Here is a 72,089-nt window from a genome sequence, read left to right as displayed (position 1 = left end):
TTTTGCATTGTCCATGACGACTTGGACTACATTTTTGGCACCCACTTCCTCTATCACAGAGCTAATGAATTGAGCAATGTAAGCCCCAGTTTTGATTGAACCAGCTGAATCCACGGCACGGATGAAAGTCTCACCTCTAGGTAAAATAACCATTACATTAATTAATGGTTTTCTTTGCACATTAGACCATCCATCACTTACTATACTACATCCAGAAAGCTCTATATTGCAAAGAATTATTCTTTGTACACGTTCTTTTACCTGCGCATAACATTTCTCTAATAGATCATTTCGCATAGCATGGTACGTAGGCGGTGAAAACCCTGGTCCAAACTCACCAATTTTCTTCCATGCTCTCTTCCAATGCTCACTGTCCACCATCATCATAGCACTCCCAGAAAAGTAAATCGCTTCAGCAAGGACGAGTTGTGCATCATCGAGTCGACCTTGACGTAGGCTTTCTTGCAATGAAGTTTGACGCATGGGTATATTTCCTACGTCAAAGTTTCGCTTGCAAGAAGATGCACTGGGTAGATTACTTTCTGGTTGCACATTGCCGTTCGGGGTACAAGTAGGCGATGTAGCGGGAGTTTGATGATTAGAACAACAGTGTTCTTGCTGCCTTGATACATTAACGGTAGGAGTGTCATGTTTTCTTGAATCTTTCTTTTGAATTTCTTCTCTTATGCGTTTGGCCACTATAGGTGCAGAGGGGTGGGTACATGACTTTTTCTTCGGTCCGCCTAAAAAGTGTTCTCTTAGTCGAGGCGCCCCACCTGATTTTACTGCATGGCATAGCTTACACTCCCAATCTATGAATCGATCACCAACGTTAATTGCATATTGCCACTCTATCCCAGGTGCCTTTTTTTTCTGCTATTTGAAATTTGGACTCTATTGGAGGTATCACTGGATCCAACATTGTCCTCCATCTCAACAAATAACCTATTCAACCAAGCATATAACAATGAATACACAAATGAAAAAACAACAAATCACTCACGTATGACAAAACATACATCTGCAGACAAAGTACTTCGAAACTATCTTGACAAATACAAAAAATCATCACATAACATAAAACTACTTCAAACTATCTTGCAAGGTCTTACTACAAAACTACTTCGAGACTATCATGCACATTGCACCCCCAATGAAGGATGCCTTTTGTACCCAATTAAGGATACTTTATACAATCAAAGATCTATGCTTGCCCAATACTCTAGTATAGGACAATAGACCTTCTCTAACATTCACAAAAAAAATCAAAGATCTATGCTTGCCCAATACTCTAGTATAGGACAATAGACCCTTTTCTACTCTAAACTATATCAAGTATCAAGAACCAATACAAGCCCCTAAGCAGGACTCTTGGCTCCATCAAACCATTCATAAAGCAGAATGAGGTAGATTACGTACGTGGCTCAAATGCAAAGCTGAATGACTCCAAATTTGTCCCTAAATCTCCGCAAGTATTAGCTACGAACCACACCCTGCCCCCAGTTCAAAGAACTAAGGACGAGTGGCCCAATAGCCTTAGGAGTGCCTACAAGGAAAGACGACAGCCCCTAAAATAAGGACGTTCTTCCCAAGAGGACACTTCTAGCAACTCGAGAGCTCTACAAGTACTTTGAGGAGAGATATCACGCCCCCAAAACAAGGACTATCTTCCCAAAAGTTGTACGATGGGTGTCGGGCAGTGTTTATATACAGAATAATATCCTGCCGGTGTTCCCTCTTTTTCCTGGTGGGCCCGCCCGGCTTTTGTGTTTCCCGGCGGGCCCGCCGGGAAAACTCTGTATCCCGACGGGCCCGCCGAGAAAAGTAGAAGCCCGGAGGTGTTACTGGACTAGTGGGTTCCGGCAGGTCATTTCTCAGGTCATGTGAATATACAATCTGATCACAAGTTTTAATATGTTAACACTAGGTTTTATTAGTGTGATCACGAAATTGTGAAGACGTTAATGAAATCCCTGATGGCAAAGAGAAAACTTATAAATCATGCAAGCTAGCCTGCATTTCCTCTAGATCCTTACTTCGTCATACCATACTTCAAGAAATTGACTCACGCGTGCCGCCTTTTGTTGAGGGTGTTGAGTACGTCCCATGCTTTTTTCTTTTCTTTCTTCAAGTCCTTAATGGTGCAGTTGGTAGACATTTGTTTTTCCTCTTTCAGGCACCTCCTTCCACACGAGACCTTCATTTATTGAAGATCTTTATAATGTGATTCCTCACCTAGTCACACTACAACACATCGAGATCACATCAGCATTTCTGCAGTGTAATATCGAGGGTTTTCATGATGCTGAGCAGTGATTTGTCGCTACTCCACAACATTTTCTCTCTGCTCAATAGTGATTTTTGTATTGAAATATCGTTGCCCAGCAGCGTATATAGTAGCGAAAAAATGCTGCTATACTATAAAAATAACTCGCTTTTTGCCGTCGCATAGTTTTTGTCTTTTCAATACAATAAACTTATACTCTGAGTTTTTTTCCAGGTTTATGTCTTATCTATCACTTCTACCTCTCCTACCCTATCCTTCTCAAGCTCAAGAAAAGTATGTCTACTCTTTTCTTTTATCTCCTATTCTTCTTTTCTTTTGCATGAAATCTTTTTTGTGAGTATTCCCTTTCTCTTTCCTCTCTTTTAAGTTTTTCTTTTCTTCTTTTTTCCTTCTTATTGAAGCTTAATCATTACGAGTATTTTTCCTTCTTCTTTTTCCCTAATTAAGCACTCTCCATTAAAGCTTCATATGGTAAGAGATCTTGATTTTTCATAATACTTTTTTTCTTAACTTGGTTTAATTTTGTAGATTTTCAACACATGCAAGCCTCACAAGAGATCTCTTTCTTGTATGTTTCTTCTTTCTTGCTTTTATATCTTTATAGGGTTTATAAGTTTTACGGCTTTTGATATTAGGATTTATTATTGATACTTTTTTTTTCTTAATTTGGTTTATTTTGTAGGTTTTCACACATACAAGCCTCACAAGGTAAGATATCTCGTTCTTATATGTTTCTTCTCTTATGCTTTTACATGTTATAGGTTTGTAAGTTTAGGGTTTTAAGACTAGGGCTTGTTATTTTTTTAATGCTCTATGGATAGCCTTTACAGAGCTATGCTTCTCTCAAGAGATGGTCATATATCTTAGCCTCATGCATGAGACTTATGGGGATTAGCCATATGCATAAGCTTTATGCGTGAGGCTTATGAATAAGCAGCATACGTGAGACTTGTGAATAAGCATGCCGGTAGCAACCTAGGCATGCTAGTAACTTCTAATGCATGCCGGTAGCTTCCAAGGCATGCCGAAGCTACCAAATTGTGCCGATAGCTTCCAATGCGTATTATCGATAGCTATCTAGACATGTCGGTAGCTTCCAATGCATGTCGATAGCTACCTAGGCATGCTCGTAGATTCCAATACATGCACATAGCTTCCAAGGCATGCCGATAGCTACCAAGGTAAGCTGGTAGCTACCTAGGTATGCCGGTAGCTTTCAATGCATGACAATAGCTACCAATGCATGCTAGTATAGCTACCTAGGCAGCATGCGAGTAGCTTCCAATGCATGACCTAGGAATGTCGGTAGCTTCTAATGCATGCCAGTAGCTTCTAAAGCATGCCAGTAGCTTCAAATGCTGCATGCCGATAGCTACCAATGCATGCGGGTAGCTTCCAGTGCATGTAGCTACCTAGGCACACCGGTAGCATCCCAATGCACGCTAGTAGCTATAGCCATATGCATGCATTATCCTTATGCATGCTGGTAGCTATAGCCATATGCATGCATTAGCGTTATGCATTAGCCATCTGCATAAGCCTCATGCATTGGATTATAGCATGCATTAGCCATATGCATAAGGCCATATGTATAAGCCTCACACATTAAAGTATGCATAAGAGTTTTAAGTATTTATGTTTCTTATGACAAATAACTTGCAGCACGATGTTACACATAAAGGAGGATTTGATATCCCAACAATATTTGTAAGTATATATTAGCCTTACATAGTATCCTATCTTTTAATTAAAGAAGGTTATCTTAAATAACAACTTAAATGTAATCTTCATTTGTTTGTATGCTATAGCTTGAAGCAGTGGACCGCCCCTCTACACAAGATAAATATGATTTTGCATTACAACAGGGTTTGGAAGGTCTATTTGAAAGGGTGCAAGAAGAAGGATATATTTTTATTACTGGAGGACATGCTAAGTTAGCAAGCATGGAAAGTAAGTACATTCATAAAACTATAACCTCTTTGTTTTTGCAAAATTGATTTTCACTTGTGTTAGTTTTATTATGTTTTAGGATCATGTTACTAGAAATGGTGGTGCAAATTTTCAAGCAAGAACCAAAGGAAATGTGAGAAGCAAAGGGGGTGGAGCTGCAAGGAACAATAATAATCGAACTGCATGAGATGTAGAACCCCTCAATGTATCCCCTAGCTCCATAGATTTTTATTACGCTTTATTTTGTATATGAGCTTTTTGGAATCATACACTTATGTAATTCTATCAGTTATTGTAATTAAATTTTGACATTCCTAAAACCATGAATTGCAATTGTCCTTTTTTTGTATTTGTCAAATTTTACATTACACATGTCTATGACGATGAGTAGGACAATGTTAGTTTTATTACCTCTGGGGGTATAGACTTTGGAGTCCTCTGCAGACTCCCCAATCTGCCCCAATTTTTTTTCATTATGCAGTATTTTCATTGCTGCGTAGTGAAATATTGTTGTTATTTTTGCTTGTTGGCTGATGAGCAGCAAACCCTTGCAATGAAAATAGTAATTTTTTTAGTAATGAAATGGGCATAACATCTCCATACCCTTCTAGTTATAAAAGCACTGCTATTTTCATTGTTAAACCCTCATTTTGTTGTAGTATCATGGAAAAAACATGTGCCTAGGTGGGTTTGGAAACTACTCATGCATGCACTGAATTACATACACGAAGTCTTTGTCTTTTTGTTCTCCCCATGGTTTCAAGACATCCTTATATGTTTGGTTGACTAAATGATGGACATTATAATAAACCCTCTGTATCCTATCATCCATATAAGACCCACCCTCCTCATCTAGGGTATAGTAAATCATGCCACCCTCTCTGGGCACGTCACTAGTCATCATAAGCGAATGTTGCTGCTTACTCTATAAGATAATAGCTATAATGTGTTATAGATATTAGTTATAGATAATGTTGGTTAACAAAATGCTGCCATTATTTATAGGACAACAACTTCAATGTGCTAAAGATATTGATGTTGGTGGTGGTTAATAGAATATTAATTAAAGGATAATAATTACAACGTGTTAAAAATGTTGATGTTGGTTGATACAATGTTGTTTATTGATTATAAGATGATAGTCATGATGTGTTAATATAACATTTATAAAAAGAGAATGTAGGGGAGACGGAGAGGTTTAGTTCCTTTCAAGCAAACACACACACACACACACACACACACACACACACAAGAGAGTGCAAGACACAAGAGAGAGATGGATGGCTGAATTTTCTTTTATATTATTCTCTTCTTTACAAACATATAACTAAAAGATAAGAGTACATACATAAAGGAAAAGTACTCTCCTACAACAATATACAATGGGACCGACTATATGAGTTGGCCCTATAACCATGCCATAACTCGAGTACTTCAAAGTGGCTGTCACACCACCTATCCCCACTGGTGACATATCAACCATAATCTCACCAACCATGCCAGTGGCATAAGTGTGGAAGCTATCACCCACGTGGGCCATCAATGTTTGCCATAGCACTAGTTGAGCTCAATATCTCAACACTCTCCCCCTGAATCTTAACTCCACACATTGCACTCCAAGTAATCTCCTAAACTTTTGGAGCTTCTTTGTTCCCAATGCCTTTGTAAGAATGTTAGCCACCCGATCCTCTCCTGGCTGCTGATATATACCAGACCTACATCACTTGCTAAAACCTTCTCTCTCACAAAGTGATAAGTGCACCTCAATGTGCTTCATTATCGCATGGTATACTGGGTTACTGGGGCCAACTCTATCTTACTCATGTTCTCACAATAAATGACACTACCCTATCCACTGGCTCACCCATATCACCAAGTAGCTTCTAAAACTAAGCTACCTCACAAGCTGCCCATAGCAACATCCCTTTACTATGTCTCTGCACTCAACAAAGGAACTATTAAGCTACCTTTTATGGCTCCAACTCACAATAGCACTCCCAAATGAGAACATAAATCCATTGGTAGATCTCCTATTTGCAACACTACTAGCCTAATCATCAATTGTGTACTCATGTAGCTATATCTCTATACTAGCATTATAGAAAAGTCCATAATCAACTATGGACTTAATATACTTGAGAATCTATCTAGCCACATCCAAGTGTGGATTTCTAGGGGCCTACATAAGCTAACTCACAAGTCCAACAACATAGCTCAAGTCTGGCCTAGTAATGGTCATATAGATCAAGCTACTCACTATGCACCTGTACATAGTGGGGTCCTCCAAAAGCTCACTTGTATTTGCAGAAAGCTTTGTGTTCTACTCCAATGGCACTAAAGTAGGCTCAAAGCCAATCATGCCATACTTGGACAACATGTCCAAGCCATACTACCTCTCCAATAACAAAATTCCATGAGGTGATCTCACCACGTCTACGCCCAAGAAATACCGCAACTCACCCAAATCCTTCATCTCAAGGCTTCTTCTTCAAAAGCCTCCTGATCTCATGTATGTCACTGTCACTATCACCAGTGATAATCAAGTCATCTACATACATTACTAATAGCACTAATCTCATGTATGTTAATGTCACTATCACCAGTGATAATCAAGTCATCTACATACATTACTAATAGCATGATCCCTCTATTTGTCTTTTTCACATAAAGTAAAAAATTATTGAAAATCTAAAATCCAATAGTAACAAGATACTCCCCAATCTTATTTGACCATGCTCTGTATGCTTTCTTCAAGCCATATAAGGCTTTGTGTAACTTGCACACAAAATCTGGGTGCGTATCACTCTCACACCTTTGTAACTGCATCATGTATACTTGTTCTTGTCAATCACCATGCAATCGGGTTGAATGTCTTTTCATACACTATAACAAAATAAGGGTGTAGTAACTAGAAGGGTAGGGAGATATTGAACCCATTTTGCTACTTAAAAAGTTATTTTCAGTACAATGGGTTCACTGCTCAATAACAAAAAAAGCAGCGAAATGTGACAGGGGAGTGTGCACAGGACTCCCCAGTCTATCCCAGCTCTTTTTTTTATAAATACAGACGTAGTAAAACTAACACAACTTCATGTCCTACTCATTGTCATGGACATATGTAATGTAAAACTTGAGAAATACAACAAAAAAAAGAATAATTAAAATTCATGATTTTTATTCATGTTGTAATTTAATTACAATACTTGGTGAAATTACACGTGTATGAGTCCAAAAATCTCATCTACAAAATCAAGCATAATGAAAATCTATGGAGCTTGGGGCTACAATGAGGAGGTCTACACCTCATGCATTTCGATTATTATTAATCCTTGTAGCTCCACCCCCTTCTCTTCTCACATTTCCATAGCTTCTTGCTTGGGCATTTGCGCCACCATTTGTAGTAACACCGTTTCTAGTAACATGACCCTAAAACATAATAAAACTAACACAAGTGAAAAGCAATTTTGCAACAAAAACAAATAGGTTATGGTTATGCCTCCAGTAATAACAATCGATCCTTTGTCTTACACCCTTTCAAATAGAGCTTCCAAACCCCGTTGTAATGCAAAATCATATTCATCTTACGTAGGGGGTGGTCCACTGCTTCAAGTTATAGACATATAAACAAATAAACATTACAATTATGTTGTTATTTAAGATAATATTCTTTGATGAAAAGATAAGATATAGTTTGAGGCTAATATATACTTACAAATATTGTTGGGATATCTACTCCTCCTTCACGTGTAACATCATGCTGCAAAGTTATTTGCCATCTATCCAAGAAGAAACATAAATACTTAAAACTCTTATGCATACTTCAATGCATGAGGCTTATGCATATGGCTATTGCATAAGTCTCAAAGCTAGCGGTATGCCTAGGTAGCTATACCGGCATGTATTGGTAGCACCCAACATGCATCGGCATGCCTAAGTAATACACCCGACATACAGTGAGAGCTACCAATGCATGCATTGGAAGCACCCAGAATGCATTGGTAGCTGTCATCATGCATTGGTAGTACCAGCTAGGGAACCGATTGATGGTAACCAGCTCCATAAAAAGCTTGCCAAATACCCCAATCCCATCGAGGAGAAGGAAGAGCTCTTGGTAACCCACCAAGAATTGGTCAAGGACTACCAAGCTCAAATAGAAGATGAGCCTGCTTACCTAGATCCATGCCCATCAGCCTCCCACATGCGACCTACTGAAGAGTCTCACATGTATATAATAGAGAGCGCCCAGACCAATCCCCTCTCATAGGCCAACACAGGTCACAACACACTGTGACAACTATCCCCCACCACAGAAACTAGGTAGCTAAATATCTCAAAAACCTAGGGGATGACCATATCAAAAGAGCAAGCACAAAGGTCCCCATTCAAATACCTTATACGAATAAGAGCTTGAGAAGAAGCCAAGGTGTTCTTCCTCAAGGAACGACCTCTCCTCCTAGAGACATTGTAGGTCTGTCTTCCCTCCTCCCTTCTTAGATCTAGATCCCCATTGGCACCTTTCTTTAAGGTAGCCCAAGCTTATAGAAGGATTGGATAGAGGGAAGCTCGGGCAGCAGGCATGCAAAAATTTGTGGAGCTAGACAACTCTAATGAGATAGAGGAAGATGAACTCATTGAACCCCACAAAATCACTTGCACACCCACAATTCGAGTCAATAAACTCAAGCGATATTTTGAAGGCGATGAGCTAAATGTTGCATTGCCAATAACGACGGCTCCAGGTCACTAAAATCTTGGATGGGGATAGGAGTGAGCATTGTTACCAAACAATGTTGGGAAAAATGGGGAGCACCCACCATGGATGACACAACATTATTACTAAAAATTACTGATGGAGCCATTGCTATGCCCATTGGTCAATTAAATGGATTAAAAATAAATATCATTGGAACCACCTTCCGCCACATCTTTGTGGTGATGAACTTTGGTGGTCAGCTAGTTTCATATGACTGTATCCCTTGGAAGGCCTTTCATGAGGGAAACTAAAATGATTCACGACTGGGAGACCGACCATATCTACATCTGGAGGAAAGATCAGATAGTTAAGATCAACCTATGCACGTGGAAGGTACATCCCATGAGTGGCAGACCCTTTGCAAGGTGGTTGCAAGATTAGGGTGCTCAGCTTTGTTCACTTAGGAACCCTATAAACAGTCAAAAAAATAGGCATTTGTTTATCTTTAGTGGCTAATCTCTCCTAGATAGCAAAGGAATTTCCTTTCAAGTTTTGTTGTTGGAATGCATAATCTGATTAAGCATTAGAAGTCCTTAGTTCCTTATGTACAAATTCAATGTATACACCCTCTCCCAAATTTGGACTAATTTCATAAAATGCTAATATCTTTTATATTTAAACTCATATGATATTCCCACTTTGGACTTTAGATCTTCACATAATATAGAGCTTAACTTGATTTTTTGAGAGAATTTTAAGCTATTTGTCTATTTTCTTTAAATATTTCAATGTCTTTAAAGTGTTATAATATATGCCACTTTTTATACCCACAATAGTTCTACTACTTAAAATGCTCAATCTTGTAGATCAAAAGAGTGGTAGATAGTGAGACATTAGTAGAATGTGGTGGTTAGTCAAAATTGCAAATCCAATCGTTGTATTTTTAATGATATCTTTTCCAAAATTCTTCTAGGCTATTAGAAGGCCGGTAAATATTAATTATCTAATTAGGAAACTTATATCTTTGATGTAAATCATCTAAAACCTATAGGGACTAGTGTACTTGTAATGTTGCACTATGGAAAAAAATTTGGATCACTCTAAGTATGGAAAGATTATTTTTTTAATCATTTTATCATATTCTTTTATTGATTTTAATTAACTAGACTAATTTATATTAATTTATGTTATATTGCATTAATTTGAGTGCATGTGTATTTTCCACTAGTTTCTTGATCTCATTTGAAGTACCGTGCCCACCCAAATTCGCTCTCCAAGTATTGTCCCAGTCCAACATAAACTAGACACCTTGATCTTACAATAACCTCGTAGAGGACTTAGTAACAACTACCAGATCCACTGCTATTCCACCTGTGTCAAATGTGTCATAAAACAATCGATGATGAAAAGGACAGCCAGGAATGTTCACCCCTTCCAGAACCAAAAGACTCTGAGAATTTGATGCATATCCTTGCTACCTTGGATATAATTCTAAGATGCACGAGAAGTAGGTTTGCAAGCTTAATGCAAGAGATCACATCTCTCTAAATGCTTAGCATTGATGTTGCCACTCATGAACCTGAACAGGCCGATAAAAAGCTTTACCGCTCTGTGCGCAAAGCACGCAATAAGGAGTTAGTGCTGGCAGAAAAAGCAAACAAAAAAATTGATAGAGGAAGGAAGCGCTAGGGTAGAAGAGACCAAAAAGGTCCCCAAACACTTCGAAACCTTCCAGATGGCTGACAGATTTGTGCAACATGACTCGGCCCAAAGGTCTCACAAACAGACAACCAAGGACCTCAGAATGATGGTCCAGCCAAAGTGAAGGAAATTAACTTGGTAGGCTCAAGAAAAGACCCGAGGCCAATATACATTGGGGATGACCTCTCTATCAAGAAAGAGACCAAACGCATTGCTCTACTCACAGAACTCCAAGATTGCTTTGTGTGGAAGTACATGGATATGAAGGGTGTACTTCCCGAAGTAATTAAACATACTATTTTGACGGGGTGGATGGAGCATCGGAGACCGCCGATCAAGCAAAGGGCTTACCCTATGAATCCAAAGTATTCCAAGATGGTCCAGGAAAAGATTGATAGACTCATTGAAACCAAATTCATCTATGAAATAGAGCACCCAAGAATGATAAGGTACAAGTGTGCATGGACATCAAAAAGGTCAATGCTGCCACCATACGGAATCACTATCCCTCACCCTTCATGGAGCACGTGCTCGAATGAGTCACACGAAAGGAAGCCTACAACTTCCTAGATGGATTCGCAAGCTACAATGAGGTGTTGATTGACCCCAAGGATCAACATAAAAAGGCCTTTTTTATAGAATAGGAAACTTACGCGCATACCGTGTCCTCGGGGGGGTCACTCACAAAAAAATGTAAATATCACGTGCGTTCAACAGAAGCATATTTTTAATTTATGAAACTTACAGAAATATATTTACATAAGGGTATGATTTAAAATTTTTTCAAAAAAATTTACAGATTCATAAAGAAAAGGGGATATTATATGGATAAAAAAATTCACAGATAAAGGATTTAAAATATAGGCCTTGAACGCACGCGATAGGTGTATTCTACATATAGTGACCCCCCCGAGACCGTGTCATGCCTTTTGGGTTGACCAATGCCCCTAGCACCTTCTAGCGCGACTAATGTGCACAACTTACAAGGAATATCTTTAGAAACTCATTGAGGTCTTTATGGATGACCTCTATGTCAACTCCACGTGGAAGGCACATCTTGAATGTCTACATAAGGTGCAGGTTATACTGCATTTCATTGAACCCACTCAAATGCCAGTTTTGGGTTAAGCATGGAGTTATCTTGGAATACATTGTCTCCCAACAACAGGGAATCCCCATAGATGATACCAAGGCATGGCTCATCCTTTAACTGCCCTCACCAACCAATTTTAAGGGAGTCCAGCGCTTTATGGGACATGTTGGTTATTATCGGCATGGCTCATCCTTTAACTGCCCTCACCAACCAATTTTAAAGGAGTCCAATGCTTTATGGGACATGTTGGTTATTATCGGCATGGCTCATCCTTTAACTGCCCTCACTAACCAATTTTAAAGGAGTCCAGCGCTTTATGGGACATGTTGGTTATTATCGGTGTTTCATTTTCATGTATTTGGATATAGCTCGATCCCTTTACAGACTCATGATCCTCTTTGAGTGGATGGAGGAATGCCAATAGGCTTATACCACCCTCAAGAAAGCCTTGGCAACAAGTGCTCCTATTCTAAGATCCCCCAACTTGGACATTATCTTTCATGTCCACATCGACGCCTCCGCCTTTGCTATTGGTTGTGCTGATCCAACCTAGTGAACACAAGATAGATTTCCCCATCAACTTTACCAGCCCCACCAACTAAAAGAGCAGAAAGAAATTACACCACAAAGAAGAGAGAAGAGTTTGCCATGGTTTACACTGTTAAGAAGTTCCGCCATTATCTTCTAGTGACCAAATTTATCTTCTTCTTCGTAGACCATCAAGATCTTCTATATCTAGTAAACAAGCCTTGTACAATAGGAAGAATCACCAAATGGTTGTTGATCTTGCTTGATTTCAACTTCAGTGTCACAGTGCGAAAGGGCTCATAGCATGTATTATCAAACTATATGTCACGCATCCCCAATGGTGAGCCACCTAGTTGATGGATGATTTACCAGATGCCTCCCTATTCCAATTATGTTTAATTCCTGAAAGGCGTGAGGAGCTAGCACACTTTCTAGCCAATGTCTTACCAGTTGATCCCCTACTCAACAAGGACCATGCACAATGCCTCATTAAACAGGCACCTCCCTACGAACTATTTGTAGGCCAACTGTACAGGTAGGGGGGAAAGACAAGATTATAAAATGTTATGTTTGTGAAGACGAATATGTCTTCCTTTTAGAGCAAGCTCACTCTTCCTGTGCTGGGGGCACTTCATGGTAGATATATCACTGCACGCAAAGTCCTCACAGCTAGGTTATGGTGGCCCACCTTAATGGCTAATGCAGCAAAATACGTTAAGCGGTGCGATGAATGATGCCAAACGAGTGGCAATCCCCCACTTTAAGGACATCATGCTCCTAAACCCAGTTGTGTCCTTGCAAACCATTCGAAAATTGGGGCATTGATTTCATTGGGCCCATTAGTCCCGCGGTTAGATACACTCAAGCTCAATATATAATCGCAGCCATGACAACTGCATGAAATGGGTAGAAGGAAGGGCTACCCGTAAAGTTGATGCATGCTCTACTACAAAATCTCTGTATGAGTCAGTAATCACACGCTTCGATTTCCCCCTTGAGATTGTGAGCGACCATGGAATGCACTTTAGTTAATGAGGTAATCCAATTCCTCTTACGCGAATTCCTTGTCACTCATATACGAAATCGCCCCCATATTACCCCCAAGCTAATGGCCAAGAAGAGGGCGCCAACAAAGGTCTATGTGCCATTCTCACCAAAATTATTGAGGCTAGCTGCCGCCAACGATTGGGAACAAAAGGTACCCATAGCACTCTGGGCCTATCTACCTTCCTACAAGGCTGCTACCAATGGGACACCAAGCGCTTATGCTAATGGAGTTCTTGGTCCCAAGTTTACGAATTGTTGTACAAGAAAAACTCATGGGGAATGTCCTAGGCTATCGCCTGTTTGAGCTTGAAAAGCTTGACGAAACATGCCTCTCCTAGTTGTATATAGCATGATTGTAGAAAAGCTAAGGTGTAAACAATGGTTCGATGACGAGTTGAAGGACAAGAAAATGAATGAGGGTGACATGATCTTCCTCTTCAGTACAAAAACACATAAGAAGAAACTTAAGCTCAGAGGCTTATGACCTTTCCTAGTCACTGAGATAGCCCCGCAAGGTGCTTTGCGCATAAATACACTCGACAGTCTCTAGATGGTGGGATATTTCAATGGTAGAAAATTAAAATGCTACTATGGCCCGCTAACTGAAGCCACCCTTGAAGCCACCCTCAGAGCCATTCATGACAAAAAGCAAAGAAAACACAACAAGGAAGAAATGAAACAAGCAACCCAACAAGAGGCTAAAGCGAGGCAAGACAAACTTTGGCAAAAAAATAAAGTGGTCAACATGGCCCAAGTTGTAGACCTTGAAAAAGAAGATTGGGAGGTGAAGCCTGGTCGGTTATGGTTAGGAATAACGATCCTGATGAGACTCACCCAAAAATTAGATCTTGTAGATATAGGGGCTAATTACAAATTAATCTCTTATGAGACATGGCTTTCCCTCAAGCAATCCCCATTGAAAGAGACTCCTGCCACCACAACAGTGTCATCTCAAGTTCACTGTTTAGGCACAATCACAATTTTGTCTCACATTGGAAGTAATCCCTTCGAAGGGAAGTTTTACATGATGCCTGTAGGAACTATGCATGAAGAGATTCTTCTTTGAAGTAGTTGGATGGGACACAACCAGTGCAACATTGACTAGGATGCAAGGATGGCTACCCTATAATTGGCCTTGGGCTAGGTTATAGTCCTAATGATAGCTGTAGAACCCGTCCCCTGCTCTGCTGATCCCTCATGCCAAATTGAAACTCCTTCCCTCACCACCATCAATCCACACAGATCCATAACACTCAAAAAGAGGCCGCTCCCCACTTTGGAGACACCATTGCCTCTCATGTCCTGTCAAACTGTCCCACTTGGTAGTAGCCCACCAATCCAAACTCTCAAAAGCTACCACCACTGCTGACTCCCCCCATAAAACTAAACACACTAACCCTCTTAACAACACTAACAAACACACACATGGAAAGCACTCTCAGTACTGGGTACCTAAAAGTCTTCTAACATCGCACGGGTATTATGAAGGTACTTTCACTCTATGCATCCATCGACAATCCAGTTCCCATAGTCATATACCGGTAACCCAATATCCTTGTCCCTCTCGCAGGGCAACTAATTTGACAACCCCAAGCCCACAAGGTACAAAACAAATGCCAGCCCCAAACACCCCCCAATATCCTTTTCCCTCTCGCTAGGCAATTAGTTTGACAACCCCAAGTCCACAAGGTACAAAACAAACGCTAGCCCCAAACACCCCCAAAACCAACCTGTCATCACTCACACTCTAAGCCTTGCCCAACAATAACTTCCTAGTGGATCCCAAAACTCTACTTCAGGCACAACGTTACTATGAGGGCAATCGCAAAATTTGGGTCCCCAAATCCCTACTCTTGTCACTCCGTAGGTACCAACTCTTTAGTGGAAGCCCAAAGTGGCATCAGTCCACGAATACTACATAGAAAAAAGGGAAGAAAAAACTTCACAATGACCCCTCGCCCCCCCAACCAAAGCCCATGGTCCATACCAAAGATATACCCTCAACGTCAGCTACTCCCCCACCCGTCATTATCATGCTACCTTGGAGTACTCCCAATCAGCCCTTAACCTCTCCATTCTATGATACTCCCTTGTTACAAGTCTTTCAAGTCCCTAAGGAGATAACCACCTGGCCATCACCCGATTGGAACCAACCCCTTGATTTGCCAAATTGGGCACGGAGTTAGTAAAAAACCCGCAATGGGGTGTTGCCTACATAGCCCACGGGTTCAAAACTTTTTTGTAGGGTGCCCCTTTTTAAAATAAAATATATTTGCCACGGTCATACCAAACTTTCCACAAACGTACCATTCTCATTCAATGGTGCCACGACTGTTTCAACCTCAGATCCAAATGCCATAGCCATTCCAACCTCAACCTCAACTGCCGGCTGTTCCAAATAGAAGGCATGCCGCCCGTACCAAAGGAATCCTCGTTGGTTTTAACCTCTACCACAAATGGCACACCCATACCAGTTAACTTGTATGCCCATTCCAAATAGAAGCGTACGCCCGTACTTGGAAAGGCCATGGTCTTGTTCTTCTCAAAACTATAAATATAGGCCCACCCCTCTCATTTCCTCACTTTCTCCTTTGAGCCTTCCCAACTCTGGCAAAAATATTTCTTGAGCTTTCCCTTTTTGTCCCTCATCCATCACCCCATGACCAAAACTTCAAAATCCTCCTCCCTAGAGGTTCCCAAGTACCCCACCATCAAGAAGAAGCACCTAGCGGGGGGTCGCTTCTTAAAGGAGTATGGCCGCCACCTGACCCAATTTGTCACATCTCGGGGAGTACCTTATGAAGCAGGTCAATGGTCACAAGGTCTACTCCCTTATGAAGAATAATCATAAGGTCGAGCATGATCTTTTATACTACACTAGACCCTACTACCAAGCCATTGCTGCCGATTCAACTAATTGCAGCCCGCTTGGAGTAGCTTGGGCTCGGCGGGTTGCCAGTTATGAAACCTTGGGGACCCAACCTGTATAACTTCTAGTACTTTACAGAGACATATGATGCAAACCACGCCATAGGGCAAGTGATGTGGATAATGGCAGGCATGTACACATTGTCCATGTTAGTGTCGACGTGGTCCAAGAAACCCTCCACCTCCCCAGAATGGGACAACCCTTCGTGCGACTCACCAACGCCCCACGATTGACTCACGGCTCCTTCAGGGGCAACACCACCAAGGACAGAGCGGAGTGGGGAAATATTACACAAGAGGATCTTGTGATGCCAGCCAGGGCACTCTCATTTTTTTTGTGACAACATGATGGACCGATTGCTTTAGCAGGTGTAGTCTCTGGAGACTTTTCTTTACTAGTTGTAGTCTCTTGACAATGTGACGAGAGGCCAGTAGGGAGGAATGCTCGTAAACTAGTCCTAATACTACTTGCATAAGGAGATGCAAGTAGTATTAGGCCTAATACTACTTGCATAAGGAGATGCATGCAATATGTGATAACCCCAAGGAAACTCGCAGATGAAGTTACTCTACCATGCCATTGGATGGGAGGAGATCTCTAGGGAAGTGCAACTGACATGTCCAGATGTAGTACCCATCTCTCTACCTCCCCCTAAATCCTATCCCACCTCTCCATCACAAAAGCGTGATCACCTGGAACCCAAGTAGAAGGAACACCTTCCCCCCTATTAAATTTGTAGCAATGTGATGAGCTATGGTGGGTGAATCAAATATAAGAATCAAGATGATTAACAAAGAGATTAGATGATGAGTAAGACATGATTAAGCAATTAATTGATAGCTTTACGTAGGCATGGATAACTAGAAACCAGCAAATTCTCATTAGGCCAATGCCTCAATTTATAGAGTTTACATCCAAGCATCTAATCTCACAGATCTCTCCTTGATTCACTCCACCTCTTTGCTTAATCCTCTCCACCTCTTCTCTTTTCCCAGAATATCTCCACGCATCCTAAATCTTCTCATGCTACCCTTTATTCTCTCCTAGTAGATACCTCTCACCTTTTCACAGCTTCTCACTCATTTACAGATTCTCTTTTACAGCCTCTTTCTAAGGGCTTGTTCCCGCACACACCCTGTTCACTTGTTTATTTCAACACCTCCCCTCAAGTGAATAATCCTAGCACACGTGGACCCTATACCAAGTTTCCCTCTTACTTGGTAGCCCACGACCAGTGCCTCAAGTCCCTAGACTCATAGTCCTTGACACTCTCTCTCTCTATGTGTCCAAGGGTACTACAAGTGCCCGTGACCTTGATTAAAGTGCTCACACATACATCGACCACATGGCCTACATCATCGGTGGCTCAGAGGTGGTTTTACTCTGTTGGGACAGGTTACATCGGGTTGTGGGGTCTCTCTCTCTCTCTCTCTCTCTCTCTCTCTCTCTCTCTCTCTCTCTCAAAAAAAAGATGATCTGACTCCACTTCTTTCTTAGGAGCCTCCATGAAGTTTGCCGATGTCGTTCCTTCTCCACTGGGTTTGCTGTAGCAGTCTCTTGCCATATGTCCTCGCTTCCCAAAGTTGTGGAAAGTGAAGGTCCTTCCTCCTACTCTGCCTCTTCCTTGTCCTCATCCTCATGAGAATCCTCCTCAAGTGAAGAATGCTTTTCCCTCTTCAGCTATTGAGTCCAGCCATTTCTTCTCTTTTACCTTAGTCTCTTGCTCCAGTAGTAGAGCTCCTTCTATCTCATGCAGCTTCAATTCAGGTACATTCTTTAAGGTTTCTACAATGTTTTCATATTCACCTTTGTCCACACTCTTCAGAAGAACTGCTAGTGCCTCATCATCTTCTACCTTCTTGCCAATGGCTACCAGTTGTTGCTTAATGCTTTTATATTTGTTCAAGTGTGGATCAAAGGTTCACTTTCTTTCATATATCAAGTTTGTAGAATTGCATTAACAGATTTATCTTTGAATTTTTTGCATGAGTGCCAAATAATTTATTGAGTTCATCCCATGCATCTTTTGCCCATTGTATGATGAATGATTTTATCATTTAAACTGAGTGTGATGAGTCCTAATGCTTTCTCATTCCTGTTCTTCCACTCATTTTTCCCACTCACCTCTAGGCATTCATCTCTTCCCTCAACTAGCCCCCACAAATTTTTCCTCATGAGCAAATACATGGTTTTTGTTTGCCATGTATAAAACTGCTCCCCACTAAAGTTAGCTACCTATCTCTTGTGCCATGCTCATGATGATGTGAAGGGGGTTTTACCTCTTGATCCAATCTCAAGATTCAAGGGCAATGTATATCCTTTTACAACTCAATCTGGTGTTTCGGTGATGATTACGATAGATTTATCAGCATAAATTCACCAAAAATTACATAAAGCCAAGGGTAACAAATCTGTACTACTGAATGGTTGGAGTATCAAACCATCTCCGAATTGTAATATGAAGTTATAGTGATCTGTATCAAAAACCAAATGGTTAATTTGAACCCTTAATTGCACCAAAATATAGTGATTAGTGCTGATTAATCACACTGATTAGCAAAATAATCCTCTATTTTGTGTGCAAAAAATAGAGTATGCGGGGAGGCCAGATCTGGGGCATTAGAGTTCAAATGATCTCAACTCCTTTCAAAGCCATAAATAATAGTTAGTCTAGTAGAGGATTAAGCCAAGAAACACAAGATTTTACCAAACATTGAATGCTTAATCTCTGTTTTACCAAAGTCACCTGCTTCTGCAGATTTGATGCAGAGCTTGATTCCACTTCTCTTTGAGGAATTTCACAAATCTTACATCACCAGCATGTAGAGCACCCTTGACAACCCTTGGGGCCAATAGGAATTAGACCAATTTCTTTTGATGTTGAGAAGATCTCAGTTTTGCTTCCAGAAAGAAGGCACTTGAAAAATTGCATAAATATGCTGCACAGCTAGCGGTTTGATGATTTGAGTAGATAGGGTGGTGCATGGAGAGTATGGCTAGGGCTAGAAGGGTTTGGGATAATGTTATGGAAAGAGGGATATCAATCCCCTCCACCAGTTGGGGGTATTGAAAAAAGAGCTAAAAACTTGATTATTTCTTAATCGTAATTAACTAGGTGATTAGCAAGATAATGAGCTCATAAATCTGATGGATTCTAAGCTAGGCTCTAATACCATGTTAGATTTGCAGCAATGTGATGAGCTATGGTGGATCAAATGCAACAATCAACATGATTAACAAAGAGATTAGATGATGATTAAGACATGATTAGTGAGCAATTAACTGATAGCTTAATGTAGGCATGGATAATAAAAAACCAACAAATTCTCATTAGGCCAATGCCTCAATTTATAGAGTTTACATCCAAGCATCTAATCCCACTGATATCTCCTTAATTCACTCCACCTCTTCTCTTTTCCCAGAATATCTCCACACATCCTAAATCTTCTCATGCTACCCTTTATTCTCTCCTAGTAGATACCTCTCACCTTTTCACAACTTCTCACTCATTTACAGATTCTCTTTTATAGCCTCTTTCTAAGGGCTTGTTCCCGCACACACCCGATTCACTTGTATATTTCAACACCCCCCATCCCAGCCAGAGCCCCACCACATAAGAATTAGAGGCTGCAGAAGTCCCCAATGCAAAGCTGCTGATGAGGAGGAGGCACAACGGTAGACATTTTCAGATCAGAACCTCTTTGAAACCCACCACCGGTGGTGGGATCTTTTCCATACCCTCCTCATCACTCAGAAGCTGGCCTCTCATCTCCTGCCTCGTCACACAAATACTATGGAAACCCTCCGATGGGAACACACTGGGAATTTCCAATCTTGTGAAGCATATGCAGAAAGGGTCTATGCATCACATGGGGAAGTACCATGCTTCACCTAGGTCTTCTCCCACATGCCCCAAAAACGCATCACATAGATGACTGATTGCATCTATCATTAGTTGAAGATCGCTACAGTGGCAAGTTTCTTGCGAAAGCATAGGAGAGGCAAAATGTGGAGGACCTTTATATAGCCACACTCAACAACATTCATCTCTAGCATGCCCTTGATGAAAAGGAGAACTTCTCGCCACCAATATCCTCTCCTCCATTTTTGAGGTCCAGCACCAGCTCCAAGTAGCACAGAAGGCCGCGCAGCGGGCCAACCATGAACTCTCTCTCACTCAGGCTGTAGAAGAGGACTTCCATCAAAGAGCCACAACTGCGAAAGAATCCCTCAACTGAACCACCCTCAACTTGCAGTGCTACGAGGTTTCAAAGGAGGCACTCCACCACAAAGAATCGCAGTTGGAAGCCACAGAAGCAAGAGCCACCAACCACCACCCACACCATCTTGTCTTGCCTCTAGTACGATTGAGAAAAAGTTTGATCCCCTCATGGACACTGCAAGAGAGTTCCCTCTCCTTGCCATACCTCCCTAGAGCCCCTACCAACTCCTCAACCTCCATTACAACACCGTCTGCCTTAATCAACTCCAACACGACATATTCCTTGATGAACCCCTCTCCCGCACCACCTACTCCTATATCCTCACCAAGCTACCACTCCATAGCATCACCCTCTTGGCTCCCTTCTTCTTCCAGGGCTAGATTTCCTTCACCCACCCCCACATCTTCTTCAACTTCCCTACCCATCCCCTCTAAGTGAACCTCATCAGCTAGTCCCATCTCCTTTGCTTTGGGTAGCCTACAAACTAGAACGATGCCATCGACCTCTCCATCTCGGATGGTCTCTTCCCTTACCCCTACCTATCCTAGCAAACAACCAATGCCCTCTACTACCTCCACCGCACACAAGCTAGGAGATAGTACATGCAGCCTACCAACCCCTTCGGCACAATGAGCTCCCGTTGTACTCTACATTAAGCCTCATCGTACTTTATCAAAGGTGCCATCTATAGATGGAGGTCATGCAAGCCATGGGCATAATGAGATTTGATGACTTACATGTGGAATTTCCCATGGAGTTCACCCTCGAAGAAGCTATGGAGGCCAAATCCTTCTTCCGCTCCCATGGCCCCGAATACTCAAATGAGGAAGACATTGATAAACGACGAAGATGACGGTGGCGGAGGAGCCCAACTCCCTCAACCACCACCACCCTCATCTCCCCCACATCAACCTCCTCCCTCCATCTCCTCTCATCTAAGCACAAGCACAAGCATACAACCACCCCAACCCCCACCTCCATCAGGAACCACAACATAACACTCTTCCCCTCACAATCCTCTACCCCCCACCTAGCTCCCAACTCAACCTCCCTCACCAACTCCTCCCTCACCTCCAACCTTAACACTCAACTTAGGACTGCCGAACGTCCTCACTGAGTTATCCTCAACATCGGCCAGGCCTCTGCCATTCCTTACAGAAAGCCTTGCCACACCATTTCCTCCTCGACATCACCCACCCCTCCAACCTCGTCCTCGCCACCATTGCCACCCAGAATACCCTCCCTACCACCCTTGGAAGAAGCAAAAATCCCACCGCCACCACCACAGAAGTAGGAGGAAGTCAAACCTCCACTCCCTCCCACCCTTAGAAGAAGAAGAAATCCCACCGCCACCACCATGGGAGTAGGAGGAAGTCAAACCTCTGCTCGACCCCCTCAATTTGTGCGATCCGCTTGATTGCCAGAGTTTGAGTAGCAGATTCGAATCCTACTCAATCGAGAGGAGATTCAAATCCTACTCGGTCGAGACAACTCCAAGTGGAGCCCCTCACCAAAGTTATGGATCGCATGGACATCCATGTCATTCCTCCCTACATCGACACCAAGCATCGCAGTTGGAAGCGCGAGCACCCTCCTCGACAACACGATTTGGCTACCAGAGCCACCCGCTGTTGCTTTCGACTACTCATGCCATCATGTTTGATCTTATGGTGGGCAAGTAGCCGCCCTAGCAGCAACCTTTCCTCCTTCTGAAGCCTTACATTTGGGAACAACACTACAAGGTTTCAAATAACTCAAAATGGAATCATTTCCATGATGAGTAGGCCAAGAACTCGAAACTTCTCTTCAATTTTCCGTGGTTTTCTCCTCTAACGTCCTAGAATCCATGCACTGAAGCTAGCATGCTAAAGCAGCTCCATGAGTTCATTAGCCGATATGATCAGGTGTCAGATACCATGGTGGTCACCACCATCAGATTCTTTGACCTTGAATATTTGTCGATTTGCAAATGGGCATGTAATCATTTCCATGAGGAGGAGGCCAAGAACCCAGAACTTCTCTTTGATTTCCCATGATTCTCTCCTCTTATGTCCTAGAATCCATGCGCTAAAGCCAGCATGCTAAAGCACCTCCATGAGTTCATTAGCCGATATGATCAGGCGCCTGATACCACAGTTACCATCAGATTCTTCAATATGGTCTCATCACAATGCTAGAGACGTTCTTAAATTGGAGCCATTACCATCATGAAGGAACTCAAGTCTTGTCTTTCAACATTAAAACATGTTCACAGATGTAATGGCGGTGTTGTGGCTTGGCTTTCGACATCAAAACATGTTGAGAGATGTAATTACGGTGTTGTATGTGGGAAAGCACTCTAGAGGTGCAAGATATTATGGTAAGATAAGAATTCCACATGTGATATTGTATGGTGTGTGAGTGTTGACCAAAGAAGTGGAAAAGGGAGTGCCACATGGATGATGATGGTGTAAAGTGGGATAAGGCCAGAACCCCTATTATCATTGTATGGTTCATTGTGGATGCAATAGAGATCTTGTGTTGAGTGTGCAATCTCTCTCTCTGTCCAGTCATGGAGTTTCTTTTGTGGTTGTCAGTATGTAAGATTCCTCCCCAGCCTCTCAGGATGTCTAGTATCTTTCCCTGTAATCAATCCCCTCTTCTGCCTGTTTTGGCCTAGAGAGAGAAAATATTCTAGACAGAGGTTATTCAGATTTTGAATATTTTTTGATAGAAAAATTTCTCATCTTATTAATATAAGTTCCCTAAAATATGTTGAGATATCGAGCTCTAGTGAGGCGGTGGACACTGATGACCCGCCTGGGGGATAGGCCCCGCACTTACACCACTGGCATGGTTGGTGAGATCTTAGGTGATATGCGGCCAGTGGGATGACAGGCTGTGTGACAGCCACTCTAGAGACTGGCATAGTTATAGCGCCAGCTCATTTAGTCGGGTTCACACTATAGAGAACCCGTGTATGTATTTGGTTGAGTACCTTTCATATTGTGTGTACTCTTATCTTGTATATGGTGTGTTGAGTGTTGAGTAGAGAAGAAGAAGATTTTCAGCCTCTCACCTTGTGTGTTCTCTATTAGGGTTTTGTGAGTGTGTGTGTGTGCTTGCAAGAGCTCAAGCTCTCTTCCCCCCCTGCATCTTTTCATGGTATCAGAGCGTGGTTCGTGCTAAGGGCTGAGCTGCAAGCAAGAGAACCACAGGAAGCGGTACGAGGGTAAGAGCGTCAACTACTCTTCCCTATTGTGTTGGTGACTACACCCTTGTCGGGAGCTCTACGGGAGGCACCGGCAAACGATCTCCGATTGAGGAGTTTTCTTCGCGGGAGTGAAGCTAAAGGGCAACTATATAGTCCTAAAGGACTGATTTTCTGGGCCGAAAACGCGTTTTGGGCGCGTCTGGACCTCTGTTTTTCAGAAAGCAGGCGATTTCGAGCACTGAGGGTAAGTCATCGATTCTCTGCAGAACTCTATTTTAAGAACTGCAGGAAGACAGATTGACTGTGCAGACACTGTGGGTGCTGCAAAGAGGTCTACAGTTGCCATTGGGTGTATGTATGTGCATTGAAGTCACTGGTTGTGACATTTGAGAGTACTACAGTATCGCTGTGCAAAAAATACAGCAGTTGTGCAGAAAAACCAGAGTGCAGTTTCTGGTAAAATTGTGTGTTTGGCAAGATGTCTAATGATGGCATTACACAGATTGTGGCTGAGAAGCTGGACAAGAATAACTTCCATGCTTGGAGGTTCAGGTTGACAAATTTCCTGATGGGAAAAGGCTATTGGGACTACATAGAAGGTGAGCATGAAGAGGCACCGGAGATACCGGATATAAATCCGACTGCTGCAGATGTGAAAGAGTTTAAAGATTGGAACCAAGGAGCCAGAAAGGTTATGTATTGGCTTTCCATTAGTATACAGGACACCATGATTGGGCACATTCAGGATGCCAAGTCCCCCAAGGAGGCGTGGGACACCTTGGTAAAGCTTTATGAAACAAATACCAAGGCACGTAAGATACAGTTGAAGAATGAACTTCATACTGTGGAGAAAAAGAGCATGTCTGTGAATGACTATGCGCTGAAGATAAAGGGCATTGTGGAATCCCTTGCATCTATTGGTGTGTCAATAGATGATGATGACAAGGTGGAAGTCTATCTACGTGGTCTTGGGCCACAATACAAGGCGTTTAAGACGTCTATCCAGACTCGGGAAAACATTCCCAACTTTACAGATTTGGTGTCTATGCTGATTATCGAAGAGAAGAACTTGGGTGAAGACCAACAGTCTTCACAAAGCAAAAACAGTTCAGAGCAACAGGCCTTCTACACGAGTTCAGGAAGAGGACGAGGTAGAGGAGGCCGTGGACGCGGTCAAGGAGGTGGCCGAACAGGTAATCAGAATTATGGCCAGCAGCAGCAGCAGCAACAACAGTCCCAGAATCAACAACAACAACAACAACACGCAGGTGGAAGAGGCAAATTCAGAGGCAGGGGGAGTCAAAGAGGCCGTGGAAATTGGCAAAGGCAATATAATGATGCACGTGAATGCTACTATTGTGGTAAGCCAGGACATGTGCAGTCAGAATGTTATAAGAAGCAGGTTGACATGCAAAATGGGAAAGTGCAGCAAAACAACTATGCATCCTCAAGCAGAAATAATGAGGATAATGAAAGGTTGTTTGTTATGCAGCATGTCGTGAATGCCATGTCTGAAAATGTTGATGCAGCACAAAAAGATAATGTATGGTATGTGGATTCAGGCGCTTCGAACCACATGACGAGTCATGGGGAGTGGTTCAAGGAGATGAAGAACCCGGAAAGACCAGGTTTTGTGGAAACAGGGGATGACACTGCTCATCCAATTGCCCACGTTGGAGATGTGCCATTGTCTATGCAGGATGGCAAAGTGAAGTACCTTGCAGATGTACTTCATGTACCGAACATAACAAAGAATCTGGTTTCAGTTGGCCAGATGATTGAGCAGGGGTTGCAGGTTCGGTTTAACCCTGATGGATGTTATGTTGAAGATTTTAAAGACAAGTGCAGGTTGGTTGCAAAAGGCAACAGAGTAGGCAGAATGTTTACGTTGGATGTAGACATGCCTGAAATGAGTGCTGCGATGTTTGCAAATGGTTCAGGAGTTGTTGCAGACACAGACATATGGCATAAAAGAATAGGACATGTAAATGTGCAGAGATTGAAGTCTATGCAAACAAAAGGAATTGTGACAGGGCTGCCAAAATTTAAAGTGGAAGGTATGCAAAAAATATGTGAAGCATGCCAATTTGGGAAGCAAACAAAGCATGTGTTTTCACGTAACAGATATGTGAGCAGAAATGCACTAGATGTTGTGCATTCAGATGTATGGGGTCCTACGAAGACCGTGTCTATGGGAGGCTGCAGGTACTATGTCACTTTCATTGATGACCACACAAGGAAAGTGTGGGTATATTTCATGAAGGAGAAGAGTGAGGTGTTCACTCACTTTCAGAATTTCAGAGTTTTGCTTGAAAAGCAAACAGGGAAATATGTTAAGTGCCTAAGGTCAGATGGAGGGGGAGAATACTTCTCCAATGAGTTCTCTGAATTTTTGAAGAAGAATGGTATTCGGAGACAGTTCACATGCAGATACACTCCGCAGCAAAATGGAGTTGCTGAGCGGAAAAACAGGCACATTGCTGAGATTGCGCGAGCATTGATGGAAGAGAAGAATATGCCGCATTGCTATTGGGCTGAGGCTATTTCTACAGTAGTATACATCATGAACAGGACTCCAACTGCAGCCATACATGATGTAACTCCAGAGGAGAGGTTTACTGGCAGGAAACCAGATTTGTCTCATCTGAAAGTCTTTGGATGCATTGCATATGTGCATGTGCCAGATGAGCTGAGAACCAAGCTGGATCCGAAAGCTGAAAAATGTGTGTTCATTGGATATTTCCTTGAGCAAAAGGGATACAGCCTACAGGTGTTATAACCCTGCTACACGTGAGTTGAGGGTAAGCAGGGATGTTGTCTTTGATGAGATGAGCAGCTGGTATGCTGCTGAAAAAGAAACTGTTGGGGCTGATGTGAGTGGAAGTGTGGTTGCACAGAATGCAGGTCAGCAATCACAGTCTTTGAGTGGACCAGGAGAGTCCTCATCTAGTGGGTCTGTTGATAGACCATGGAGTGGCAGGCTGCGTCATAATACCAGCCCTGCAAATGTGATTAGTACATCACGTAAAGGAAAAGAGAAAGTGGTTGAGCCCCTTGGTATGCCTGACATTTCTGCAGGGCATTCTCATGTTGATGGAGAGTCTAGTGGCTCAGATATGAGCCTTGATGAGGAGCTTGGGATCCCAGCTATGAGAACACCTAGTGTAAAGAAGGCTATGGAGGCCATGAATGAAAAGCTGCGAAGATCAGGGAGAGTGAAGAACCCTGTGCAGAGATTTACATATGATGGTTATGTGGCACATCACTATGCATATATGGCAAAAGTTGTGCAGGTTGTAGAGCCCACATGCATTGATGAGGCTGTTGGAAATGTGTGTTGGGAGAAAGCTATGGATGAGGAGATGGATGCACTATATGGAAATGAAACTTGGGATTTAGTGCAATTGCCAGAAGGCAAGAAAGCCATTGGATGCAAGTGGGTGTACAAAGTTAAACATAACAGTGATGGAAGCATAAACAGGTACAAGGCTAGATTGGTAGCCAAAGGATATGCGCAGACATATGGGATTGATTATGAGGAAACTTTCAGCCCAGTTGCCAAGATGGCAACGGTGAGAGTTGTGATAGCAGTGGCTGCGTCAAAGAAATGGTCTTTACATCAGATGGATGTAAAGAATGCATTCTTGCATGGGGATTTGCAAGAAGAGGTGTATATGTTGCACCCACCTGGATATGAGGATGTGGGTCACCCCGAGCATGTTTGCAGGTTGAAGAAAGCCTTGTATGGCTTAAAGCAAGCACTAAGAGCATGGTCTGACAAGATTTCTGAATATCTTGTCACTATTGGCTTTCATGTAGCCAATGCAGATTTCTCATTGTATGTGAGACATGGTGATAGAGGGGTTGTGCTTGTTGTCATCTATATAGATGACTTGATCATTACGGGGGACCATGATGCAGAGATCTTTGATGTAAAGATCTTGCTTAGACAGAAGTTCGAGATGAAGGATCTGGGGGAGCTCAGATATTTCTTGGGCATTGAGGTGATTAGGTCACCACATGGTATTGGATTACTGCAGAGACAGTATGGCTTGGACATGTTGTCCAAGTATGGTATGACAGGCTGTAAGCCTATTTCTGTGCCATTGGATCAGAATGGCAAGTTGAGTGCAGATTCAGGAGAGATCTTGGAGGATCCTACTATGTACAGACGCATAGTAGGAAGTTTGATCTACATGACGATCACCAGACCAGATTTGAGCTATGCTGTTGGGTTGGTGAGTCAGTTTATGCAGGTTCCACGAAAACCGCATTTGGATGCAGTGAGACGCATACTGAGGTATGTGAGGTCTACTTTGCATTGTGGACTATTCTATGAGACTGGGACAGAGATATGTGTACATGGGTACACAGATGCTGATTGGACTGGTAGTATCTCAGACACAAGATCTACCAGTGGCTTTATGTTTTCTTTGGGGAGTGCTGCTGTGACTTGGAGCAGCAAGAAGCAGCCTACGGTTGCTCTATCGAGTACAGAGGCCGAGTACAGAGGAGCTGCTATGGCAGCATGTGAGGTAGCTTGGTTGAGAAAGCTACTTGCAGATTTGGGTCTATCAGTGGATAGACAAGTTGTCATTTTCTGTGACAACATTAGCAGTATACAGTTGGCCAGGAACCCAGTCTTTCATGCTCGTACAAAGCACATAGAGGTCCACTACCACTTCGTCAGAGAGAAGGTCTTGGCAGGAGACCTTGACCTTGTTTATGTCAGCACACAGAGGATCAGGTAGCTGACATCTTCACCAAAGCATTGGGTACAGAGAAGCTCCGCAGATTCAGGGCTTCGCTTGGTGTACATGAGATGGAGTTGAGCTCGAGGGGGAGTGTTGAGATATCGAGCTCTAGTGAGGCGGTGGACACTGATGACCCGCCTGGGGGATAGGCCCCGCACTTACACCACTGGCATGGTTGTTGAGATCTTAGGTGATATGCGGCCAGTGGGATGACAGGCTGTGTGACAGCCACTCTAGAGACTGGCATAGTTATAGCGCCAGCTCATTTAGTCGGGTTCACACTATAGAGAACCCGTGTATGTATTTGGTTGAGTACCTTTTATATTGTGTGTACTCTTATCTTGTATATGGTGTGTTGAGTGTTGAGTAGAGAAGAAGAAGATTTTCAGCCTCTCACCTTGTGTGTTCTCTATTAGGGTTTTGTGAGTGTGTGTGTGTGCTTGCAAGAGCTCAAGCTCTCTTCCCCCCCTGCATCTTTTCAAAATAGAAGTTCAAAAAGATTTCCAGAAGGTACATTAGAAATCAAGTATAATCTGCTCAAGAGGCCTTATCCTATGGGTCCACATTTTTGACGAAAAAATTTTAAATTAAGGTTCTTATGGGCAAATAGTATAATCTACTCAAGAGGCCTTATCCTACGGGCCAGATTTTTGAAAAAATTTAAATTAAGGTTCCTATGGGCCAATAGGATCAATCCATGTGTGGGAGGGAGATAAATCCAATTTGTAAAAGAAAATAACCAAAAAGTAGTAAATGCCCACATAAGATGAAGAGTTGACTATGTACAAGGTTTATTAGTAAAAACTATGAGTATTACTTAAAAAATGAGATATTTTGGGTATAATGATTCCATTTTGACACTTGTGTAAGGACGGGGAGTCCCTTCAAGGAGTCGCCTACTTCACATGCTTGAATGAGTTTTAAACTAAAAAATAATGTGATATTTTTATCTCTCCTCTCTCCGAAGCTTCTCATGAAGCTTTTCCCTAATCCAAGAATAAATTCTATGCTTGTTTAATTGGAGGTCAAATTAGTGGCTTTTTTATGCTTTTAAGCTAGTTATTTCATGAAAATTTATGATTAAATTAGTGGCTTTTTTATGCTTTTAAGCTAGTTATTTCATGAAAATTTATGATTAAATCCATAATGGGTTAATGATCCAATTAGGGATCATTCTAATCTTATCCATAATGTTAAAGTTCATTCCTTTAGAATAAATTGAGATTTATCAATAATAGCAGAGCGGAGCTATGGTGAAATTTCTGTAAAAATTACACATAAAATATTTTCATTCAAAGTATGAAAAGAGGACTTCTTACCATATTCTAGGAATTATCATCCTAGATAAACTGATTGATTCTCATTGTTGTAACCATAGAAATATTAATTTTTTAGTTTATGCATAATTAATGATTTTTTAGATAAATTTATTTATCTATGAAAAATAATTAAATGTTAAAAGAGGAATTCCCATTACATTTGGAATTCCATGATTAGATGAGAAAAGAGAATTTCTTGTCATATTGAAATTATTGGATAATTTATTTAATTTAAAAAATAAATTTTTAGATAAATTTATTTATCTATGAGAAATAATTAAATGTAAAAGAGGAATTTCCATTACATTTGAAATTCCATGATTGGATGAGAAAAGAGAATTTCTTATCATATTGGAATTATGGGATAATTCATTTAATTTAAAAAATGAATTTTTAGATAAATTTATTTATCTATGAGAAATAACTAAATGTTAAAAGAGGAATTCCCATTACATTGGAATTCCATGAATAGATGAGAAAAGAGAATTTCTTATCATATTGGAATTATGGGATAATTCATTTAATTTAAAAAATAAATTTTTAGATAAATTTATTTATCTATGAGAAATAATTAAATGTTAAAAGAGGAATTTCCGTTACACTTGGAATTCCATGATTGGATGAGAAAAGAGAATTTCTTATCATATTGGAATTATGGGATAATTCATTTAATTTCAGAAATAAATTTTTAGATAAATTTATTTATCTATGAGAAATAATTAAATGTTAAAAGAGGAATTCCCATGGTAATTGAAATCCTAGAAATTAAATGGGAAGAAGAGAAATTTTTAGTATAAATTTGATTTATGGTTATTTTTACCAAATAAAGAAATAAGGGTAGAATTGATTTCTATAAATCCCATGAATTCTTTTATTCAAAAAGAAGAATATGAAATAAAATTCAACTGAAGAGTTGAGAAGCAATATGAAAATAGTCGTCAGAAAAGAATCTTTAATTTAAACCAACCAAGTGGCTGAAGTTTAGAAAAAGTCCTATTATCAATGTATTAATCTAGGAAGCTATTAAATAGTAATAACATGTAAAAGGGATGTGATAAGATGTGTATCTGATGTGATAAGATGTGATAAGATGTGTATCTGCTGATGTGATAAGATGTATATAAGATGTGATAGGATGTGATAAGATGTGTATAAGATGTGATAGGATGTGATAAGATGTGATAGGATGTGATAAGATGTGTATAAGATGAGATAAGATGTGATACGATGTGATAAGATGTGTATCTGATGTGATAAGATGTGTATCAGATGTGATAAGATGTGTATGAGATGTGATAGGATGTGATAAGATGTGTATGAGATGTGACAGGATGCGATAAGATGTGTATGAGATGTGATAGGATGCGATAAGATGTGTATGAGATGTGATAGGATGCGATTAGATGCGTATGGGATGTGATAGGATGTGATAAGATGTGTATGAAATGAGGTAAAAAGTTTATCTGATGTGATAAGATGCATATAGGCTGTGATAGGATAAGAAAGGATGTGTTATAGAAGAATAGATGTGAAGGTGTATATGAATGTATGAATGTGGATGTGGAAATGGATGTATGGATGTAGATATGGATGGAGATGTATGAATGTGGATGTGGATATGGATGTATGGATGTGGATGTGAATGTAGATGTATGAATGTGGATGTAGAAATGGATGTATGGATGTAGAGGTATGAATGTGGATGTGGATGTGTGGATATGGATGTGGAAATGGAAGTATGGATATAGATATGGATGTGGATGTGTGGATATGGATGTGGAAATGGATGTATGGATGTAGATGTGAAAATGGATGTATGGATGTAGATGTGGATGTGGATGTATGGATGTGGATGTGAAAATGGATGTATGGATGTAGATGTTGGTGTAGATATGGATGTGGAAATGGATGTATGGATGTAGATATGGATGTGGTTGTGTGGATATGGATGTGGAAATGGATGTATGGATGTAGATGTGAAAATGGATGTATGGATGTAGATGTGGATGTGGATGTATGGATGTGGATGTGAAAATGGATGTATAGATGTAGATATGGATGTGGATGTGGATGTATGAATGTGGATATGAAAATGGATATATGGATGTAGATGTGGATGTGGATGTGGATGTATGGATGTGGATATATGAATGTGGATGTGGATGTGGATGTGGATGTATGAATGTGGATGTGAAAATGGATATATGGATGTAGATGTGGATGTGGATGTACGAATGTGGATGTGTATGTGGAATAATGAATGCGAATATGTATGTGAATGGATATGACGTCGATATGAGCGAATGGATGAGATGAGATGTCATGTGAATCAGAATGTGAATGAATGAATGATATAAGATGTGAATGAATGAGATGTAATGAGAAATGGATGTGATGAGACGTAATGTAATTTAAGAAAGATAGGAATGGATGTTATGTGAAGTGAATGAATCTGATTTGAATGAATCTGATGTGATGGGATGGAAAATGATGTATCTGGTTAAGAATGGATACGCTTATGATTTGGAATTGGGTTAAGTAATATGGATTGATGTGGAACAATCTGGAAAGACGAGAGTTCATTATAGAAACTGTATTTGTGAACTGTTTGTAAATGACTGTTTTATATCAAGAATGTCGGAGAAGCATTTTGACTGTCTTGAGAATGTGGTTGTGGTTGGAGACCTACCTGATAAAGTTGCAACAGCTGGACCGAGAGTCAACGAAGGACGTCTTGCTTAGTAGCAAGGATCCCGAGGTCTTAACCAGCCTCGGTTTGATTTAAATGGAGAGCTTCCGGTACGGTGGATGAGGGACCAAGGAAGCGGCCTATGAGTGAAGCGCTAGCGAAGGATCCTAGAGGGTGCTGACCATACGGTGTTCGGGCTCTGGGTCATCGAAGATACCCACACGTGCGTCGTGGAAGATATTGGAACAAGGAGTAAGAGTTGTTTTCTGGAACCGATGGATCTAGTTGACTGACCTTGCTGGTCCTCAATGGATGAGTCCATGGCTCTTTTATATGGATCTGTTGGTTGATCTTGCTGATCTTCAACGAAGATTCCATCTTGATTTTTATAAGTGATTATATTGCCGGGCACTATGAGCTAGGAACTATTGAAAAGGCCCCCGAGTGGATAGGTGGTAGCATTCTGGTTGCCAATGATGCCATAGATACTCCGATGAAGGAATGATTGGAAATTAAGATTCAACCGGATATTTTGGAGAATTGTGATCAGTGATACTATGGTTTCATTAAATGATTGTTTTAAAGATGGCTGAATCTGTGAAAAGAAAAGAAAAGAAAAAAAAGGCAATTTCATATTGGGTGTGTAAGTGGCATGACTGGTGTTAAATTTGCATGAATATCCGGCTAGGGGACCTGGGAACTCTTTTCCCTAGTACCCGAGACAAAACCTAACCAAATTCTAAATTGGATCCCATCACTACAGTGGTTGGGTGGTTGGCTAACCCATGGGACTAGATGGGGTTAGGTTGGACTGATGGATCCATAAAATGAGACTCCTTTCTGTTATTACGATAGATGAAGTAAATCCTGGATAGTAATTGTTCTATGGATAGGAATCAACGGCTGTGCCTCTTGATGGTAGGGAAAAAAGCATTGATCTCTATGATCCAAGTGCAAGTTTCTTCCTTGATCTGGCCGAGTATCTTTATAGGTGCTGTTGGATCAATTTGGTTAGTAATGATCTTGACTACGTTAGAGTAAAATTTTATCCTGGAGGAATCGCCTGTGCTTTCGGGGCAAGAGAAGTTTTTCCGAGTTCGGTTTTGGAAGAATCCAGGAATTAGTCACCTGTCTCGATATCCGTGGTGGTGGGCGAGACCCCGAGTGTAGGACCCTACCCCACGCAAGATGTGCTACTTCCGCTGCTAGCACCCCGAATCCATTGCGCGGTGGGGACAGGGATCTTACAGAGTAGGTGGCTCTTGCAAGTGGTGGTGTGCATGGGGGTTAGTGCCTTTCCCAAACATTGCGATGATATAAAAAGGACTAGGGTGGTTTCACCTAAGTGAGGGATGCTCAAATCAACTTGGTGTGTACATTGGGTAGATATGGCACATACACATTGACACATGTGTCTAGCCATGTTTGATGAACACTCCAATGTATCATTGAGGGGGAGTGTTGAGAGGTAGCGATTGTGGTTGTGCAATGCTACATTAATATGGGTGATGGGTGAGTTGTGGAACACCTCGATTAAGACAGGGTGTTGAGAGATGTAATCGCAGCGTTGTTTATGTGTATGTGAGAAAGCACTCTAGAAGTGCAAGATATTGTGGTAAAATAAGAATGCCACATGTGATATTGTATGGTATGTGAGTGTTGACCAAAAGACTAGAAAAGGGAGTGCCACAAGGATGATGATGTGTAAAGGTGAATAAGGCTAGAAGGCCTATATCATTGTATAGTTCATTGACCAAAAGACTAGAAAAGGGAGTGCCACATGGATGATGATGTGTAAAGGTGAATAAGGCTAGAAGGCCTATATCATTGTATAGTTCATTGTGAGTGAAATAGAGATCTTGCATTGGGCGTGCAATCTCTCTCTCACTCTCTCCTAGAGTTTCTTGTGTGTTTTAATCGCCTTAATTCTTATGCTTAATCTTGTGTCTAGCACTATGATCAATCCCATATTGTGATTGTTAACATGATATCAAAGCTAGGATGGGCTCTTAGTCATGGTGAATATCTATGTATAGGTTTCTTGATTATGTGTTTATTTGATTAAGCATTTCATTATGCATTACCAATTTTATTAAGAAAAGAAATTATGCACACTCATATTATAATTTATATTTACATTTGTGAAGATTTGAGAGAGATTCTCATTAGAAGAAAGCTGCCAACTGAAGATTGCAATAAGGAGATGCAATGGAGCCACCATCGCCAAGATTGAAGTGAAGATTTCATGGGGTATGAAAATCGAGTAGTCATCATCAAGGAGAAGTTCCCAAGGAGATTTGTCACTGCAACACATCGGAGGCATAGCAGTGTTTTCTAGTAGCATTTATTTTATGGGGATATTGGGGATTACGTTCGATGCTCTCTGTAGTGAAATTTCGTTGCTTAGCACTGCAACACATCGGAGGCATAGCAGTGTTTTCTAGTAGCATTTATTTTATGGGGATATTGGGGATTACGTTCGATGCTCTCTGTAGTGAAATTTCGCTACTTAGCAGTGCTTACAACAATGATTTTTCATTGCTCCCAATCGTTCATAAACAGCGAAATTTTGCTACTGAAAAATGCCTATACTAGCGAAATTTTGCTATTGAACAGTGCCTATACTAGCAAAATTTTATTGCTATACTATGATTTTGCTGCTGTGTAGTGAAATTACGTTCTTATTTTTGCTGCATGAAGTTCTAGAGAGCTGTTGGAAGCTGAATTTAAAAAATGCATCACATACACATAGAAAATGATTTATAGTTTTAAAAGAATATCCATTAGAATCCTTGGAGCCATGTTTCGAGAAAAAAACTTTTGAGGAGCAAAATAATGTCAAGATCATGAATCTATCCCATCTTGTAATAAATCCATATGTAATGCTTTATCAATGTCTATATCTAATGGAATCTCGATGAAAAGACGAGGTTCCATATCAATATCAATATCACTATCATGATCTAATGAAGCATTGTCATGATTGATAGGTGACTCATCATCTTCTTCGGATTGATGTTTCTCATGATCTTGATTAAAATGTTTTCTTGATCATCTTCTTCCAATGAGCCGATTTGAGGTAGTACTTGCACCTCATCTCCAGAGATTCGGCCTCCACATCTTGATCTTGAAATATATATTTTGAACGAGAGGAAACTTGTATAACATACCACCACTTTGGATCAATTTGATTAGTGTGAAACACAACCTAATATCACAAAGAAAAGGGGTTACACTTTTCTTATACTCCATCAAGATTTAATTTGGGATTGGTTGGGTTACTAACCTGTTGTGACAATGTTGAGGTAGTATGAAAGTATCTTTCTCATCATTCCGAAACTTGTGCAATGATTTGAAATAACCCATTTGGATGTTTCTTGACAGTTGCTTGAGCACCTTAAACCATTTGATATCAAAGATGAATAGAATAAATGCTCTAAATCCAACCTCAAGAATCTCTTGAATAGTTCCACAATACTCAAGATTATCCTCTATGACATTGGTACCATGTCTAATAGCTTGATTTTCTTTCTCAAAAGTTGACATCACACCACAATCAAATGTGTTTCTTTTAGAATACACATGCTCCATGCAAAAGGGCCTTCCCTCTAACCATATTTCATTATATAGTTTGTACTAACATTAAACAAAAGCATGACATTTGTTCTAGTGCATTAAACATGTATATACATGAGATTGAGATAAAGAATGTACTTACTTGAGGGTCACATCCTCTTGCATACACATGCTCTTCTATTGAGATCATCTCTCCCTTTTGCGATGCTATTAATATTGCCATACGAAGCTATTCTATATTGATCACATTTGGTAGAGGTTCCAAGCTATTCTATATTGATCACATTTGGTAGAGGTTCCAAGCTAGGTGGAAATGGCAAACATCTATTTGCTCTTCTGAAAGCTCTTCTCTCATCCTTTCATCTATTGATTTCATCTTTGTATCTCCCATTCCACTTCTCCATGATGGGACTATTTATAATGCATAATGTATTCACCTTGTGGCATAATGCTTCATCCAGTCTTTATTGCCTTCCTTTTCCTTGAGGCACATTAGTGATTAGTCGGTCATCTTCCTCATTTCTTCACAATCATGCCATGGAAGGATCTATGTGAGATGTTTTGATATATACACAAGAGAATCTTGCATCAACCATCCCTGTGCCATGCTTTCTTCTGGCCTTGCTTTGTGTCTCACAAATTCCTTTAAGGTTTTCATAAACCTTTCAAGAAAAACATCCATTGAACATGAACAACACCACATAACGCCCCATCATCAATCAAATACGCCAAAGATGCAATTAGGTAGTGAGAATTGTTCTAAGAAAGATTTTCTCGATCATACACACTACCTCAATAGCATTCATACAAGCCATATCAATGGATTTAGGATCTATCTCCTTTAAGGATATGTACCTACATATATAGCAATAATGTGTACTATTTACCAATACATAACTTGTGAGAGTGCGTGAGAATACTAAATAAGCAATATTATAACTTGGGTAGTGAATTCAAGAGAAGATTCATACCTCACCAAGCTTCTCATTTTGTAAATAGTCTCTCTCACCTTCTTGTCTCCACAACTAACTATATCAATTGGAAGAATATGCATAGAAAAAAATGGAAGTTAGTATATGAGTCTACAAATTATGTACCAGAAAGAGAATAATCGAATATTTATATACCTATAATATCTTGTGTCAATCATGTGTCTTGAGGCCATATAATTGTTCCTCTCCTTTCTCTTTGGTCTTTGTAAAGGTACCCTTAAATGAATGCATTACTCCTGTTGGTGTACTAAAAGAGGCAATCACACTTTTCACCTTATTGTGCTCCTTAGTTAATACCCATGGTGCCTTTGGTAGGACTATGTTGCCACTCACTTTCAATTGGCCATGCACTCTGAAGGCATCCAATGTTTTGTAAGTCATCCCTTGCACCCTTTGTATCTCTTTTACCAATTAAATGGTCCTAGATATTTGTTGCCACATTCTTGAAGATATTCTTGGGATCTAAGAGATGATTGATCTTCATGTCACACCAATATGGAAGTCGAAAGAAGATTAAGTGTCTAGACATCCCATCAGGTGGTGGATTGGGGGTGCTTCTTCATGCCTCAAACAAATATCTACCTCTCATCACAAGTGGTGAGACATCAGGTGGCACATACTTGGGATGTGAAGGAGGGAGAAATCGATGATGTTTGTCATACACCACCTTCTTCAGTGTAGAAGGTCTTTCTAAAACAAGTGATGGTCCACAAATCAGACATGCATGGCGTCGGAGTTTGCCAAAACTATTTTCAAATTGAGATGATTGAGATAGAGATATAAACTTAAAGTTTAAAGTTTAAAGCCTTATGCATATAGGGTTCAAGTAGGTACCACCTGAGCACTCCATGAGAGAACCTGGGATAGTCATGCATCTTCCAAAGCAAAAATCCTTTCACCTCCACCTCATGCCTATTTATTGTCTTTGAAATATTGTGTACTTTGATACCTCACCATAGTGTCTCAAGGTCCTCAATAAAAGGCTCGAGGTTAACATTCATGTTCGCTGCCTTGTACTTACTTTTGGTACAAGGAGAGAAAGCATGATATGACCTTTCTAGATTGCCACCCATGGAGGGAGGTTGTAATTCACCAATACAATAGGCCAACTAGACCATGGTGCTGACCTGAAGCCAAATGTGTTAACACCATCCATTCCCAAGCCAAGACGTAAGTGACGGGGCTCATCTTTAAACTCTAGCCATTGATGCTCCACATGTTGCCATGTGGGTGAATCAACTACAATCCTCATGATGCCATGGGTTGAACGATGATGAGTACCATGCCATGTCATGAGTTCTTCAATTCCCTTACATTCAAACATGTGTTGGATGCGAGGAATGATAGGGAAGTGTCTCAAAACCTTTCAGAGAGCTTTATCTCCTTGCAAATCATCCCTATAGGAGCTCTCCCCACATTGGCTACATTGTGTTGCATGTTTATTAACACCTCTAAATAGCATGCAATCATTGGGATATGTGTGTATTTTTGTGCAATCCATACCTAGCATAGGGAGAATTTTACGACACCCATCTTGTGAGCTTGGTAATAGATTAAGGGGGGAGACATGCGTGTATTTTTGTGCAATCCATACCTAGAATAGGGAGAATTTTATGACACCCATCTTGTGAGATTAAGGGGGGGGGGAGAATCTTCTTGAGAAGCCTACAACAAAACATAAGAAATCATATGCCAAAATATGGAGAATATCTAGAACATGAAACATTTTCTATTTGAGAGAATAGAATGAGGCGGTCTTACCGAAGAAGACTTGTGACACTTGCATCACTCCATCGATAAGTTATTTGTAAGTTTAATAGCTCCAAGTTTGCTCTCGCAGTGTAGAGTAAGAAAACCCCTCATACAAAGGGGTGCTTTCCTCTCTATGCAAGGTTTCCTCCTCTTGTGACATTGAAGCTTGCTCACTATCATCCATGATCTCCCGTAAAAAGAAGTCATTCACCATGTCGTCCATGATGAGATTCTCTTCCTCCTCATGTGGCAATGACGGAGGCACCTCATTTGATTGGTTGGGGAAGAGTAGTCTCAGCCATTCTTTATATATGAAGCCTTGCCACCTTCTGCACTCTACCCGATGTCATCGAATGGTGTGGCATGTTACCTAGCACTCTCCTGTGGTTCTCCTCCATGTCATCATTCACACTTCGTTGTGCCAATGCCTCATGAAAACCATATATTCAGACATGCTCAATTGTTATAGGACATCATTGTATATATTGGCCCTTGCATCAATCACACACAATGAATTTTTTTCTCTCAAAAATGCCTTAGAACCAACTTTTGGTCCTTTTGTATACATTGGCCCTTGCATCACACACACAATGAATACACACAATGAATTTTTTCTCTCAACCATTCCTTAGAACCAACTTTTGGTCCTTTTGTTGTTGATAATCACTGATAGACATCTTTAACCCTACAAAAACTAATTTAGGGTTTATAAAAAACACACAACACTATCCATAACTATAAATAGAAATTTTCCCATGGTTTTGTTGGCTACACAACAACGTTTTTCACTGCCAAGCAGCGAAAATTTTCTGCCCAGCAGTGAAATTACGTTGCCCAATAGCAACCTAGGAACTGAAACTCTAGCCTAAAACGTTGCCGAGAGGTGTCAAGACCCTACTACTTACTTTTCGTATCGTGCACATGCAGAGGCTATCTGCAACCCGCGGTCTATTTCTCCCACCACACCTCAACCATCAAGACTTTTCCATCAATCACCTCTTCCTCTCAAAGTAAGCCCTATTTCTTGTTTTCCCCCAGGCTTTAATAAAAAGCTTCATTCCAAGCTCAATGTGAAATTAGGTTTTGAGCTTTTCTTCCCCTTTCTCTCTCTTTCCTTTCCATTTCTCCCTTCCTATGTCTTTCGCCTCCCTTGCCCTAACCCTAGCCTAATGCATAGAGATCTAATAAAGAGCTTTGATGGAGAGATCTCCACAAAGCTCTTTATTAGATCTCTATGCATTAGGCTACTCTCCATCAAAGCTATCTATTAAGCATTATATGCATTAGGCTAGGGTGTAGGCTTAACAAAAACTAATCGTTTCATTCACTTATGCATTAGGAATAGGGTTTAGTGTACTCACTGCTTGTTCTCCTTGCTTGCTAGGTTTATTCAAGTGAACAAGGGCTTAGGCCAATCCTCTCGTAGGTAAGCCCTCTTTTTTCATTTTTTGTTATACTTCTTCTTTTAGTGTTTTTTACCCTTGGGTTCCAGGGACTAGGTTTAGGTCAATAGGATATGCATAAGCCCTTATGCAATAGCCTATGCAAATCCTATTGTAATAAGGCGGCTTATGCAATAGGTTGATGTATAAGTTGTATGCAATAGGTTTATGCATAAACCTATGCATAGTGCTTATGCATAGCCTTATGCAATATGGCTTATGCAGTAGGCTTATGAAATAGGTTTATGCATAGGCTATTGCATAAGCCCTTATTATGCAATAGGTTTACACATAGCCTTATTCCAATAAGCCCTCTTGCAATAGGCTATGCATAAGCCCTTGTGCAATAGCTTATGCATAGCCTATTGCAATAAGGCTTATGTAATAGGCTATTGCATAAGGCTTATGCATAAGGCTTATGCAATTGGTTTATGCATAGGCTTATCCATAAGGCTTTTACATAAGCCTTATGCAATACCATTCTCCATAAGACCTATTGCATAATATGTTAAAATAAACTATTTTTTTAATTTATTATGATATTTTTTCGTAGGCCTATTCAAGCAAACAACCACCAAAGGTTTAGGCCATGGAGGGGCTCATACGGATTCAGCTAGAAGAGGTAAGACATCTTTTTCCATTCTTTGTTTATGCTTCTTCTCTTTGTGTTTTTGCACCCTTGGGTGCTAGGGATTAGGGTTAGGTAAATAGTCTTATGCATACCCTATGCATAGTGTGCATACCCTACACATATTGCTTATGCATAGCCTATGCATACCCTATGTATAGTGCATACCCTATGTGTAGTGTTAATGAACTAATGTTTTGATTTATTATGAAATTTTTTGTAGGTCTATTCAAGCGAACAACCACCAAGGGTTCCGGCCACATAGCGGTTCATACAAATTCCGCTAGCAGAGGTAAGCCATCTTTATCCGTTCTTTGTTTATGCTTCTTGTCTTTATGTTTTTATACCCTTAGGTGCGGTGGGGGATTAGGTTCAGGTCAAGAGGCTATGGCCCCTATGTGTAGTATTTATGCATAGCCTGTGCATAGTGCTTGTGCATAACATGTGCATAGCCTATGCATAAGCTATGCATAGATATTCATAGGCTATGTAGCGACTATCCATAGGCTATGTACAAGTTGAGCATAGGCTATGCATAGGTTATGCTACATAACCTATGCATAGGCTATGCACAAGATATGCATACCCTATGCATAACCTATCCATAGCCTATGCATAGGATATGCATAGGGTATGTATAAGCTATGCATAAGGGTATGCATAGGCTATGCATAGGAAGGGTATGTATAAGCTATGCATAAGATATGCATAGGGTATGCATGGACTATGCATAGGGTATGCATAAGGTATGCATAGGCTTATCCATAAAGATATGGGGCATTGTTATATGCCATCTAGAATGTTTCTTATGTCAAGTCAGGAGTGGCTATCCACGAGTAAGTGGTTATAGTGGGGGGGTATCCCTCAATCTTCTCACTATCCTTCTCTTGTGAAAGAGGAGTTTCCTTTGGCTTTAATAGTTGGGAGCATGTGGAAAGTCCTCATAAGCTATCATCCAAAAGTGGCACTGTCCACTCTGCTTGTCTAAGCAGTACTGTAGGAGGTCTTAACAATGTTCTAATATCACATGTACTGCTTGTCTAAGCAGTACTATAGGAGGTCTTAACAATGTTCTAATATCACATGTTTTATTTTTTGTCTAAGCTTTAAGCATAGCTTTTTTTAGTGCAATCATGTTTTTCTGCCTCGTGCATATACGACTATGGGTACATAGCTCCCCATCTGCAATTGTGGACGTGGATGTGTATGGGAGGCATACACTTCGATGAGTCCATTTTGGGGACTCGAGAAGATGAGGTAAGTGAACCTAAACCCTTCTCTTTTCTACATATAATTATATTTTATTGCCCTTGTTTATCTTGGACTTGATGGCATGTATGTAGGATGAAGGGGAAGAGGAAGAGGAGAGGATCTTGACTATGAGCATGAAGCTATAGGAAGTGAAGAGGATGATGAAGACGACAATGATGATCACTCGAAATCCGATGAGGATTCTAGTTAGTCACCTCTTCATTGTAGGCATTTTTTGTATATATGGCCAAAGGCCCGACACTTCATGAAATAAATAAATTTGGACTCAATTGCATTCTTGAATAGTTCAAGTGTTTCGTATGTTTGTGTTTGTGTCATAAAACTGAAACTGTGCCTCTGTTTAATTTAAAAAAAGAGCTTGGGCAGACTCAATAGTCGTGCGTGCAAAATCCCCAGTATGTCCCAGCTCTTTTTTTACTACACAGAGCTTTCAATGCTAAGTAGTGTAAATAGCAGCAAAATTTTGTTGTTGAGTAGCGAATCCATTGCTGCAGTGAAAATAGTAGCATTTCTAGCAGTGAAAGTAGCCCGCCGTCCGCCTACCCTTTTCGTTATTAAAAAAATCCTATTTTTGCTGCTACACCCTCTTTGTGTTGTAGTGTGTGAAGGTATTTTGTGATTATTTGCCTTATTAATTTTTTCTTTGAGCATGAGAGATTGCTTATGTTGAGAAGGGTTGCTATGTTGGGACTTGTGAATCCATGGTTGCTTGGTTGTGGGGATAGGCAAAGTTATGGGATCGTTTGGGAGTCCATATCACAACAACACAAAGCAACTATAGACGCGCTTGACAGACGCGCAAAATAGCGGACGCATCTATAGGCATTGCTTGAATAGAGAAATTATGGGCACGTCTAACAGCGCATCTAATAGCGCGTGTATTTGCACGTGTATTGATGCATCTATTAGGGCATCTACACTGAGAATCTAACACTACGTCTACCAGCGCGTCTATTTACACGTGTATTAGCGCGTCTATTTACGCGTGTATTAGGGCGTCTATTAGTGAGTCTACACTGAGAATTAGACGCGTATTTAGATGTATAACAGAGAATACAAAAAGTGAGATTTTGGTGTAGGCTGGTAAATGTACATCACTGCTTTCCAAAAATTGCCCATGATTACCAAAGCACATAATTTTAACAAAAACATCAATGCTTTTTTGCAAACCCACATATACAAAAACTCAGTGAGGTGAGGAGAATGAGACAATATGTAAAATAGTTTAGCCAATATCAATGATGGGCTACAGTTCAATCTCATCCTCAATGAGATCAACCCTTGCCAAACTATCTACTTCAAAATCTAAACAAGCGTTTAGATCTACAAATACATTCAACCCACTACTACTTGTGCTACTCATGTGCTCATCGAAATCAGCATCACCAATGGTAGGCTCGTCCTCATGGGTAATGGCCTCAATATCTGTATCTCCTATCTCATGATCATCCTCCTCTCTCGTATCACGGTCATCATCACCTCCATGGCCATGATCATCCTCCATACACTCCATATTCGTAAATGTACTATACATCACTTTGGAACGTGGCATAATAGGTATGACATGCCACCATTTGTTATTATCCACCATTGGTTGATAGACAACCTAATTCAAACACAAATACAATCATGTTATTTTCCTTGCATCGAAGGTATCAAATATTTAAAAGTGAGTACGTTTATATGTGTGTACAGTACCTGTTCACATTGTTGCGGTAGTACTAGTGCGTCCTTCTTACTTTGCCAAAACTTTGTGGAGTCAATAGTTACAAAGCCACTTGCATGGCATTTGATTGTTGCATTAGGGCCTCTTTCCACCACGTCCTTAAACCACTTTACATCCAAAACATACACAAAGAAGCGTCGAAAGTCAAGCTTAATAATATCTTGGATTATGCCACAATAATCATCCATGGCTCCATTAGCTCCCTCAAAGCTAGCAATGACGCCGCAATCTTGTGTGTTTCTCTTATCATCAATCCCCATTGTGTTCGAAAATGCTTGCCCTGACACCATATAGCATTAAACATAGTGCACTACACCAAGACAAAATCAATTAAATAAGCAATCTAAATTATTGAAAGCTCCTAACTTATGCATAACATTCTATATACCGACCTTGCTCATGCATCCCCTAGCATACTCCCATTCTTCCATTGTGATATGCATCCCCTCATCTTTCTCTGCTTTCTCCATTTCATCAAGTAGCCAATCCACATGAATATCCTTTGGAAGTGCTCTTAGATACTGAGGGTATGGCACACGAGATCCGTGGTGTGTACGAAAGAGGGCCCTTTCTTCTTGTCTTCTTGCCTTTGCATCCTCATATCTTGTCACCCATCTTTTCATCACATCACTATTAAGCACGCAATAGAGGTTGATATTATCAAGCAACTACGTGTCTATTACTTTGTTGTGTCCTTTCCCTTGAGGCACAATTGAGGCACAATAGAGGTCATCCTTAGGTCTTCATCATCTCTCCATAGTCGTGGGAGAGAGCTATCCACATCAACAAGAAACTCAAAAATATATACAAGTGACTCTTGTATCAACCCTCGGCCATGCTACCTTCGGGTCTTGCATTTTGTCTCACGAAACCCTTCAAGGTCTTCATGAAACGCTCGAGGAAGAACAACCATCGTGCATGTATAGTACCATCGGTTGATTGATGGGAGGAATGCCATGACATGAGCTCTGCAATGGATTTGCACTTGAACATATGTTGGATGCGAGGGATTATGGGAAAATGTCGCAGAACCTTACGAGGCACATCCAAAGTTTTGAGATCTGCTCTATATCTTGCCTCTCCACAAGTAGGACACTCTCTTGCTTCCTTATGTAGTCCACGAAACAAAACATAATCGTTGACGCATGCATGGATGCACTTGTAATCTAATCCTCCAAGAGAGGTCACATGTTGCCTTGCCATATCTCTTGAGGTCCGTAATTTATTCTCCCTTGGAAGCATTTTACACAATAGCATGCATGTGAAGACCATAAATGAGGAAGAGCATTCGAGTAATTGACCCACTAGCATAATTCACCATGTTTGCAAAATAGACTTTAAAGCTTACTTGAGTAATGCATTCAAACTTGAATTGCTCCATCCATAGATGGTTTGCAAGTTTAGTAACTCAAGGGAGGCACGTAGAACAGAGAATGTGCACCCCTCAAACAGTGGAGTCGATGCTGCGGTAAAAAGATCATGCTGCTCCATGCTATCATCCCTCCCTTCGGATTGATGGACATATAAATCCCGCACCATATCATCAAACACCTCCTCTTCCACGGCTTCATGAGGTAATGGTAGAGGGCTACTATCATTATCACTCCATGCATCCATAATGATCCCTCTTGAAGATCCCACCTCATATCGCCGACGCTTTGCCTCCTCATAAACGAGCATAGGGCAACATATGCGGGTGTGGCACTACATCCTGTATCAAATTAAAACGGGATCATAACTCAAACATATGAACACCCATAGGTATCTCAATCAACCTTAACTCTTTAACACTTACCATGTTTACGGTCGCATCCCATTCTCCATACTTTGAGATGTGATTGAGTGTAATCCTGCGTGCACGATACATGTTTCCTCGACATCGATCACACATACCTTTGATTTTTTTCTCCAACCACATTTTGCGATGGTGGATACGAAGGGATTCATCCTCACTGGAGCTACTTGTTGAAGATGAAGACATCCTATAAATAAACAACCCAAAAAAATTGCTTTTGTATCAAATATTTAATCTGAAAACTCTCTGTTGCGTCTAATACCGCGTCTAAAACCGCATCTGTTCTGTGTGGTATGCGTCTATAGGTGCATCTAAACTGCTGTAAATGTGCAATTAAACGTGGTTTTAGACGCGACATTAGACGCTCCTGTAGACGCGATTTTCATTTTCAAACCTACTTTTAGCAGGCTTGCTTTTCTTCACATACTTTTAACGGGCTTGCTTTGCTATTAGCAGATCCATAGCCTAGCGTCCACACTTATCTTCAAGCACCCACACTTATCTACAAGCTTACACAATCATCTCCAAGCACACAAGAGAAGAGGGTGAACAAGGAAGAGAAGAAAGAGAAGCAAAGGGTGAACAAGGAAGAGAAGAAAGAGAAGCAGCTTTGAAGAAGGACAAGAAGCTTCCATACCTCTATCCAAGGTAAGTCTCTTTAGGATTGATCTTCTTTGAAAGTTGCTCTCGTTTAGGAATGTGTTGATTCACCCATTGGTATGAGGGTAACCATACCCTAGCTCACTGAGTAGCTCAAAATGAGTGGATTTGCATGTGTGATTCTCGATACACTTCGAGATGGTTGTGAGAGTAGGTGGCTCGCAAGTGGTGGTGTGCATAGGGGTTAGTGCCTTTCCCAAACACTGCGATGATTCAAAAAGGACTAGGGTGGTTTCACCTGAGCGAGTGGTGCTCAAATTAACTTGGTGTCTACATTGGTTAGATACGGCACATGTACGTTGACACATGTAGGAGCGGGTCTAGATGTGTTTAACCATGTTTGACGGACACTCCAATGTATAATTGAGGGGGAGTGTTGAGAGGTAGCAATTGTGGTTGTGCAATAATACATTGATATGGGTGATGGGTGAGTTGTGAAACACCTCGATTAAGAGGGATGTTAAGGGGGAGTGTTGAGAGGTAACGATTGCGGTTATGCAATACTACATTGATATGGGTGATGGGTGAGTTGTGAAACACCTCGATTAAGAGGGATGTTGAGAGGTGTTGTGTGTACGTGGGAAAGCACTCTAGAAGTGTAAGATATTGTGGTAAGATAAGAATGCCACATGTGATATTCTATGGTGTGTGAGTGTTGACCAAAAAAGTGGAAAAGGGAGTGCCACACATGGATGCTAATGTGTAAAGTTGGATAAGGCTAAAAGGCATATATCATTGTATGTTTCATTTGTGAATGCAATAGAGATCTTGCATTTTGTGTGGTTTAATTCACTTTAGTTCTTATGCTTAATCTTGTATCTAGCACCATGATCAATCCCATATTATGATTGTTAACAAAACAAAGGGCCAACATTGAAGCAACTATTTGCATACTACGAATGCATCCAATGGATGCCTACCTAGCGCCTCCGAACATTTGAAGATATGATGAAGACAACATTCTGGATGATCTAGCATGTCTTCCATCATCGAGACCCTGCACCTTATCTTGCGACACGACTTTGTCTGCACCTACTCGATCTACTACTGTTAGATCCATTACCAGCTTCAAGGGATGGTCGGGAATTAGGGAGGGAGTATTAAGCACTTCGATTAACATCATTTTTCGTGGTCATGCTTCTTGTGACTTATTTTTTTGTAACATCGCAAGAGCTTATTGATAAAAGAGATATGGGATGACGGAGCTTACATTAGCGAAAATTTGGGCTCATTTTAGGGCCCTCTAAGGAATGCCACATCATAAAAAATGGAGCCATGGTAAATTTTTTTGTAAATCAACTCCAATTTTTTTGGAGGTTGCATATATAGAATCTACTCCATTGATATATAACATCATGTGGTTTGGACATGACCCATGGAAGATGTACAAAAAGTAGGTTCAAAAGTGATGATGTGGACCGTTACGGTAGCCTTTAAACTTGATTTTGAGGAAAATGGTATATCTTGAGCTTAGAAACTCCAAATGTTTTAGAGTTTGAAATTACAAGATCTACTTTTCATGATCTTTCTAATGATATGTCATATGATGGGGTTTTAACATAAGATAAGAAATGTTCACCGCCGCAGCCCCATTTTCAAGGCAAAGATGGCAAAAACTCCCTTAGAGGGCCCAAAAATGAGCCCAAATTTCCCCTAATGTGGCTTGTGTAAATCCAGTTGTAAGAATGAGATGTATATAGAGCTAGAAAGCTAGTTTTGAGCCCCCAATTGTAAATGGGTGGCTGACCATTGTAAAAAGTGAGCTCATGTATATAAGACATTTTATGGAATATGAAAAGGGGGACAATCCCATTTGTCTTAATTTATTATTGCTCTCTCTCTCTCTCTCTCACTCACTCACTCTCTTGAGCTTGTGGTTGCTTGCTTGTGTTACATATGCTTGCTTGCTTGATTGTTGGTGTTAATCTTCTCTTCTCCTCTCCCTTCTCTTATCTCTCTACCAAGATACCTCTTTGGGTGTTGGTGGTCTTGAATAAGGCTTCTGATGCGTATGCTCGTAGAGTTCTCGGTAACTTGTTCTCTTGCAATTGTCCTTGAAGTCCATAGCACTCCTGCAAAATTGCTCAAAGGAGGTATGGGCCAAGGCATACAAGGAATTGTGTAGGGGTACATCCTCTAGGCCTTCCAGAAATCTCCCAATTAGCCTTTCATCAGAGAAGTTTTCTCGAGCACGATAATGGGAGTGGATATATTTTACCCCGTTGATGTAATCTCAGATGGTTTCACCATCCTTTTGTTTAACATTATGCAGCTGCTCAACAGGACTCCATCTAGTTCCTTAACACAAGAATATCCAACCTTGAAGGCTTCTTTCAAGGCTTCAAAGGTGGCCTTGTCTTCTGGTTTTAAGGACCTAAACCATTGGCCGGCTTTCCACATGGCCGAAGGCTTTGCAAATTTGGTTAAACATCTCTAAGTGCAGTATGGGATCTCTAGTCCCATCGAATTTAGTGATTAGTTTAGAGATGTGTGTGGGTTGTTCCGCTCTTGTCTGGGCCCATATACTAGTTGAGCTGGTACTGGAGGCATGATTCCAGCAACCACCCCTCCCTATTTCCATGGATATTCTCAAGATTTTAGGTGTTAGCCCTGCCATGGCTGGAGTGGGTGATGGTTGGGGAACAGTGGGTGGAGGAGCTGGGCCAGATGGTCCTTGTTTCATGGGTCGATTGGGTTGTGCCTCAAGTGGCCCCATGTGGTACCTTGGATATGCTCCTCCCTGAGGTTGGTATCGTTGGTATACTAGTGGCCCAGGTTGATATGGTAAGGCCCTTTCTCTCTGATACGACATTTCGAGCCCTTGGAGAGCTGGATCTGGTCCTTGGTTTAGTATTGTTCTCTGGCTTAGTATGAATTGGACACGGGCATGGCCCTCTAGATAGGTGGATCACTGTGGGTTGGACGGCTCTCAGTTTGCCCTATTTTCGCTCTAGGATCTACAGGCGGTGTGGTCTCTCTTTCCTGTTGGTTTTCCATACTTCTCACCCTGGGATGTGGCTCGTATGACTGTGCGTTTCATAGGATAAAGTTGCAGAGCCTCAAAGCAAGGATTCTCTATGAATGTGTAGGAGAGGCAGGGTCGTTCTCGATAGATTGTCTATCCATACACTGAGCCACTAGTTCTCTTGTCTTGAGGAGGTCAAGAGTAACTCATCCCATGCTTGGATGATCTTCACTCTCACTGGTGCTATCAAAGACTAGACTAGCACCCTTGGCTCCAAGCTGTATTGACCAATGGGTTTGACCTTATGAGCGAGGGAGCATTAGGAGAGTTTATATCATAAAAAATAGGGTTATTTTGCATGAATTTTCCCAAATAAAAATGCATTAATGTGTGGAATTATAGTGCTCGACCCCCCTATGTGAATTTATTTTTAAATTTTTATGATACAGTTGTACACTTCCAAGATGGTATGGATGTACGCTTTGTTGAGGACATGGGTGTATGCTTTAGAAGGGAGATGATGGGTATACTCTTCAGAAAAGGAACGACTGTGGACTTCAAATGGTACGAGTATTAACTTCCAAAATTCAGAGATTTTTTATGGTGCAGATCTGACAACCACCACCTATAAATATTCCCTAACAATGCAGTTATACCCCTTGTTTAATGCAATTTATGCTTAATCAATATAATTTATTCCCTTTTTTTAATGCCCTCTGCCAAATTAATGGCTGGAGATATCAAAAGATATGCCCAGGAGAATGGAATGGGCATGGCAAACTTGCCATGGCCGCTCACTGCTATGATTGGAACAGGTGTACACTTCTCAAAATTTTATCCAGGATACAAATTTTACCTACTTCCCTCCTCTAATTTCTGTAGATTCAGGTGTCTCCCAAATGTTTTTTTAAGTTTTTGTTTTTATGGGGGGCTAGAGCTAGTCCCTAGCTACCTATTGATACCTAGAATGCATAAGGAAACCTAATAAATTGAGATTAATTAGATAGTTAACCTATGTGTGCAAGCTTAACAAAAGTTGAACAAAAATAAGAAATTGTATGAATGTCAAGCACCTACTTGTGTCTCCTGCATTTGGTGAAGACTTAGATGCTCCATTGATCTCCATAGCTCCATTGAACACAATCAACAAACAAGTAACAAGCTCAAAAAAATGCAACAACTAGTAGATTTGCATTCCCACTGGGAAAAATGAAGACTCTAGCAAATGAAATATGTGGAGGACCCTAAGGTAAGTGCTCTCCCTGGTAGTGCCACCAAAGATGTTAGCCTAAACATACTACCTTGCACACAAGAAAGGGAGAAAAGAAGAGAAACAAACCATGCAAGTGTCGATTTAGAGATTAGCACTTAGCCAACCCTAATGAGAGGGTTAACTCCCCTATTATGTGAGGCCACTAAGGGTCACTCCACCACCACTTGTGTCACCCAAATGAATATTCACAAGCTAGGTGAAGAGAAAAGACGGAGGGAGCTATGGAAAGATCTACCTTTACTCAATTCTAACATGCATGCAAGAGGGATCTTCGTACAAAGATAAGAGGAGAGGAGAAGAGAAGCTAGATATACCTTTACTCAATTCTAACATGCATGCAAGAGGGATCTTCGTACAAAGATAAGAGAAGGGAGAGGAGAAGAGAAGCTAGATTAACACCATCTCCCTAACATGCATACATAACAATTAAGCATGCAAGCATATACAACATAACCAAGCAACCACAAGCTTAATAGAGTGAGTGAGAGAGAGGGAGAGAGCAAGACTCAATTGAGGTTAATGGGATTGTCTCCCTTTTCATATTCCACAAAATGTCTTATATACATGAGCTCACTTTTTATAATGGCCGGCCGCCCATTTACAATTAGGGACCCAAAACTAGCTTTCTAGCTCTATGTACATCTCATTCCTACGACTGGCATTACACAAGTTGTGAGCTCGATCATCCCATATCTCTTTTATCAATAAGAGCTTTGCATGGTTACAAAAGGATAAGTTACAAGAATCGTGACCACACTTGAAAAATGATGTTAACTGGAGTGGTTAACATCTTGCTTTGTGAAGAAGAGTCCTCACCTAGAGAATTTTCTTCTACGATCAGCATAGACACCAAGTCTCGAAAAAGTTGGGAATATTCTCTCTGATTGCAGTGGAGGTCTTAAATGGCTTATACTCTTTGCCAAGTCCATTCAAACAAACCTTCACTAAATTATCATCTTCCATCGATACATTGATAGAACTAAGGTATTCAACAATGCTCTTGATCTTTAAAGCATACTCATTGATAGACATGCTTTTCTTTTCCACGGTATGAAACTCTTGTTGTTAGCTGCAATTTTCGCACCTTTGTGTTGGTCTGGAACATCTGCGCGAGATTCTGCCACATAACTGTTGGAGTGTTGGCATCCTGTTTTGCTTATCATCATGTATATGACACTAATTGAAAGCCAATACATGACCTATCTTGCATCCTGGTTCTAGTCCTTGAATGCCTTTATATATGTTGGAATGGCATTCTCTTCAAACAACTCTGGAGGCTCCTCATTTTGTGTCCTTTAACATAGTCCCAAAATCCTCTACCCATCAAGAAATTAAACTTCCAACTATGGAAGTTATTCTTGTCTAGCTTCTCACTGACAACCTGACTGAGTCTGTTGTGAGATCCCCCTGTTCCCACCGAGCAACGGATTCGGGTACTAGCAGCGGAAGTAGCACTTGTCGCGCGGGACAGGGGTCCCACATTCGGGGCCTCGCCCACGGATATCCGGACAAGAGACTAATCCGTCGGTTTGTCCAAAACCGAAACCGAAAAAACTTCCTTTACCCGGAAAGCATGGGCGATTCCACCAGGATAACTCTTTACTCTAACGTAGTCAAGATCGTTACGGATCAACTGATCTGACTGCACCTTTAACGGTACTTGGTCAAATCAAGGAAGAACTTGCACTTGAATCATTGGGATCAACGCTTTTTTCCCCATCAAGAGGCACAGCCGTTGATTCCTATCCATAGAACAATTTCTATCCGGGATTTACTTCATCTATCGTAATAATAGAAATTAAATCTCGATTTACGGATCCATCAGTCCAGCCTAACCCCATTCGATCCCATGGGTTAGCCAACCGCCCAACCACTGTAGTGATGGGATCCAATTTGGAATTTGGTTAGGTTTTGTCCCGGGTACCAAGGAAAAGAGTTCCAAGGTCCCCTAGCCGGAAGTTCATGCAAACATAAAATTAGGCACACCACTTACACACCCAATATGAAATTGCCTTTTTCTTAGCATCAGCTAACTTTAAAACAATCCTTTAATGAAACCATAGTACCACTGATCACAGTCTTCCAATTTATCCGATTGATTCTCAAATTTTCCATCATTCCTTCATCAGAGTATCTATGGCATCATTGGCAACTAGAACGCTCACCACCTGACCACTCAGGGGCCGTTTCTATAGTTCCTAGCCCATAATACTCGGCAATATAATCACTTATCAAGATGGACTCTCGTTGAAGATCAGCAAGATCAACCAACAGATCCATATAAAAGAGCCATGGACTCATCCGTTGAGGACCAGCAAGGTCAGTCAACCAGATCCATGCCCGGTTTCACAAAACAACTCTTACTCCTTGTTCCAATATCTTCCTCGACGCACGCGTGGGTATCCTGGGCGACCCAGAGCCCGAGCACCGTATGGTCAGCACCCTCTAGGATCCTTCGCAGGTGACCTAGCGCTTCACTCATAGGCCGCTTCCTTGGTCCCTCATCCACCGTACCGGAAGCTCACCATTTTAATCGAACCGAGGCTGGTCAAGACCTCGGTCGACCTTGCTACGCGAGACGTCCTTCATTGACTCTCCGTCAGCAGTTGCAACTTTATCAGTTAGGTCTCCACGACCTTAATCACAAGACGGTCAAAATGCTTTCCCAGCATTCTTGACATAAAACAGCCATTTACAGACAGCATTTACAAACACTTTACAAATACAATTTCTATGTTAACTCTCATTTTTCCACATTATCCCTCATACAATCCACATTACTTATTCCACATTTCATTTATATGTGTACTCATCCAATCACATCATTTTCCATCTCTTCACTTCAGATTCCTTCACATCACATATCATATATTCACATCCATATCCACATCCATACATCCACATTCACATCCATACATCCACATCTACATGCTTATCTCCATTTTCACATCCTCATTTATACATCCACATCCCATATCCACATTCATACATACACATCCATATCCACATCCATATCCGCATTCATACATACACATCTATATCCACATCCACATGCATACATTCATTATCACGTCCTCATTCATACATCCACATCCACATACATACATACATCCACATCCACATTTCCATTCACATCTATACATCCATATCTACATGTACATTCACATCCATACATCCACATCTATATCCTCATTCACATCCATACATCCACATTCATGTATCCACATCTACATGCATACATCCATACATACACATCCACATTTACATCCATGCATCCACATCCACATCCTCATTCACATCCATACATCCAAATTCATACATCCACATCCACATCCACATTCACATCCATACATCCACATCTACATGCTTATCTCTATTTTCACATCCTCATTTATACATCCACATCCCATATCCACATTCATACATACACATCCATATCCACATCCACATGCATACATACATCCACATCCACATTTCCATTCACATATATACATCCATATCTACATGCACATTCACATCCATACATCCACATCTATATGCTCATTCACATCCATACATCCACATTCATGCATCCACATCTACATGCATACATCCATACATCCACATCCACATTTACATCCATGCATTCACATCTACATCCTCATTCACATCCATACATCCACATTCATACATCCATACATCCACATTCATACATCCACATCCACATCCACATTCACATCCATACATCCACATCTACATGCTTATCTCCATTTTCACATCCTCATTTATACATCCACATCCCATATCCACATTCATACATACACATCCATATCCACATCCACATGCATCTTATCATATCTTATCACTTCCCATATCTTTTATGCATACCTCTATGCATGAAATTCAATTATGCTAAAAGTAACACTTTTATAATAAAATATTCAACTTTTATGCATACCTCTATGCATGAAATCCAATATGATAAAAGTAACACTTTTGATATAAAAAAATTATCCTTTATGCATACTTCTATGCATGAAAATTAAAAATGATAAAAGTAACACTTTTGATATAAAAATTTTCCTTTATGCATACTTCTATGCATGAAAATTAAAAATGATAAAAGTAACACTTTTGATATAAAAATTTTCCTTTATGCATACTTCTATGCATGAAAATTAAAAATGATAAAAGTAACACTTTTAATATAAAAAAAAATCCTTTATGCATACTTCTATGCATGAAAATTAAAAATGATAAAAGTAACACTTTTGATATAATTTTTTTTTTCCTTTATGCATACTTCTATGCATGAAAATTAAAAATGATAAAAGTAACACTTTTGATATAAATTTTTTTTTCCTTTATGCATACTTCTATGCATGAAAATTAAAAATGATAAAAGTAACACTTTTGATATAAAAGAATTATCCTTTATGCATGATATTAAAATTCAATTTCTCCATGATTATAATGAAATTCTTTCAATTAATCTAGGATGATAATTCCTAGAATATGGTAGGAAGTCCTCTTTTTATGCTTTGAATGAAATTATTTTATGCATATTTTTTATAAAAATTTTGCCATAGCTCCGCTGCTATGACTGATAAATCTCAATTTTTTCTAAGGGATAAAGCTTATCATTAAGGAAATAATTAAAATGATCTCTAATTGGATCATTAATCTATAATGGATTGAATCATCAATATGCATAAACTAAAAGCATATGAAAAAGCCATTAATTTGGCCTCAAGCATAGCTTAATCTTGGATTAAGGAAAAGCTTTATGAAAAGCCTCATGTGGATTGAGAATGGGTCATGAGTATGACCATTTCTTGAGTGAGAGAGAGAAATTACATAAAAACCATTAGAGTTTAAACATAAATAAAAATTAACTTCAATAACATTTATTAAATTATGTAACTCTTCACTACTATTCACCAATTAACTTTAATAGCATTTAAAAAACCATACCAATTAAGCTTCTCAAGCTTGAGAGGGGTTGAGAAGAGAGAAACATTGAGAAATTATAGAAAAGAGCAATATTCACTAATTACCTTACAAATTGCTTGATTCTTTGTTCACGGTAGAGGCCCCCAACCAATCAATTGGTTAAGTATGTTGATGGAGCCACTAATGGGGATTGAAGAAAGAGGGAAGCTCCAAAAACTAGTGAATTATTAAATGAATTCACAGTTCTTGGCTTAGGTGGAGTAGAGTAACGATGCATAAACACTATATATTTTTCAACAAGGGGGAGGCTTCTATTTATAGGAAAAATTGAGCTCCTAACCAAACAAACTGATTCTAGAATTTTCTAAATCAGTTTGGTCAATATTTGACCATTTTTAGGTCAGTTAAGCTAACTTTTTGGAACTAGACTTGAATGAGGAGAGAGGAGAGATGAAATATCTCAATTTTTATGAGTTTAAAACTCATTCAAGCATGTGAAATATGCACCTCCTTTAAAGAACTCCCCTTCCTTACATATGTCATATTTTTAATATTGCTCATAGTTTTTTACTAATAAACCTTGTACATTTTCAACTCTTCATCTTATGTAAAATATGCACCTCCTTTAAACAACTCCCCTTCCTTACATATGTCATACTTTTAATATTGCTCATAATTTTTTACTAATAAACCTTGTACATTTTCAACTCTTCATCTTATGTGAAATATGCACCTCCTTTAAAGAACTCCCCTTCCTTACATATGTCATACTTTTAATATTGCTCATAATTTTTTACTAATAAACCTTGTACATTTTCAACTCTTCATCTTATGTGAGCATTTACTCATTTTTGGGTATCTTCTTTTACAAATAGGATTTATCTCCTCCCTACACATGGATTGATGCTATTGGCCCATAGGAACCTTAATTGGACCATAATCCAAAAATTTCTGAAAATCTAGACCCTTAGGCTAAGGTCCTTTATACCCATTTCTAATTAATTCCAATTGCACATTGGAAAGTTCTTTTTGAATTTCTGTTTCAGGGGAACTTATTTTAATAAGATGAGATAATTTTCTATCCAAAAATATTTAAAATCTGAATATTCTCTCTCTAGAATATTTTCTCTCTCTAGGTTAAAACAGTTAGAAATAAGTCTTTTATATTTCTGAAGAGGGATTGATTATAGGAGAAGATGCTGGACATTTTGAGAGGCTGGGGAGGAATCTTACATTCTCTCCCACTTGAAAAATGCGAGATGCCCTCATCTCGCAAACTGGGGGTAATTTCGCAAGATGCACAAGTATGAGACTGAGAGAAATTTTTTTAATTAAGATTAACCACCAATTTAAAAAAAGTCTCAAGAGAGCAAGATTCAAGATAAGAGCAAGATTTAAACTTTATTCATTCTCGAAACTTATACAGTAAAGATAGAAGAACTCTTTACACTTCCATAAGTCCGTCCATCATATGGTCACAAAAGCAGTCCTCACAAGCTGCACAAGTATAGGGTAACTCATCTATGGGAATGATTCTGCTGGTTATTGCCGCACCTATCTCAGTGGTATGAGGCGATCTAACAAAAGGACCCCTGAGAGGCAAGCCAAAAACGGGATAAAGACATATCTTCTCATGAGGAAGAAAACACGCCAGTAAGAAGACCCGCTCAGAAAACCCAAGATGCCTTGATCTCATGACGCAGTAGTATCGGGGACCCAATCCCAAAGCTTCAATAGCCATGGCCAAGCGGACATTATTACGAAAATGTTGCTGACCCCAGGGTGTTACCCTAGTTATGTTTTGATAGGTCCGCCATTTGGTTTGCGCTACAGAAGTTCCCAAGTGAGGGAAAAGTGAGCGCTCATACTGCTCTATAAAATCCTTCTTCACAGATTCACTTGCGTCTTGAAGGTGAGGAATCATTATGGATAAAACTAGTTCTTGTTGCCAAGCCATGAAGGAGATTAAGAAAGAAAGGAGATCGATGGAAGTAAGATTACTGTGAGCGACAAGTAAAAGTTACGACTTATATAAAGGAAGGAGCTAGCGTAACTTAGAAGCCAACGGTAACTTGCCACTAAAGTTTTACCGTCTTTCCTTGATTTGGGTTTGGCACATATTTCTATAGAAAGCATTAAGAACCTTGAGATGAGAAGATAAAAGAGGTTCGTAGGCTAAGTTACCTACCTTCTTTGGTCCACAATATCTGGGAATAACTTCTTATACTTCCTAAGAGATAAAGAACTTCTTTTGGGCCGTACTCGAATGAAGACCAAAACCTTGATATCCACCAAAACATCGATTCTCACTTCTGAACTCATTGTTCTGAATCCTTAAAACAGGTGGGACTCTTGAGAAGTATTCAGGGAAAAGGTTCTTCCTTTTTTTTTAAACAAAATCTTTCTTTTATTTTAGAGAGAGAATAATTATAAGATCAAAAAGGGAGATTCTTACTCCTGTATACCTCGAAGGCTGGGGGAGAATCTTACATCTGTCATATATGTTTTCCTATAAGAATTAGAAAACCTCCAAATAGACAATTTCTATAGGCAACATGTAACACAAGATTATCTTCTGTGATTGCTGTAGTGGTACTTTGGCGTAACTTGTAGGTCACCAGATGATCTAACCAGAGTACATGTACATATGCCCAATATCAACAACATATGTGCAAACACTATCTACACTCCCAAAATGCACTGCTGCACACTGCAATAATAACCAGATTTCGACCAGAGACAGTTTTACACCACGAGAACTTCCTGACACCACCGAAAATACCTTGCAGTACAGAACTAAGACCAAAATGTGCTCGAAACGTGATTCTGACACCACATAGGCACCTCCGAGTCTATGAAGATATCTCCTGAAATGGAGATTTATAGCTCCTAAAGGTCCTCAGGGGTGTTGTATCTAAACCAAGAAGGGAAAGTGATGATGATGCTCTTACCCGTGTACTACTTCCTTGGTTGCTTGTTCTTGCCTCTTACTTTCCTCCTTATCTCTCACACAAACTAGAGCACTGATACCATAAAGAGAATGCGGGGGAGAGTGAGAGGTTCATTAGGAGAAATATGGACTCTCATTTTTGCCCCTTAAGGATTTCCACACCTCCTCTCTCTAGAAAAATGGGCTCATAGTGATTTTTTTACAAACAAACTCAGAAGTGAGTGGAGTTTGGACATTTGGAATCTACTCTTCGAGACATTTCCAATGATATATAGCATGATGCATAATTTTGGATATTCAAGAAGTCCCCAAATTAGTAGCATGTTACATGCCACATCATCACCAATTTGGGGACTTCTTGAATATGCAAAATTTCCCATCATGCTATATATCATAGAGTAGATTCCAAATGTGCAATCTTCGCCAACTTTTGATTTGGTTTGTAAAAATTTCACCATGAGCCCATTTTTCTAGAGAGAGAAGCTATGGAAATCCTTAAGGGGCAAAAATGAGAGTCCATATTTCTCCTAATGGAGTTCCTTGCAAGAAAACACACACATACACACACATACACACACAAGAGAGTGCAAGACAAAAGACAGAGATGGATGGTTGAATTTTCTTCTATCTTCTTCTCTTCTCTATAACCATATGACTAAAAGATAAGAGTACATACATAAAAAAAAAGTACTCTCCTATAACAAAATACAACAATCAGTCTATAGTGTGAACCCGAATATATGAGCTGGCGCTATAACTATGCCATAACTATAGCACTCCAAAGTCGCTGTCACACAATCTATCATCCATTGGTGGCATATTAACCATAATATCACCAACCATGCAAGTGGCATGAGTACGAAAGCTATCACCCATGCGGGTCATCAATGTCCGCGTAGCACTAGTTGAGCTTGATATCTCAACAATTTATAGGTAATATTGGTTAATAGAATGTAGCTATTGATTATAGGATGCAAGTGCAAGTCAGAATATAAAGAGAGACATTCACTTCCAATTAGATACTAAGTCTGCTCCACTTTACAAGAGGATAGCAAGGGACACAATAGGTGCTTCAAGCTAATGCATCAAGAGAGGAATGTAGAAAAAAAGCAAGTTGATCTTTGGGATGAAGGGTATGTGTATCCACGTGATCATTGTACCCAAAGACCACCACAATTTAGTGGCTTTACATCTTTTATACAATATGTATGTGAAGGAGACCAAGGATTATTAGGGTATACTAAAAGGCTTGCAATGCAAGGTTATGGTTTGTGTACATTTGTGCAACACACCATGATAGGCATGGATACTAGAATCAAGTAGCTCACAACATCGCTTAGTGAGAAAGAGAAAGAGTATCAGAATCTACAACATGTGATGCATCTTATGGAAAATGTAGTGCATGTTGTCATCGAGGTGGACAACACACAACTATAGGATAAAATGGAAAGTTTGGAGAAAGAGAACAAGAAGCTAGCAGCAATGCTTGAAAAGACGTTTGTTGCCAGACCCACAACTCATGACAAAGAAGCACATGAGCACTTGATGCTTAAACCACTGCATCAATTGAGCAAAGGTGGTGCGGAATATAATCAACAAGTCTATGCTCAATCTATATATGTGAAAGATATATTCTCCAATCAAAATGAGGTAGCTAGTGATGCAATTGAAAAAGTTTTGAGTAAAGATATGATAAAGTCTATAATGAAGAATCCTCAATTTAAATTCATAATAAGTAATGATGTCGCAAGAGAATGCTTAAAGGATATTAGCAACACCTTCACACTGGGAGTTGCTCAAGGAATATGTGATAAGGTAGGAATTAGTTGTGAATCATATGCTATGTTCTATAGGCATATGGATGCAGGGTTCAAGTTTGTGCTTAGCAAAAAACGTGTAATGCCAATGCCTAAGCCATTCCATGTAAAGCAAGCTAGGAAAAACCTTAATGCCAAAGTCTGAGACACAATTGGTGAGTCAATGCATTTGACTCATACACAAATGTTAAAGTGTGGCTCAAAGGAAGTGCCCTTCAATTTTCATGTGAACAATAACTTTGTATGAGTTGAATTCCCTTGATAAAGGTCCATTTAAACACTTTGTAGGAAAAACTAAACACATCCTTTCCCTACTGCTATCTACTTCCTTTTATGTTGATGCCCCTCAAACACTTATAGAGACTATGCAAAATTTTGTTGTGTTCTGGCAATGTAGAGGAATCCAAAATGCCTAAAGTTTCATGGCAAGTCTGTGCCCTGCCTAAGAATAAAGATGCCCCTCTAGCACTTAGAGAGACTATGCAGAAACTTCATGTGGTCTGGAAATGCAGAGGAATTCAAAATGCCTAAAGTTGCATGGAAAGTCTACTCGCTACCTAAGAATAAAGGTGGATTGGGCATACCAAACATCATTAATGTAGCAGATCGTATGGTTGCTAAATGGATTATGAGAAGCCTTCTATGTCCTCAAAAATCCGGTCACCAATGATCCCACTAAACGGGAACAAGAGACCATTACACATCTATTTATTGGATCAACTGGAAAGGGGAAGTCATAAGTAATCAACGCTTACACCATATAAAGAATAACTAGTTTGCTTAATCACCTGCTTGCCACGAGGCAGCAGCACTAGCTTGCTGTCGACGGATCAGTTTTACGTATAAGCGTCGATAATCTCAGGCTTGCTAGGTTTGAGTTGCTGTAGATTATATTTTTATATGAATTTCTATACTACGCAAAAGGGTGTGATAGTCCAATATAATCTCTTCTTTGTTTATATTGGACTCAAATCGATTCAATTTTTACTGTAAAAAACTTGTTTATATTTTTATTGAGCATGTCAAATCACTGGTTACTGACGTTCACAGCTCACAAGAAGTTTTGGCAAAATCCCTAATGAAATTCCCACAATTTATCACACATGGAAATAACAGTGAAAGGAGGTCTCTTTCCGTTATTTGGATAAATCTTTGCCACAAGGGAAAGAGAACCTAATTGTGGGAAAGTGAACCTGAAATGGTAATTTCTATATTCCCTGCACGTGAAAAAAACTTTTCCCATGTTAGCAAACTTTCACAAATAGGAATTACAGAAGTCCCAAGTGGGAAATAATTTGAATGTGGGATTAATGTTTCACACGTGCTAATTTACACAAACTTTTCTAGAATCTCATGCTTGCAATTTTTAATTTTAACAACGATAGTAGTTTTTACCAACGATAGTAGTTTTCTCCTGATTTTTTTAACAAAAGAACAAATTTTCTATTCAATCGTGAAATTTTTGTACAATCTGTCACTGGCTCTAACAATTATGCTCCTCATATTTGTATCATTCATAGCAATCCTATCTTATGGAAAATGTAGTGCATGTTGTCATCGAGGTGGACAACACACCAAAACAAAACCCAAATTAGATAGACATGTGCAGATGCTTCAATAATCACATTTTTATATCATATGCACTAATTATGACATTAATGTATGCATGTTCTTAACCATTGTGAAAGACATGATTCAAAATAATTTATATTAAAGAATCATCAAAACTTCATGATACTTTATAGATATGATACATAGAAATCTAAGCTTTTTATATACATTTTGGCCACTCGTTTATGACCATCACTCTAACATGAGTTAATAGATAGATGCCAAGCTTAGCAATTTTGTAATAATTATTTGCTTGATCATGATTATTAGACACACTAAACCACTGACAAATGATTAGATGCAAGACTTAACACTAAATATCTTCATGTAGACAATTTTTCCCTGTCTTGGTCTATGTCTTTTCAGATAGCCAACTCTACCTTGAGAAAAACCTAATAATCAAGAAACGTTAGCATAAAACCAATGACATATCAAGCATGTATATCCCTTTTAGATTCTTCATTGTGACTAAACCTCTAGGATCTCCATATTGGTTGAATCCAAGCAACCTTCTCTCAAGGTTATCTTTGAGTTCATGCACACCCACCATGGTAGAGATAAAAAACAGAAGAAATATTTCCCAAAATATCTTAATTTATGATGCAGCAAAATGAATTTGGTGCATCTTTAGCATCTTGGAATCAAAGAAATGTAGCTTACAAGTACGACATTTCAAAATGACTGAGAAGGTAAGAAAATACATCCTTTGAATCCCAACCCTTGTACATGTCATACACATGTATACATTTAGGAAACCAAGTTTTGAATAAACAAGTCATATTCTTTATCAACATTGTGTATCAAGTTGACATGCTTTCAAAACAATAAGTGAAACTTATGTCTTTCTAAGAAGCATCTTCTCCTTGACCAAAACCTTTTGCATTACACAAAAAGAACATAGGCAAGGGAGATTGTTGATATTTTGAAAAGCTCCTTCGAACCCCCCAAACTTCATAACAATGACATTGATCGAAGATAAGCTAAAAGCGTCCAAAAAAACAAAAACACCTGTATGATCCTTTAGAGTTCTTCAAAGAAATCTCTTGATATGGACATCCAAATAAATTGAAGGGTGGTTGTGCAAGACAAGGGGCACCACTTTAATACCTTCTTTATATGCATGCAATAAATAAACAAGCATAACTTGTGAAGGGCATCATAACTTGTGAAGGGCATCATAGCTAAAAGATATTGCAAAAGACATGAAATTGACCACAATCCTAAACTTGTAATTAAGTGTTTGAACATTACTCTTAGAAACAAATAAAAAACTCATTAACGTAGATGGTAAATGACCTTATATATGAAAATAACTTAAATAATTGACACTCTTGTTCCTTTTCATGCTTCAAATCTATGCACATGGCCACCATAGTGCATGTCCAAAAATATATATATATAAACATTTATAAGTATAGAAGTACCTAGTTTTGTATCACTATAACAAATGAAGAGTACAACCGCGTGAAGAGCAATGAAAATATGAAAGGATCTAGAAATGGAAAAAAACATTATCGTGGCTATATGTGCAGCTATGCACACGACTACTAACACATAGCTATAACTATGCAAATAATCGCATTAATAAAACAATGCTTATAGTCGGCGGACCACAACAGTACCTATAGCCGTGTACATAGCCGGGCTATAAGCAGCCTGTATAGCCATGCATATAGTTGTGCGGCTATAGCGGTGCACTGTCTAAAAAAAACAAAACGAGGACAAAATTTGTGAGATATGTGGGGAGACATCATGTGTCCCCACATATCTCACCCATTTTGTTTCCATTTTTTTAGTCACATAACTAAGACTTTTTTTAAGACAGACACAAAAAAACACTAAAAACACCAAAACAAATTGCAAAACAACAATATCATGGTTTTTATTACTTGCAAATTATATACAAAGTTGCAAAATACCTAAAGTGTTTATGTTCCAAAAATGAAAAGAGACAAAGGCACTAATTAAGTTAATTCATTGTGGTGCGTCTTTGTGTTCATCTTCATCTTCATCTTTGCCCGCATCTTCACCATGTGCACCACCACCTTTATCATCATCGTCACTTTCAACATCCTCCTATTCTTATGTTAGATATAATGCAAACATATTAGCCACAAGTAAAACAAGCTGGGTGATAATTAAAAATCAAGTCTAGAGACTCACCAAGTTGCCTTACCAAGCTCGTGGGATATCTATCTCGATGACCACTCCATGGCTTTTGAGCGACTCCCAAGTGTCCATTTTTTTGCTGAGATCGTGGGATATTTGTCTCAGTGATGACCACTCCATGGATTTTGAGCCACTCCAAAGTGTCCATTTTCTTGTGGTGCTTGCGGTAGCTATTCTCCCTAGACGTTGGGGGGCGACATGTTACCCTTTCCTACAAACGAATTTCAATATGCATGAGATATGAAAATCATGGCGACATATGAAGTAAACTTAGTGAAAATTTGACAAAGAGAAAACTTTCAAATCATAGGAGCTAGCCTGCCTTTCCTCTGGATCCTTACCTCGTCTCACCATACTTCAACAGTGGACTCATGCGTGCTGCCTTTTGTTGAGGGTGTTGAGTACCCTCCCTCGATTCCTTCTTTGCTTTCTTCAAGTCCTTAATGGTACAATTGGCAGGCATTTGTTTTCCCTCTTTTATGTACCTCCTTTCGTGAGTCCTACAACTATTAAAGATCTTTATAATGTGATTCCTCGCCCAGTCACACTACAACACATTGGGAGCACATCAGCGTTTTTTAGTAGTGCTTCAATAGTGTTTTCAGAAGGAAAATAATGAGGGTTCTAATGATGCTAATATAGTGATTTGTCGCTTCTCCGCAACATTTTCTCACTAGTCAACAATGGTTTTTACAACGAAATATTGCTCCTATATTGTAAAAATCTCCCATTTTTTGAGCGTCGATGCTCGTGCTTGTTTAGGGACATTTTTGAAGATAAAACTTTTGTGTGTTTGTGGTCTCATGAGGTTGATGCCTCTGCTGTAGTGTGAGTTGTGGCCCTCTATCTGTTCTACAATCAGGTCACTCCATTGAGAGGGACCGTATGGATGACACTGTCTCTTACACTCAGCAAGTTACACTAGAACTGAATCAGGGTGGTGTAGTAGTGAAAATAGTAGCACTTTTATAACTAGAAGGGTAGGTAGATGTCGCGTTATTTTTGCTGCTAAAAATGCTATTATTTTTGCTCTGCAATAGGTTCACTGTTGGGTAGCAAAAATAGTAGCGAAATATCATTGCTCAACTACGATATTTTGTTGTTTATCTATGTCGAGCAAGCAGCGATATTTCACTGCGTGCAGTAAACAAAAGCTGGGACAGACTGGCGAGTCTTCATACGACTCCCCAGTCTAGCCCACATCTTTTTTTAAAAATTAAAACAGTCACAGTTTTATGACACAAACATAAAAATAAGGAATACATAGACTGTGAAGAATGCAATTGAGTCCCAAAATTATTTTATTTCACGAAGTCTCGGGCCTTTAGCCATATATACAAAAACTATATCAATGAAGAGGTGGCTAACTAGAATCCTCATCGAATTTTGAGTGCTCATCATCATCTTCGTCATCCTCTTCACTTCCTTCCCCCACTTCATGCTCGTAATCGGGATCCTCCTCTTCCTCTTCCCCTTCATCCTGCATACATGCCATCAAGCACAAGGTAAAGCAACCCACGCCCACAACTACAGATGGGGGGTTCTATATCCATAGTCGTACTCCTCCTTTGTTGGGTCACGTTCAACAAACTCCCTCTACAAAAATTAATTAAGAAAATATACAATTAGTTAAAGAAAACAATATAGTACAAAACAAAATGAAAGAGGAGAAGAAATGATTACTAAAATAGGTACTTACCAAATGAGCAATGGAGGACTTTCATCCTGAGCCGAAGTGTGAAGCCCCTCACTTTTATAGTCCGGAAGCACTCGCCGCCGCTTGTTGAAAAGCATGTGGGTGATTTCTCACAAAGTTGCATGCGTGCCTCCACTCTCTGTGCGTGTAAATGTTGGGCTTCTCCAAATTATTCTTTGATGCTCTCTTGATATTTTCTCTCCTATTTTTCCTTCTTCTTTTTCCCTAATTAAGAGCTCTCCATTAAAGCTTCATATGGTAAGAGATCTTGATTTTTCTTAATTCTTTTTTTTCTTAACTTGGTTTAATTTTATAGATTTTCAACATATACAAGCCTCACAAGAGATCTCTCTCTTGTATGTTTATTCTTTCACGGTTTTACATGTTTAGAGGGTTTGTAAGTTTTAGGGTTTTTAAGATTAGGGTTTTTTATTAGTACTTTTTTTGCTTCATTTGGCTTGATTTTTTAGGTTTTCAAGACACACAAGCCTCACAAGGTAAGAGATCTCTTTCTTGTATATTTCTTCTGTTATGATTTTACATGTTATAGGGTTTGTAAGTTTAGGGTTTGCTATTTTTTACATGCTCTATGGATAGCCTTTAGAGAGCTATGCTTCTCTCAAGAGATGGCCATATACCTTAGCCTTATGCATGAGACTTATGCATTAGCCATATGCATAAGATTTATGCATGAGGCTTATGAATAAGAATGTAAGCAACATGCATGAGACTTGTGAACAAGAATGTAAGCAACATGCATGAGACTTGTGAACAAGCATGCCGGTCGCACCTTCTTGCCACGAGGTAGCAGCCAGGGATTTAATATTCACGTGATCACAAGATTTTTTGTGATAATAACACATGTGAACAAGTTATTCACATGTTCTCATGTTACCGTTCACAAAATAACAGGTCACTTGCCATTTGGAAACCCCTTAAAAGCTTGGCTACACATGGGAATAAGCTATTCACATGTTCTCATGTTACCATCTTCACATAATAGCAGGTCAGTGGCCACCTAAGAAGATTTTTTATGCCCGACAAAGATAATTTTTTTAGGCCCTTGTGAAAGCTTTGTGAATATAACATGTGATCTCACAAGAAATTTTGTGTTATTAACATATGTTATTAACATGTTCACATGTTCTCGTTTACGTCAGTGAAATCCCTGGTAGCAGCATTAGCTCTGCGACGACAGATTAGTTTTACGTATAAGCTTCGATAATCTCAGGCTTACTAAGTTTGAGTTTCTATAGATTATATTTTTTTATGAATTTCTATACTATGCAAAAGGGTGTGATAGTGCTATATAATCTTTTCTTTGCTTATACTGGACTCAAATCAATTCAATTTTATCAAAAAGAGCAATATAGCCCTGTGCATATGGCCGTGTACAGCTGTAGTGGCGTACTTCGGCAATGTCCCCATGTATCTCACCCATTCTAACCTCGTTTGTTTTTAAAAAATCACATAATATAAAATTTTTTGAAGACAAACATTTAAAAACATAAAAAAACACTTAAAACACCAAAAAAAGCAAAACAATAATATCGTGGTTTTTATTAGTTGCAAATTATATACAAAGCTGCAAAATACATGAAGTGTTAATGTCCCAAAAATTAAAAAAGACAAAGGCACTAATTAAATGAATTCATTGTGGTGCGTCTTCGTGTTCATCTTCATCTTCGCCTGCCCGCTGGTAGCTTCACCACATGTACCACCACCTTCATCATCACCGTCACATACATCCTTGTCTTCTTGCATTAAATAGTGATATAATGCAAAAATGTTAGCCACAAGAAAAACAAGTTTGGTGATAAATTAAAAATCAAGTTTAGAGACTCACCAAGTTGCCTTGCTGAGCCCATGGGATATCTCTTTCAATGACCCATGGGATATCTCTTTCAATGACCACTCCATGGCGTTTCAGCCACTCCCAAGTGTCTACTTCATTGTGGTGCTTTCGGTACCTATTCTCCCCAGACATTGGGGGGCAACTTGTTACCCTTTCCTATATACAACAAATTTCGCCATGTATGAGATATGAAAATCAAGACGACACATGATATAAACTTAGTGAAAAATGGCAAAGAGAAAACTTACAAATCGTGCGAGCTATCTTGCCTTTCCTCTGGATCCATACTTTGTCATACCATACTTCAATAGTTGACTCGTGCGCACCACCTTTTGTAGAGGTTGTTGAGTACCCTCCCTTGCTTCCTTCTTTGCCTTCTTCCAATCCTTAATGGTGCAGTTAGCAGACATCTGATTTCCCTCTTTTGTGCACCTCCTTGTGCGAGCCCTCCTATTATTGAGGATCTTTATAATGAGATTCCTTGCCCAATCATTGAAAGAACATGTGCCCACCAGGGGGTGTGGAAACCACTCATGCACTGAATTACATATATGAAGTCTTTGTCTTTTTGTTCTTCCAATGGTTTGAAGGCATCCTTATATGTTTGGTTGACTAAATGATAGAAGTTATAATAAACCCTCCATCTTGTGTCATCCACATAAGGCCCACCCTCCTCATCTAGGGTATAGCAAATCATCCCACCCTCCCTAGGCACGTCACTGGTCGTCATACGAGAAGGTGACCGTGAACCTCTCCCAAAGCATCTATTGCACCCACCTCCCCCACTACTTGATTCGCAAATGGCTTTGAGAAGCCCTCTAGCTATCACCACTTGAGTGGTGTCGTAGTGAGGATGCCACTGCACGACTGAGGAGATGGCATAGGAGTGCGCTAAGAACTAGGAGGAGTCAAAGGGCAAATCATAGGGAAAGTGGAAGAATGAGGGGTAGGTAAAAGTAGAAGTGATAAGGATAGGGAAGGTGGTGGGAAGCATGGATGTGGGCGAATGTGGGATCGCTGAAGTGTTAGGCACATAATAGGCAGGAGATAATCCCAAATGACTTAATTTCTCGGCCCCGTACCTAGAGTTTAGGCAGTTCCAAGACACCTGTACCTCTAAAACATGCTGCAAATGTGGGCCATCTATGGGTATGTGCATGGAACTAGAAGACACCCCTACATAAATGCGATCTTGGTCCGATGGTGATGAACCCCATGGTGGCCACATATATATGCAAAAAAACATTACATAAATGCAGAAAAACATAGATCATATAGGGCATACATTACATAAATAGCTTATGCATAGAGACTTAATGCATAGACCTCATGCATAGAGCCTCATGCATAGAAGGCTTATGTATAGAGCCTCATGCATAAGGTCTATGCATAGAGCCTCATGCATAAGGTCTCATGCATTAGAACCTATGCATAGAAGCCTATGCATGAAGCCTTATGCATAGAATCTCATGCATAGAGCCTCATGTGCATAAGCCTCATGCAGAGGCTTCTATGAATAGAGATTCTATGCATAGAGCCTCATGCATAGGTTTCTATGCATAGAGCTTAATGCATAGGCCTTCTATGCATAGAGACTCATGCATAGAGCCTCATGCATGAGTCTCATGTGCATAAGCCTCGTGCATAGAGATTCTATGAATAGAGACTCATGCTACATGAATAAGGTCTCATGCATGCATAAGGCCTAGAGGCAAAACATATGCAAGAAAAATAATCCCCAACACTAGAAGGTGCAAGAAAAACAAAGAGCAAGGTCAAGAGGTGTACCTCTTATGATTGTGAGAAGGGCTTATACGCAGTTGATATTCTTATGATTGTGAGAAGGGCTTATACACGGTTGATATTCTTATGAGAAGATTTCCTTAACTCATCCACAAAAAGCATTAAGATAAGAAAAGTTTTAATTTATAATAAATATCAATATAACTAGTTAATCATTCAAGAGAGAATACAATCCTCATGTATAAGGTATCATACATAGAGCTTCTATGCATCGAGCCTCATGCATAGATCTCATGGGGATAGAGCCAATGCATATAAGCCTATGCATGAAGCTTCATGCATAAGCCTCATGCATACAAATTCATGCATAGAGCTTCTAGATGTGCATAAGCCTTATGTGTGAAGCCTCATTCATAGAGATTCTATTCATGAGCCTCATGTGCATAAGCCTCATGCAATAGGATTGTATACATAGAGCCTCATGCATGAGCTTTTGTGTATAAGCCTCATGCATAGAGCTCATGGAAAGATCTTCTATGCATATAACCTCATCCATAGAGCTCATTGATAGAGCCAATGCATAGAATCCTATGCATGAAGTCTCATGCATAGAAGCTCATAAGCCTCAGGAATAGAGCTTCATGCATAAGCCTCATTCATAGAGCTTCTATGCATAGAGCCTCATGTGCATAAGCCTCATGCAATAAGACTGATACGTAGATCTTTTATTCATGAGCCTCATGTGCATAAGCCTCATGAAATAAGAATTATACATAGATGTTCCATTCATGAGCCTCATGTGCATAAACCTCATGCAATAGGCTCTATACATAGAGCCTATGCATGAACTTTATGTGCATAAGCCTCATGCATATGATTCAATGCATTGAGCTTAATGCATAGACTTTAATACATAGGGACTCATGCATAAGTTTTTATGCATAACGCCTCATGCATGAATAAGGTCTCATGCATGCATTCCTGACACCCGAAGAAGGTGCAAAAATAACAAAGAGAAAGGTCAAGAGGCTTACCTCCTCTTATGCTTGTGAAAAGGGTTGGTATGCAATTGATCTTGTTTGGAGAAGAAACCCTAAACTTAGCCACAAAAATTAATAAGATAAGCAAAGTTTTTATATATTAAACCCTATTAATACAACTAGTTAAGCATTCAAGAGAGAAAACAAGCATACAAGAGAACAAGGTGAAGGGACTTACCTCTTATGCTTGTGAGAAGGGCATGTACATAGTCAATCTTCTTTGGAGAAGAAACCCTAAACCTAGCCGCAAAAAGCATTAAGATAAGCAAAGTTTTTATTTATAAAAAACTTTTAATATAACTAGCAAAGAATTCAAGAGATCACTTTCAAAAAATAAAAGATTAAAGAAAACAAAGAAGATAAGGATCAAGGTACATACCTTGATAGGAGGAGGTCTTGTGAAGCTAGGAAAGTAAAGGAGGAGGAGGGCTTGTAAGGGAGATGAGGATAAGGGGTTGTGAAGGTGAGAGAGTAGGGTTAAAGATTAGGTAGCCTCCGCTCTCTTCGAAATACGCTACAAACACCAAACGCAAGAATACAAAAGCAAGCAACGTAACGTGAGAGGGAAGTATCTAACTTTTTTTCCTAGTATGCGGATATGGGCATAGCTATGAGCGTGGCTCTAGCTGCATATATAGCCACACTCATAGCCGCATGCTAGGTAAAAATCTAGAGAGCTATTTTTGACACATTCTAGAGAGCTAAATTTGTGTTTTATGAAGTTGAATGGTGATTTCACACACTTTTATTGGGTGGCATGCTTTTTAGGTGCCCACCATACACAAACGACCATCGACACCTTCTTCTTCCTATGATGATGAGGCACCCGTGCGATGTCGGCACGAGTGGTTATGTCAAAAGGTTCTATGTCCATGCAAGCTATGCAAGGGAGAAATCATGCGTTTATGACAAATCACAATAAACCATGTGCAAGATTACGGCCGATTCAAAGATGTACGACATGCGGCTAGTTCGGTGAGTGTATATATTATAACAAGTTCTTATTCACATGATTTAGGTATTCATAAGTTAGTCCATGTTTTTTAGGACAAGGATGAGAAGGAGACACATTGTGGGATGAGAGAGTCTATTCCTTACTTATGTTTAGTGGACAACTACGTAAAGGCTTTAGAGACCTCGATGACTCAATTGGGGTGAGCCCGCATGCTTGACATGAGGAAGAAATGCCTCCATCAATGGCACATGAAGTCGAAGAAGATTTTGGGATGGACAAGACGATGGATGACATATTTGAGAAAGAACGAGAGGAGGATCCCGAGGCCTCAATTGAAAAAGATCAATTACGAGAAGACACTTGCATTCCACTCTATGAGGGGTGCGGAGAATCCACCATTCGTGCAACCTTGGGGTTGCTAAACTTGCAAACCATGTATGGCTGAAGCAATCCTAGTGTTACAGGTCTCTTTTGGTGAGGCCTTGGCATTTGTGGTTAGCCCATCACAATTTTGACATACCATATCATTTTTAAATACTATTTAAAATTATCTCAACCTCGTTGTAGGCTCATGAAGAAGATGATTCCTTTGGACAACAAGATTCCAAGCACAAGGGTGCATACTAGGAGAGTATTCACAGAACTTGGCATGGATTACGAACGTGTACATGCATGTGTCAATGATTGTGTGCTTTTTTGGGGTTTTTATAAAGATGCAATGCAATGTCTAAAATGTGGAGAGTCTCATCACCGAAGTGATTTGCAAGGTATGATGATTCCTCAAAAGGTGTTGAGGCATTTTCCTAACACTACACGCATTCAACACATGTTTTG

At 39.9% G+C, this 72,089-nt stretch overlaps 1 protein-coding gene across 1 annotated transcript; it reads right to left on the bottom strand.

The window, feature by feature from the left end:
* Window positions 1-22,001: 22,001 nt before the first annotated feature.
* LOC147622485 (uncharacterized) lies at window positions 22,002-44,054 on the bottom strand. The gene is made up of 3 exons (XM_086822580.1): window positions 43,767-44,054; window positions 43,419-43,674; window positions 22,002-22,186 (listed from the first exon to the last, which is right to left on the bottom strand). The coding sequence occupies exons 1-3, from the start codon at window positions 44,052-44,054 to the stop codon at window positions 22,002-22,004; spliced, it is 729 nt and encodes a 242-aa protein (XP_086678706.1).
* Window positions 44,055-72,089: the final 28,035 nt, after the last annotated feature.

The sequence above is a fragment of the Cibotium barometz genome, chromosome 28 (genome assembly GCF_041138505.1).
Source record: "Cibotium barometz isolate CiBa-2024 chromosome 28, ASM4113850v1, whole genome shotgun sequence".
Taxonomy (NCBI): domain Eukaryota; kingdom Viridiplantae; phylum Streptophyta; class Polypodiopsida; order Cyatheales; family Cibotiaceae; genus Cibotium; species Cibotium barometz.
The sequence above is the reverse complement of the archived record's forward strand: the minus strand, read 5'-3'. Positions and strand labels throughout refer to the sequence as shown.

Coding starts and splice junctions, on each gene's coding strand:
- LOC147622485 (XM_086822580.1), bottom strand. CDS start 44,054: ATGGGGATTGATGATAAGAGAAACACACAAGATTGCGGCGTCATTGCT. Junction 43,675..43,766: donor TACCGCAACAATGTGAACAG/GTACTGTACACA, acceptor TGTTTGAATTAG/GTTGTCTATCAACCAATGGT. Junction 22,187..43,418: donor TGAGCACATGAGTAGCACAA/GTAGTAGTGGGT, acceptor GAAACCTTGTAG/TGTTGTTCCCAAATGTAAGG.